Raw genomic sequence first — 70,104 nt, forward strand, 5'->3', positions numbered from 1 at the left:
GGCTCTTTTAGAGTTTTTCTGCTTGTCACAGTAGGTTCTTCGGTAAAAGCTCCATTCCTCTTGAAAACATTGAAAGCAGATGGAGACAGTCCCAAAGCATCCTTTTGCAGCTCATCAGGGTAAAAAATGGAACGTATCATGGGTGACATTTCAGGTGTTTGAGGATCATTCTCACTTGCAGAAGAACCTGCAGGTGAGTCATCAAATGGAACTTGATTTGGAAATGCTTCTGCCATAGTCCTATGAGCTTGGCGTAGCGCTCCAGTTGCATGATCATATCTTTCAGCCAATGCCCGGTATGCTCGGTAAAACTCTTCAACAAGTTTCATAAGCTCTGGTCGTTTCTTATAATACATCTCTGCCCTTCGTGCAAAGGAATCCGCATCTTCTTCAAGAAGCTTGATCATTTGTTTGACTTTTGCATCCATATCTGTTCAAGCAGAGAAGAAATCTTCCATCAGTTGGACAGAGAGAGCACTCTCTAATTCCATAAAAGAAAAAAAAAAAAAAAAAAAAAAAAAAGGCCCAGAAAAGGTATAACTAAAATATATACAGGGTGAAACATGAAAAGACCGTGATCACAGCATTTGAACAAAATAAAGATGAATTTAGATTGATAATTCTGATACAATCGCAAGGACAGTCATTTCATCTGTTCTGTTTCTGTTTCTTTTACTTTTTTTTTTTTTTAAATAAGTAATCAACATCCATTCCATCTTTATGTGTGATCCAGAAATTTCAATTCTCAGCAATTAATATTGGGTCATTTGATTAAATCTTTAGTTCTGTGGTAGGATATGGAAGCTATCGGGCCTTGGATTCATCTGCAAATAACCTGGCCAAGCTACTAATTGCAAGGACTCATAGAACAATAAAACTGATTGAATTTTTCTAGTTAAGCTACATTATTTAGAAAATTCCCGCAGCTAAGCGATAGGGAGTAGTGGTTCATCTAAATAGTATGTTGTGTCCATGGCCAGAGAGGAGAGAAATTAAGAGACCCTAGACCAGCAGGCCTTTCCATTTATATTTGACGAACTCGCGACTGTTTCAACAGAAAATCTCATGGTGCCATGCCCATGTGCACCACATATGCCACACAATCAATCACGGAAATTGAGTAAAAGAAGAGTAATTAGATATTTTATAACAACTGAGATGGCAACGATATGAAGTATAAAGGCAATGTCACAGGTAAAATCCTCCACCATTCCTTCAGGGCATCAAAATATTTTCAAATCCTTAAGCCTTTTTGTTCAATCAACACTATAACCTCAGTTTTTTTAACTGGTTTTTTTTAGGGCAGGGGCTTTAAAAAAGACTTTTGATGGAAATTACTGATCCATTGAAGTATTTTCCTTCTCTTTAACTTCTGCAAACCAAATGGAAGGATAAAAACGTTAAATATTGTAAACTGGTCTCTAGTGACTCCAAGTTCGAGAGATCTGGAACCTATATTTAGTAGTATCTTCAATAAAAAACGCAAAACAAAAAACTACAACAAAGAGAGCAATACCTGTAAGATTCTCTTGAAGCCATTTTGAATTTTTGGGGCTTATGTGGCTGTCCCACCACCAAGAATACTTTCGTCTCGAATCAGGATGTGACAGGGCTGCCATGAATCCAGCCAAGAACACCACCACTTCTCTTATCTGCTCTCAGTCCGATTGAAGACCAGTAATGGATCCAATTAATGGAACTGAACCCAATACCAGATATATTATTTATTAGCAGGAGAAACCTACGTTTTTCTTGCTCTGTTTACCTATTCACCAAATATTAATACAGAAAAGAGAACAATTCAGCTTCAGATGAATCAGAATATTTACTCCGAGAAACCAGGTTCTCAAGAACTTTGATGAATAGATCAGAATCAGCACGCAAAGTACCCGATCAATTGAAACCCAGTCAAAAATTAAGTTCAAGAAGCAGTATCTATTTTATAATCTTTCAAACTACCCGATCACAGATACACCACAAAATTAAACAAAAGAAAAAGGATCATATAAAGAAAATATGATCAAAAAACATAAATCTTACATGCTTAAGAGTATTATCACAAATACAAGCATTTTTTCGATTCATAAAAGAAATGATCATGCACACAAAAACACTTTTTTTCAGAACAACCTTATAAACCAAAACCGAAGCAGACAATGCCATGAGTCCATAAGTAAAGTAGAAACTTTCTAAAACCCAGTAATTAATGATAAAAATATAAAGCAAGAAAAAAGATTCAAAGAGTCAGCCACAAGAGCAAAAAATACATATACGATTATATGTGGCATTCAAAACGATACCATGGGCGTGGATTTTCTGAAGTAAAAACTGATCATTAAGAGATCAAGAGGTTTACCGATAGTAATCAGATTCTGGGTTTGCTCTGGATTAGCAACTGCTACAACAGCACCTTCAGCTGCTTTTCTTCTTTCACTCTCAACCCATGTTGTTGTTGGATCTTTCTGCCTCTGCCTCAAAAATTCTCTCTCTCTCTCTCTCTCTCTCTCTCTCTCTCTCTCTCTTGTGTATGCTTTTATGTCTTTGTATGGTACTTTTCTTAGGCTCTCATGACTCATGAGAACTGTCAAACAGGAAAAGAAAAAAACAAATTAAAGTTGGCCGGAGACTCATCAGACAAACCCCACAAACAGAGAAACGAAAGTTAAATCTGTAATTACATTAAAAAAAAAAAAAAAAGAAGTTAAATCTGTAATTAATGATCCTTTCTGGCATCGGAGTAATTATATCCTTAAATTTGGTTTTGTTAATTATTTCAGTCTTTTGGCGGATTAGTCTTTCTTTTTTTTTTCAGTTTTTGAATTGTTTTTTTTTTTATAAAAGGGGTTGATTTTCGAACCAAGGACTGGAAATACTAGGTCAAGGTAATATTCCCTTCAGTTTGGATTTCCGGGAAAAAAATTATTTGTTTTACCTTGTGTTTTGTTTCCTGCATGTTTTTTAGGAAGATTGTTTTCTTACCGATGTCCTTAAAGAACTCCCCATATATATACATATATATATATATATATATATATATATATATATATATATATATATATATATATATATGTATGTGTGTGTATATAGTACATATATGTATGTATGTATATGATCAGTTCTTAGTTGGCAATGCTAGGATTTAGGAAAAAAAAATAGAAAAAAATGTTAATTATTTATCATGATTCTCTTGTATTCTTGTTCGAGTTCTACCTTATAATTTTATTTAAAAAAATTAATTAACAAATACTATAAAATTCACTTTATATATTTAACAATCTCAGCTATAATTAAAACAATTTTTCATTGATTTGACTTTATTTTTTAAATTGTTAAGTAAAATAAAACTATCATAGTTTGATTGACTTTATTATATTAAAAAATGGCCCATAAATGGTTGCTTTCAAAACAAGATTAAAAAAAGTAAAATGTCTGATTAAGCATCAGTCTTCTAAAGTAATTTATTGTTTTATTTATTTATTTTTTAATGTTTTCTGAACAAATTTATATATATCTTCTATATATAAAAAGTGTATATGAAACGGAAAATCTTGTTTTAACGGCTTTTCTTGTTTTTCCGTTAAAGTTAACACCGTTTCTTTTAACGGTTTGGCATATAAAATGAAGACATAAATGTTGAGAGAGATAGCATTCAATGTTGTTATATGATTTATTAATCTCAATAATTATAATACTTAATAGTTTATATAATAATAAGTAATTAAAGATTAGTTATTATATTTTTCTATTTCTCCTTAACATATACACTGTATTAGGTGCATAAGACGTGAATCCCTAAGTATAATATACGTGTATTATACGTTTCATTAACTCAGATTATTGAGTATTTCAAATTTAAAAATCTCATATAATATATAATATAAGTGTGTTTAATCAAAGTGTTTTTTTTTCCCATGGTAGTAGGACGTAGCTTCCGTTAAGTCATATTCCATACATGGGCTTGCTATAATAGGCACATGACAAAGGCCGTGATTCTTGAGCTAATCAAGAAAGAGTAAATTCGGCCAACAATTTCAAAATATATTTTATGATTTATATATATGCTATATATAGAAAATATTATACCACAAATTTTATAAAAAAATTATGTTTTAACTTTATGTTGTCCCTGATCGACTCAACCAACAGCAAAATAAGAATTTCAATGTTGTCTCTGTTGATTGTCTACAGGATGACATAAATTGATGAATTATAATACAAATATCAAACGACACATATTTTGAACTACCGTTTGTGTTAGACTTTTATTAAATTTTTCGTATACATCTTTGCTAAAATTATAGATGTTATAAACATGTATTGAATTATATGATACTTTGAACTAATTTATTTATTTTCTCCAATATGCTTTAAATTATTAAGTGACATCAATAATTTCTATAAAAAATATATTATTTTTTAGAAATAATCATTTCATAAAATTAGACAAACGTGCTTTGCACGTTACTCCCACCTAGTGACAATAATAATTTAGGAATAAACAAATAAACGTGTGTGCGGAGAAGAGAGAAATCCTGCTGAGTGCACACGTGAGACTTCATTACAAAAAGTTAAACCAAAGCAACTTTCGGACACTTAAATTACAATAATGTCATTAAAGTTACCGCTACGTTAATCGAATGGGCAATGTTGCCGGACGTAAATGCCAACCGAAGAAACAGATTTTGCCATCACTTCCACTTCTGCGTCTCTCTCTCTCTCTCTCTAAGAGTATGTACGTACATTGTACACCCACACGTTAATATGATATTGGGTCAATAACCTCTATAATTTATACAAATTATATAGATCCTATGGTATATTCATACTGCCGAGCACACGTTCATGTTGTGTCTATCTCATCTCATTTAATTATTATAATTTTTTAAAATTTTAAATAAAATATAAAAAATAATTCAAATTTTTATTTAATTTTCATCTTATCTTATCTATATATTAAAACAAAATACAATCCGTTGCCTCGATCCACTTGGCTATATATCTACCCCTCTCTCTCTTAGTCAATTCCTAAATTAACATTTATAGTTATAACCAAACTTGAATATAAAATTTCACAAGCTGCCCAATCTAATTCATAAATTAGCAATGTATGTTTTATGAAGTAGCATGTGTTTCTCAAATGTTTTATGAATTATATTAAAAGATACATGTGCTACTGATGAAGTGCACCTGAAATCGTCGCTCTACTTCTACCTCCTCCAACTACCACCAAACCGTCAACATTGACATGTATCCCAACCCTCCTCATACATATATATATATATATATATATATATTCTATTTCTAAGCCATATCACCACTTAATAGTTGATAGCAACGTTAGTTAGAATAGAAAATATATGTATATATATATACATATTATTTGGGTGATAGGACATGGTGTCATTATCTCAAATGACGACAGAAAAGAAAAAAAAGGTTTGGGTGGGCTTCACGGGCGGTGGAAAGGACGGCCCTCATTCGTCACGCCACTAAAAAATTCCCCTTCCCAAATCCTGCCACCTCCACTGCACTACGGCACCTCTATATATATTTTTATACATATTACCTTTTTTTTTTTTTAAGATATATACGGAGTTATACTGTATATCACTCTTTATTTAATTTTAATATTAATAATAGGAAATATTGTAGGGATCAAACTAGCAGTTTATAATTTAGTTTCGAGATACGACCGAAAATCAAGATAAGAGATAAAATTAAAAAGGAATAAAATAAATTAATTCAAACTTTCTAAAAGGAAAGATACTCGTACTTTCAAAAGGAATGGATTCCACAAGTTTAGTTAGAATCAATCCCTCAAAAAAATAGACCTCTATATAATGCCACTCTCCACAAATTCAGTACACAAGTTCTCTCCACATAAACTCCCTACATTCAGACTCATCATAACTTCTCTACACTTAAGATTAAATTTTTCTATTATATTGTGAGATATATGAGGTTACGAGAGATTATAAAATCACTCATTATAGTGGATTGTATCTTAAATAACTTGTGAACGTAGGCATAATGTCGAATCATGTAAATCCTTATATTGCTCCTTATTTATTTTTATTTACTTATTTACTATTTATTTTATAAATGAATGGCAAAAACTCCGTATCAAAGCCCGAGTCATCAACATGAATCCGGGATAATTTTTTTCCTCCTTTCATTCTGTTCACATTAAAGCATTAAAAGACAACATGAGAATTTTTCAAAAGGTAAAAATATAGCATCAGATTCAAACCCAAACTTGAGGATTTTTTTTTTTTTTTTTTTTTTTTTTTTTTTTTTTTTTTTTGGGTTTAAGAAGGTATTGCGATCACATTCCAGATTAGAAAGGATAATATTTTTTGGACAGATGATCAAAACTGGTAGTTCTGATGGATATTGTTGGTAGAATTAAAAAAAAAAAAAAAAAAAAAAGAGTAGGTGAAAATGGTTCCAATCATAATTAGCGAAGGTTTGGGAGTCCGCAGAAGGTGCCCACCAACCCAAGTTGTTATAAGTGCGCATGCCTCAATTATTCCGTTTCTGCTACAACATAACCCATTCACGTCCTAAATTTATACAACCAAGAAAATCACATTATTACTCTTTCCATTTTTTTAATCACATGATTTCAAGAAAAAATAATAATAATAATAATTGAGAATTTTATTTTCGGTATTTATATGAAGCAAGAACAACGTATATGAACTTATCATGCATGATAAAAAAAAAAAAACATCAACATAAACATAAAAAGAAATCTAACTTATGTACAGAAGTTTGGATTTTTAATTCTAGATAGCGTTTAGATAGTGATGTGATCTCAGATATTTTATTAATAGTAACAAAAAATATTAAAAAGTAATGATAAAAGATTGAATAGTAGTAAATAGTCATACAAAATAATAAAAATATGTGAAAAATAATGATAAAATAATAAATAGTAGTAGAACACTCCACTATCCAAACTAGTCTTAAAATATTATATCGAAAACAAAAATTCTATAAGCAATCATTTTTACGTATTCCTTGCACATTTCATTAATGTGAAAAATATTAAAATGATTGCATACTGAGTTTTTGTATAAAATAATTATTTTAACCGATCATATCAATAGAGTGTGTAAAGAGTATTAAAAAATAATTGTACGTAACATAACTCAAAAATCATCTGTAAAGTCATGTTTGCCCACACATTCCAGTACTCAAATTTTCAAAAATTACATTTTTTTTTTATAATGTAAATGTTGAAAAAAAAAGGTTAAACTCTGTAAACCAGATGTCACGTTATCATCTTTCATCATATACAACACAAAATCTATATCATGCATGTTCCATTTGTAAACAAATTGTCCAAAAAAGATTATTTTTTAAAAAATTGGGAGCATCCACAGCATCAATCTTGGAGCAATAATATCTCTAGTCTTTTTGTTCATGGTCCCCATTAACACAGATTCTTCTTCTGTTTACTTTATTATTATAACTTTAAATTATAAGAAACCCCAAATACTTATAATTAGGATGATTTTGGTGGGCATATGATTTGATTTTAGAAAGGAAATGTAGGTTTGATTTTTTGTTGTTATTGGTGGAGAAAAGAAAATTATACTCCAATTACTTTATTTCATCTTTCCAATTTGGAAAAGTGAGATGAAAGGACTTCATGTGCTCAGTTGGTCTGAAAAAGAAATGTAATTAGTTTGGACTCTTCTGGTGAGAAAGACATTTGAAAATTGAATTATGGAAGATGGGATAAGAATCTTTAAGAAAATATTTGGATTGTTTGGAAGAATGCATTATATAAATCAATAATTACTTGGGGAAGTTAGTTCTGCAACCAGCAGCCTTCCACTTTGGCAGCTAGGAAGTTTTGATTGTTAGTTGACTACAATGAACATGAGAGAGAGAGAGAGAGAGAGTGAGAGAGAGAGAGAGAGAGGGATCCATAGTCTTTGTGAGGGCCATGCCACAGCACCAGATGCAAATGCCTCCCTTTGCACGGGAATTAACCCATCTTACCAGCTTGGTGGATGGGGTGAGTTTCGCCTAGTAGGAGAGGGAGCTCCACACTTTTTGTAAGGGAATTTACTTTTAAGAGGAGTGGATATTGTTGGCCAGCCCGTGACAGGACGGCATAGCATGGCAAACAACAGCCTTAGCTCTGGGTGGGTCCACCTCAAGAGGGGCGCAGACGTTTTGATCAGTAAAAAGGAGAAAATATAGTTACAAACATAATTGTATAATTGTGTACTAATCTATGCACCAATGTAATGTGATTGGGTAAAAAGTAAATTTTATTGAAAATAGTGTTAATTTAAATTTTAAATATAAATAAATCAGTATTGATAGATAGATTAATGCGTAACTGTTATTATATGTAACAAAACTCCATTAAAAATCCCCACACGAAATCCACCCCTTTCGAGATGACTCTCTGCAGAGCAAGATACGGAGCTCTGCACCCTTTCTGGGTAAATCCACCTCCAGAGGCCTTGCCCTCTAATTTAAGGCCAATACGCAGGCCCCCCCCTATGGCACGTGGGGAGAAGGTATGCGGAGGGGATCTTTAATCCCTTTTCCTTCTTTTTTTTTTTTTTGTTTGAATCCTTAAAAGTCATGAGAGTTGAGGTGACTTCTAAGTTTTGATGGTAGCACATGGTGAAGCTTGTCACCTGTTTCTCTTCCTTGCAAGCTAAAACTCAACGGCATTGAGTATACTGTAGGCCACAGTTATCCCATGACCCATACGTAAAAATTATGGGTAAAAGCAGGCCCCCCAACTTTACAGTTCACACTCATGAGTCCATGACCATCGACCGACCCCATCAACAACTTCTCTGCAAAACCCTTTGCTTTTTGTTTCTTTTCTTTTTCAAGTGGTAGTGGATGTTAAAACTTAATCAATCAGGAAGAGTACTGTTTTATTATTTGAACCTATGATTTAGATTTGTAATGTACGTGCACAGGCCACAGACTTTCTTAGATTGGTCGCATAGAAGATCTTGGGCTTAATCATCAGGAGATTGATCATTAGGGTTTAGGAAATGATTTTTTTTTTTTTTTTTTTTTACAAGATGACATTATTACAAGATTAAGCAAGAAAAACTATAAGAACTAACCAGGAAAATCAACCACCTACCAGCAAGAGGGAGGTTCTTTCATTGACCAAACTGGGGCATATATGAGTAAGCTAAGTCCATTTATATAAAACTAGTTAAAAACTAGTTGAAGTGGATTGAAACGGAATAAATGGGTCATGTCCAAGTTAATGGAATAAAAGTTCATTTCTTTTTCAAGTCGTTTCGTATTACTTGTCATTTATATAGGTCATGTTAAAGTTTTAAGGATATGACTTTGTTAATAATGAGTCATGTTCAAATTGACTCATATAATATAATATTCATGATTTAATATGATACAAATACGATCTGTAGACACGAATTGTCACCCCTAGACTATAGTAAGTAACTTTCAAAAGTGGTCACATCTCTGTTTGAGTAAAAATAAAATTATCATAAATTTTGTCAACTTTAATCACATAAACTAATCTGGTATATTTAAAGTGATTTTTCATTAAGTAATTGATATAAGAATTCACTTATACCGCATCATATTATTTGACATGATTAAAGACAATAAGTTTAAAAAAAGTGAAGAATAATATCATAATGATTAATAAAGAAAATAGCCAGTCAACTCTAATATAATGATAGTTCATGGTTAATTTATTTTGTTTCAAGAAATAGGAATGTTTAGCTTTATTTATTCTAGTTATTTAGTTTATTGCTTTATTTTTTTAGTTTATTGTATAGGTTGGTTATTTTATTAAGTTGTTTTTTATGCTTGGGATTGTTTTTTTTAAATATGTGTAAGTTTCAAGTGTCATGCTTGTTACTATAGTATTCCTTCGTCATAAGTAAGAACAATCAACAGAATTAGGATACTGTCACATTCTAAACAAATATATATATATATATATAAGATAATATTATATAAAAAACCGTGCATTACGGACTTTCAAGAATTATAATGTGTATATTATGTTTTATGTTGTTAAGATATAAAATAAATAATAAAATCTACTCATTCTCGTTAGTTTAAGTTTACAAAATAAGTAATGATTTTATAGTAGAAGTTCTGAATTCGAATCTCGACTCTATATTTTATTCTATTTAATTCAATATTTTATATATTGGACCATTCATTAAAAGAGAGTCTGCTCTATACGAGAAAAATATAATGTTAAGATATAAAATAAATAATAATATTTAGCTACTCTCATCATTTTAAACTTTTAAAATAAATAATAATTTCAAATATCTTATGTGTAGTCGTCAAAGAAGGAGAAGGAAGAAGGGCTCCTCGACAATTGTGGTGGAGTGATCCGACTGCAAAGGACTTTGTTCACACAAGGGTTAGAAGGAAGTAATGCCTCGAGGAGGCCTTCTTCATGATAGTGCATGTTTATCTTGAATTCATGCAGGGCAGCTTTTTTCAAAGCTACCAGCTTTAACGCAAACAGGTAATCAACTCCAGCGTGTGCAGAAGAACGTTCTCTGACATGATTGCTCCTTAATTCAAATAACAAAGAGTAGTTTCCTCTTTGGCAGCTCTCAAAAGCCTCACAAAATAAAATATTATTTGGGGGAAAAACTATCACTCTTTTTCTTCTTTTTTTTTTCCTTTTTTTTCAATAAAAATGTTTTTCAATTTTATAATCATTGCATATATGTTTGAGGAATGATTATCAATATTCATTGCAAATTATATATTGATAATTTGAGAGACGGATTGTCTATTTTTCCAAATATTAAATATGTAATTACAAAATATCATGTCTATTTTTTTGGTTGACATTACTCTTATGTCAATTGATCTTCTTTCTGGCCATCCACCTCCCAATACGAGAATTTTGTAATAAAAAATAAGTTGAGAAAAAGATTTCATTATATATAATTTATTATTAAAAAAAAAAAAAAGTCTATATGCACACACCCAATACGTCGCTTATGTGAAAATTGATGCCTTCCAAGCATACGAAAAAAATTATTGTTTAAATTTATTGTTAATAATTATAATGGTTATGATCATTATATTAAATGATGAGTTTACATGCAAGCTTATAAGTAGCAAAATTCTTAATTATATATTAAAAAATGCTATTATTTCCGTTGGTAGCTCCTGTTGGAGACTATTCATGTAAGTCCAGTTATGTTTTAAAAAAATTTAAAATTATAATAATATTTTTTTTAAAATGATTTTTTTTCCTTTTTACTTTCATTTATTAATAGAACTGCACACGTAGTCTCAAATTCAAAATTGTAAATAAAATTTATCTAAAATAATACATATAAAAAAAAAAACATACAAAAGTTATTAACGAGAACCCTAGCAGGAGCTCCCATTGGTGGCCGTAGAGCCACCCTTATAGATTTGGATCCATGAGAAGTATTTTATCATAATATTATCCATAATCAATCATTAATTATGTGCTCCATTTTTGTTTGCCCCACCTATAAATATATTTAAATGGTTTCTCTATATATTTTTTGTTTTAATATCTTTCCAAAAATATAGGTACTTCATGGAATGTTAAGTGGCAACTCCTTCAAGCCATCAGCTAGTTTCCTTATCTTAAATCTTCTCTGCCAAAAAAGCAAAAAGTAGAAATTAATCATAGTCATAGTCCTGAGAAACACTCATGAAATGACGGACTAAAGCAACAGAAAACCGTTTGTTCTTGGGAGCTTCTGCAAGACTCAAGAAGACAAATGTAGCTAGCCATATTATATAAATATCCATGCACAAAAATTGTCACCTCTTAAACCTACACGACGTACAGCAATTAATCACTTTGCATCTTTTTTACTCCGTCCCTTAGTTCTAACTGCTATCGAGGAAAGGACACCATTAACAATGGTAATGGGCCCTGATCATCATTCCAAATCTAATCCTTTCTTAATTTCTTCATATATATATATATATATATAGTCAAATTTAGATACAATCATGTCTTATACAAATGTCACGTATTTTTTTTTAAAAAAAATAGAATTTACTATCAAAAATTTAATTTTTTTTTATATAAATCATATTTTTATTTATTTTTTTAAAATATATATATATATATGTGATAGTTGTAAATTCAAAAACATCAAATCTCGTAAAAGGGAATGGAGTTAGCCAGGACATGGCATGTCGTACGTACTCAGCATTATTGAAGAATCTTTAAAAAAGCTAGCTCATATCCCACGTACGTACAGTCTGCAAAATGCTGTTAGGTTAAAGTGTGAGCAAGTGTAATTAAGGACAACCAAATGGTCCACTCCCCCAACATCATCAATTTGCAGTTCTTTATACGCCTCTTCAGTTTTTCAGAAAAGTTTGATTCTTACTTGTCACCTTTCGTCTTTAATTTTGTTCTTTGGGTTTCATATTCTTATAAATTGAGAATTTGGTTTTAATTTTTGCAATCATTCCCTTTTCATAAATATTTTTTATATCACAAAAATATTAGAAAAAAATAGATCATAAATACACAATATTTTTCATAAAGTTTTACACAACTATGTTTTAAAATGTTAAATATTTTTATAAAATATGTCATAAAAGTTTTAAAATATAGTTGTAAAACATATTTCGAAAACTATTGTGTAGAAATCATTACTCTAAACACTATATTTTTAGGCAAAATTATCATTGATTGTAATGTCTCACCTCCTCCATCTTAATTCGTGCTGTTAGGATTTGGCAACCACATTTATTTCCATTAACGACTTTCCATACTTTCTTCCATAGTTGATTTTACATATGTTTCTTTAAATTTTCTTTCTATCTTTGCATAATTGATTTCCATTCGCAAAGGAGTAATAAATTACTACAATAAAAATCACAATTTGCAACATTAAAAATCATCACAAAAAGTTGAAAAAATCACCGCAGTTAATCTTTTTCATCGATTTTTATTCACTGCAACTTTGTCGTTATTGTTTACTCACTTAATTATGCTCTAATACATCAAACGTCAAATTGTTGCAATAACTATTTTTTATCGATGATTTATTTGGTTGCAATCAATAGAAAAAATCGCCGTAAATTATATGTATTTTGATTTCATCAAAGATAGTTGGGAAAAGGCTATCGCAATGGCGTTATAGCATCGCAAATTTTGCCGTAAGTTTTTCTAGTATTGCGGCAGATTTTTCTGTCGCAAAAATGAAAAAATTGCTCCAAAAGATCAGTTGTTCTGTTGCGGCAAATATTTCCAACGTAAAAAGTAAAAAACAAATGCTGTAAAAGATCAATTTTGAAGCTTGACATAAAAAAAACCTACAGCGATGTAAAACTCATTGTAATTAAAGGCTTTTTGCAACGATTTTACTTTCTTTGGCAATATTAATGTTCTTTCTTTCTTAACAAATATTAATGTTCTTTTTTAACAAAATTTTCATCGAATGGAAATGTCATTTTTGTTTGCTATCAAACACCCAAGAATATTTATACATTTTTAGAAAATCAGTTTATGTTGAAACAATCATAGCCTTATTACATCAAGAATCTTACAAGCAAACAACCAAATAATCATTACTAATTCCTCAGTATTCTCTCCTGATGTGATTGCATCAGTGACAATTTATCTTTTTAGTGCTATTTAATTTCTTTCTTTTTTTTTAAAAAAAAAAAAATGCTATTTGGTTGTTGCGTGCTAATTCTTTCAGGATTTCAAGAAGTTAAAGCCCAGGCCCGCATTACGACAAAAAAATACAAACAAGCTGGACATGCATAACCAAATCCATGTATTATTCAAATGCACCTTATTCATTTAAATTTTTGATAAATTTAAATTACGAGTCAAAACTGGAGTTTAGCACCAATAGCTCACATATTATGTGAGCTTGTTTATCAGTTACTTAATTTTGATTAAATAGAATATTAATAATTTAGCTTATAACTTTATTTACAAATTAACAAACCAACTTTAAGTTTTTGTAAGTATCTTCGTGCACTCTATACTGTGCAACGTGTTAAAGACCTATGAAGAAGATCCCACTCTGCATTGTGCAACACGTTATGATCCCAAGTTCAAAGCCCCCCAGATGGAAATGTATGATGGGTCTAAAGACCTGGCTAAGCACTTGGAAACCTTCAAGACTCACATTATGTTGCACAGTTTTCCAAGGGAGATAGCATGTTGAGCATTCTCGCTGATGCTAAACGGCTCAGATCGGTCATTGTTTGGAACTCTCCAGTTGGGCACGATTCACAGCTTCGAAGAACTGGGTCGATAGTTCCTAACCTAATTCATAACCAGCTAAAAAAGAAGACAGTTGGCTACCTACCTCCTTATCGTAAAGCAGAAGGAGGAGGAAAGCTTAAAGGCATACCTATACCGCTTCAACAAAGAGAGACTGGCCACTGATGATCAAGATGAGAAAATCACGTTAGCATCACTCCTAGGTGACATCTAGCCCCTTAGCTCGTTCATGGCCAAGATTGCTAGGAGAACCCCAGACTAGGTGAATGATTTTATTAACGCCGAAGATATCCTTTAGGCCTTAATCACGCCCAAGCACACCAGTTTTGATTGAGTTGCCAATACTCCCAAGTGAACTACAGGGTGAAGGCTCTTGAAAAAGAGCCCAAGATGAGGAAATGGAAGGGAGAAAAAAAAAGGAGCGATGATGGGACCTCCACGATAAGAGTGCAAGCGAGCCTTAGTTTACAAACATAGGAGGACAACAAGCGAGGGAAAGCGGTGACCGCAGTCGAAGAGCTCACATGGACTGTGGCTATCATGAAGAGGAGGGGCATTGAACTGAGGATTGCCAATTCTTGGGGTGGAAGGTCATGGAGGAAATCCATGACTACGTCAGAGTGGAGGTCCAGGGAGAGATCCTCAGACGACCAGACGCTTGTTACCCGTCTCCCCCTAGGTAGGCAAGCTGAGACAGGTAGGAGCCAAGGTGGAAAGGTTGGCCGAGTGAGAGCCCACGAAGAAGGGTCGTGAGTAGGAGGGAGGCGAGCCCCCCCAAAATGGATTGTAACAACGTAATCCATAGTAGCTAGGAGACTCACGAATGAAAGCGCCTCAACATTGAGCAGGAAGGCCTATGCCAGAAGGGCGAGGTACAAGGAGATTTTCAACGTCAAAAAACTGCCCAAACTGTGAACTTCAACAATGCTGACTATGAGGGGGTCATTTACCCACATGACAATGCCCTGGTGGTCACAATATTGGTGGACCACTATACGACCAAGAGAATACTGGTCGACAGCGGTAGCTCAACCAACATTCTTTTTTGGAAGGCCTTTTCCAAAATGGAAATTGAGACAAGCCACGACCCTCACCCACAAGACTAAGAGGAACAACTCTCCCAACTCCCAAGTGTTTTGGTCCCCCCTCTCCATCTAGAGTGATTGACTTCAAATGTCGCCTAGTTCCTAAAGTGAATGCTCTGCACACTCACCTCGATGACGAAGGGAGGGAATACCTCTCCCAAGTGTCCCAATCCCCCCTCGCCACCCAGAGAAGTCAATTTTAAATCCCACCTTATTCCTAAGGCTGATGCTTTGCACTTGCGCCTCGGCGACGAAGGAGAACACCTCTCCCAAGTGTCTTGGTCCCTCCTTGCTACGTAGAGCGGTCGATTTTAGATCCCACGGGCACCCCCCCAGGTCGCCACTTGAACGATTGGCTTGACGTAGCTAAAAAAAACTCGATAATCCAAAAGTCAAATGACTAATCGAAAAAGCTCAAATTCATGGGAGAACATTAACAATAAAGAGGAGGGAGAAAGAGAAGTGTACAAAACCACATTCGATAAGTATGCTCATATTTACAAGTGTCTGATTTGATACAAAGGACCTCCCAACATTGGGCAAAAATAAATAAATAAATATATACATGAACACAACTGCTAGGCGAAGAGAGAAAAGGGGAGCAAGGCCGGCGGTCATAAACGAGAGGCGAGGTCGTGAAAGACATTGGGCATTAGATCATGCCCCAAAGATTCAAGCGATTTGCAGTCTGCTCGGGAGGGAGCCAAGTAGGCCAGGTTCATGAGTCTCAAGGGTGTTGTAGGGATTCTGCACCAGATGATCCCTCACCCTCTCTAATCCCACAAAGTCTTCACAACTCAAGACTTGGTTGCGAAGTTGTTTGGCCACCTCAAGCTGGGAAGTAACCAGAGCAAGCTCGCCCTCCACCTGCTTCACCCTCTCTTCACAAGACCTCAACTCCTCCCTGAGCCGCAAGCGGGACTCCAATAGCTCCACATACAGGTCCTCAACCTTCTTCTTATCCCTCACAAGCGCAAAGTTCTATACTGCAAATGCATCCTTCTGGGAATGAGGCTTGTTGAGGCATGCATTCAGGTCATGGTGGATGTCTGCGGCCTCAATAATCGTAGCGATGTAGTCTTGACATAGCTACTCAGCCCCCATTACCCATTCCAATAATTGGAGAATCCGTGCCCCCTCCTGACTCCACTCTTTTGCAACAACCTTGGTGGTGGCCTTGAGGCGAGACACTTCAAACCTCAGCGCCTTAGTACCCATCCGAAGATAGGACCCCTCCTCGCGAAGTTCCTTAATAATTTCCCGTAAGTGCTCATTCTCCATCTCAATCTCTTCATGTGCCATCCCCGCACACTCCAAGGCTGTCTAGGGTCTGAACATCTTGCTAAAGGCCCGCCCTTGCAATTGGTGTAGAAGCTCAGTCTCCCTCTTAATCTTAGTTTGCCCATCCACTATCCAAGCTGCCAAGAAATTGAACCCCTGTTATTCAAGGAAAGAAGTCAGACCACCGATACCCAAAAGCAAAGTCATCTATTAGATGAGAAGAGGAAAATTCTTATCCGAGAAAGAAGCTTGTTGAGCTGGATGGATACCTCCTATATCACCTCCACCTTGGCTATGTCATCCTTGGCTACGTCATCCTCTCCCTCAACAGGGCAAGATAGCTATGCACCGTCCCCACTCCACGATCCCTACCCATCTAAGGGTCCAAAGGCAAAAGCATCGAAAAGGCTCGGAACCCACACCGCAGTGGGTTTCTCCATCTCAGGGTTGCAATTTTCCCTCTCTACCAGACTGACTGGAAAGACCATCACTTGCAGGTTAGACAACTTGGAAGGGACCTCAGAGCAAGTTGCCTAGGAGTCTCATTTGACTGAAGTGTTAGTCGAGGATGAAGAGCTTACTTCGGACAAGGACCCGCTATTGCTCAACATTATTGGGCTGTCGCATGAAATACCCTCGAGAGCAAGACGCTAAAGTAGAATCATGTCAATGGGAGCCATGCTTGGGCCGGAGCTAGTGAGATGATGGGTGCCATCACCGTTACCCTAGGCAACCCCCTCCGGAAGGAAGGAGACATCCATTGGGATGGACATCATGTCCCAGTCACCTGTGTGCATAGAAGTTTTGAGACGGTCAACAACACACAAGGAAATGAGACGTGCAGTCGTGCCATGAGTTTAATTTCAGCCATGCCCATGTGAAGGGAATTTGTTGGATAACTGGAAAAGGGCTTTAGGCTAGGTTAGGAAGGTCCTAAGCTCGCCTCGCTCAGGGCCCACTATCCTCAACAGGGAAAGGCCAAAATGATCTTAGAGATCCGAGGAAGAGAGAAGGAACCGATGGGTCTGCCTATCATTAAGCATTAATGGGAGGTGGACTAACCAGAATCTTCTTCCCTACAAAATTGACTACATTAAATGCAACTGAGAGTGACTGGCCCTAAGGTTAGGCCCCTACAGCTGACAAACACAACTGCATTAAATGCAACTCCATGACCGCTAAGGTAGAGTAAACTAAGAAACCACACAAAAGAGCGACTACAAAAGGGAGAAGGTCGACAATGGTAAGGAGGTTAAACACTCAGTTCCAATCCTCATCCCCGGCCTTAAATTCTTTATGACACTGACTTTGGCATCGAAGACCACCCAGCTCTAGCCATGTATCTTCTTCCCTCTCGTAGGTGCCAGATTATAGTTGCAGGTGGTGACTACAGAACATGCCTTAATAATTTATCTATTTTCCTTTCTTATGCTCTCTCTCTCTCTCTCTCTCTCTCTCTCTCTCTCTCTCTCTCTCTCTCTCTCTCTCTCTCTCTCTCTCTCTCGTTCTCTTTAGGTCCGTTTGACAACACAATTGTTCTCAAGTATTGTCATATATTCTTACATATTTCCTTCCTAAATTTCAATCACTCAAACACAAAACACTTTTCAATTTCAAATTTTTAACTTTTCATCTAATTTTTGCCTAATCATTACAACTTTTCTAAACTTCCAAAACAAAACAAAAATATATATATATATATATATATTAGTTTTTCAAACTTCAAAACAAAAATAATATTAACAAATTATATTAAAAAATACTTTTTTTAACTTTATAATATTTTTAAAGTCTTGTCAAGGCCAACAAGGGTGGCCCCAAAGACTTCACCAAGAAGTGCAAAATGTACTTTTTTTTTTATGTTTTTTTTTCAAGCATTTTTAAACCACTTTAAACATTTAAAAAAAAGAAAAAAAATTTACAAAATCATTTAAAAATACTCACTTAAAGTTAAGTAAAAAAAGGGAATCGGAAACTTTTGTCGAGATGAATCCTCAATAGATGTATCATTTTTCATATTTTTATTTAACTTTATCTCTCTCATTTTTCAAAACCCAATAAACATTTTAACTCAGACCATTTCACTACTATTCAAAGATATACAATTATTAAGTATCCAAACAGCCCTTAGATCTTTGGTTCACCATCATAGACCAATGTTTTACAATCTTCCTTCATCGATCATAGAGGCACTGCAAGTTTTGTCTTTTTTTCTCTATTGATTTGCTTACCCTTTAGTTTTGGTTTATCTGTTATAGTGCTTACCCTACAATTTTAATTCCATTTTATTTGCAAGTATTTTGTATTTGTGGGCTATTGGTTTATTGTTTCTCCACCATTACACGGATCTTTTAATGCATTCATTTACTTGTAAAGTGAATGTAGGCAAGTTAGATGTTGAAAGCTAGCAGTGCTACTTGCCCCTACGAGGGCGAGGGTTGGGGTGAATCTCTAGTTCGTCTACCCCCTATTCATTGCCACCCACGACTGAACAACATTAAAAAACCAAAATCACAAATCCACAATAAAATAGTAAAATACACAATAAAAAAAATCTTAAACTAGTAAAAAAATCATTTGCAAAGTAATATAGAAAAATTTGGAAAGAGAGTGAGAGAGAAGCTGAGAGGGAGAGATGGTCTAACCATTTGAGAGAAGAAAAGTAGCCGAAAAGGAGGATGTGAAGAAGAGGAGGAGAGAAGAAGAGGAAGACAAGGGAGAGAGGCTTGGAAATTTTGAAGAAAGAGAGAGAGAGCCAGAAAAGGGAAAGAGAGACTGAGGTTGCTGTAAAAAAATTTAGTTAAAAATAATAATGTTGTTTTTGTAACGATTTGTTTATTTATATATATACACATGTATGTATATATATATAATTGGGTTGGGTATGAATATTGTTTTTGTAATGATTTATTTATTTATATATATATACATGTATATATATAAAAATATATATAATTGGGTTGGACTTATGCCCAACCTAGGGTGCGTGGGGTGGAGGGGGGTTGGCCAGGGCCTTGCCCCTGCCCCTACCCCTTGTTTTCCTTGTGGGAAAAGAGCCCCCGGCCCCGCATGGGGTGAGCAGGGTTGATTGCGTGGCCTAGGTGAGGGCAAGGTGGTGAACACGAGGTGTCAGGGGGCAATACCCCACCATACACCCCTATTGGAATGGAGTAAAGCTTGATACCTTTCCCTACTCTAGAGAAATTCACTATATATGTCAATCTTTGTTTCTCTAAATTTTAGAGTTTGAGTATAAACTCAAGGGGATCTAATTATTTTTACATTTCATATATTCTTATGTTTATTTTTTTAAAGCAAAATTACACTTTATCTCTCAAACTTTCAATATTTAATGATATGATCTCTAAGTACTTAAATTTCACCAAATTTGGAATATTGATTATAGTTTTCATCTTATTAAGATCTAGTTGTACGATTATAAAGATCATAGCTTACAAAAGATACCAATATTAACATATCTTTCAAATTTGTATGTGACAACTTTAATAGTTTAGTGGTAATAGCAAAAAATCAAGAAAAACAATACACAAAGCCCCTTGATTACACTGCAATTTATTTGCAATTTGATGATATGGAACTGTGTTCATCAACAGCACAAGACAAGAGTCCAACTCAAAGTCCATCTCTACAACCTCTTGATCAACAAGAACAGAGTTTAAACCCAAGTCCATGTCTCCCGCTGGAAAAATATAAAGATAAATATTGCCTTGAAGATAAAAGTCCAATAACAATGTAGTCCTAGTCCAACACAAGATGAAGTTCAGTAATGATTAGAGTCCTTAGTGATATCTATGTAAAATCTATAGTTATTATATTGTATGTAAATGATTTATAAATACAGCACAAGCACACGTGATTTTGCTTGGTGCATTTTATCAGAACTGTGGGTACTCGAATATGTTCTAGGAGCAATAACTTGATCAACATCCTTCTACTTTTTTTTTTCTTTGTTGCATGGCCTCAACAAATTCAAGCAGCTCCTCTTTCTCTTTTCTCACAATAATGTCACTCTCAAAATGGAAATTTGTCTCGTGATCCAACACAGAGGCTAAATACAGAGTCATTGCTCATACTATTGCTGAGCTAAATTGGATACGTTCCTTACTTGGTGAGCTTAATATTTCGCTGCCTACACCACATACTTAACTGCAAATCCAATTTTCCACGTCAGGAAAAAATGTATCGAGATTTACTTTCACTTTGTTTATGAATAAGTGCAATCTCAGACTCTTGAGGTCAGGTTCATATTTTCAAAAGAAAAATGTGCAGATACATTCACCAAGCCACTACCAACCATGCACTTTAATTTGTTAAGAGCCAATCTCAATGACCAAGAACTCCCCTTGAGATTGAGGTGGCATATTGAACACTGTTTATCAACAACACAAGACAAGAGTCCAACTTCAAATCTATTTCCACTACCTTTTGATATGCAAGAACAAAGTTTAAACCCAAGTCCACTTCTCCCTCCATATAAGATAAAGATTGCACTGAAGATAAAATTCCAATAGCAATAGAGTTCTAGTCCAACACCAGATGAAGTTTAGTAATGATTAAAGTCCTTAATGGTATCTATGTAAAATCTATAGTTATCATATTGTACGCAAATGATCTATAAATACAACACAATCACATATGATTTTGCATGTTGCATTTTGTCAAAAACTATAGGTACTCTGACAGATGATGATGGTCAAAGTTGATTTTTGGAGATGAATATAAATTGGTGGAGGTTTGAGGGGTGCTTATGTATTTCATTAGTTCATATGTAATTTTTCCATTTTATTAATATCTTTTTTCTCTTTTCTTCTCTCTTTAAATTAAGACTACCCATTTTAAGAGAATAATAATTTAAGAAAATTCTTTTTAAATACTCAAACAAATAATATTTAACTTTAAAAGTTTAGATAGCATTTAATAAAATAAAAATTCAAAATATAATATTTAGATGAGATATGCTTTACCAAAAAAACGTTTTACAAAAATAAACTCACAAACTGACGTAACTTGATATGGTATGTCAGATTACAAAATTACTCTTATTGTGAAGTAGATTTAGTATATTATATGAACAACTTAGCTAGGTACAATCATTTGTGTGCACGAACTTGAGCACTACCTGACGTGGCTGCTTGTTTTTATCAAAAAACAAAGATAAAAGAAGGAAAGAATATGGCTGTTTAAATCCATTTTTTCTCCATGTCTTCCTTTTTTTTGGGGAAGAATGAGGACGATACCTCCGAAACTTTATTGATAAGCCATCACTTATGGTGAATGAATATTGTGGTTACAATACCAAAAACAAACAAACTAGAAAAAGTAAAAAACAAATCCACAAAACAAACAAAGAAAGCAAAGAACACTAACCAATAACCAATCAAACTTTGTTTCACATGAGCCCACCAAAGAGATATTCGAACATAAATACTTTTTCCCCTTCTGTACAGCTCTTGAAGCCTTTTTGAAAAAAATTCTCAAACTTTTTTAGCTAGCCCACCATTACCGAAATTATGTTCATAAGATTTACAAGAAATATTTTCACTACAACAATGGCACTTGGATGCAAGGTGAATTCCAATTTTTTGGATTTCTGAATCTAACGGAAGTTACCATCTGCACTATGAGACCAAATGAAGAGATCCTGGCCTTGTCGAATTCTAACATCCAAATTTACAATAGAGTCACAAATATTATCATTCACAATTTCTTTAAGACATGAAATATTCCAACCCAAAGGTAATAGAAGCTCGCAAACTTGAAGTAAAGGAGAGCCAACTATCAAAATTTGTTGCGCCAAAACACCCAAAGGAAGCCATAGATCAAATAAAAAATTTACCTCCCCTTTTCGAATTTTCCAAACACCATTTTTTAGCACTAAAGGAACTCGAGTTAACAAATTCTTCTAGAATCTTAAACCCTTGGGTGATTGAGCCGCTTCAAAAAGACTAACATTTCTCAAATGCCGGCTTTTAAAGAAAGAGGCCTAAAGAGAATCACTCGTAGTAAATTTTCAAACAAATTTCATAAGTAAGGAATCATTTACTTCTTCTAGATAATGTACACCCAACTTTCCTTCCTTCACTTGACAACAAACCCGTCTCCACGAGACCCAAACTCTTTTCTTCCTCCCAGCAATTGAACCCCAAATAAATTCTGATAAAACACGTTGAATATCCCAAAATACAATCAAGAGAACATTTAGCAGAGACAACACGTGAATAGGAATACTATTAAGAACATATTTCAATAAAATTAAACGTCCTCCAGTAGAAAGAAGGCTACGTTTTCGACCTGCTAACTTCTTTTTTATTTTGTTAATAATCTGTTTCAACATTGTGGAAATGAGTCTACCTATATGCAAAGGCACACCCATATACAAACAAGGGAATTTCCCTTCACTAAAAACTGTGGCCTACAGTAGCTCCCTTTTTTTAGAGTAACTGATTTTATTGGAGTAAAAAATCACCGACATTTCTATACTAATTTTCTGCCCAGAAATTGATTCATACAACCGCAGAGTTTTCAACAATCCTGATGGGCTCCAAGGTGGACCGAGACTTAGAGATCCTCTGCAAATTCCAAATGGAGCAATCACAGGATCGAGAGCTAAGAAGAGCAAGAAAACAAAACAAAAATTAGTGCAATCCATTTGGGACGTATCCAGCAAGAGCCCAACATTCAAGATGGGCTTCAAGAAAATCCAGTTCATTCATGTGATTCAATAGGCTATGGAAGACATAACTTGGGTCTATTGTTATTGAAAGCGTTGGACTTGTTTATTTCATTAAAATGATTTATTTTATTAGTCATAAGAATTAATTTAGAATAATTAGGCTTTGGAGATGTCTAGCCCACACATATATCTTATTTATTATGAATTAGGATTTTTAGGAAGGCATTGTATTTTGGCCAATAGTTTATTTGGAAAGTTATTATTTTATTTGAACTACGGTTTTAGAAGTTACTGTAGTGCGTCACTATTCACGCTACAGTGCTCGCTGTACTATTCACTTAGAAATTTTTGGGATTGTTTATTTAAACCACTTGTAGCCTCATTTGAGGAGACTAGACAATATTGAATTTTATTCATTGTAAGTTGAATTTATTTCCTCTTATTCTTGATTAAACGTTTGAACTTATCAAAAGTAAATCACAACCTTTATGACATTCCTTCTTGTAATCCGAGTTCTTGAGACGGGTTCTTCAACGAGTCTAGATTTTGATGTAATGTAGGTTTTTGAAACGAGTTATCAACGGGTTTAGATTCTCCATCCATTGACTTGAGTTTGACTTTCTTGAGTTTTTAATTTTTTTTTAATATTATTGTTGGGTCTTAAAGCAAATCGATTGGGATTCACATCATTTGGTATCAGAGTCAGGTAGGTATCATATCATTATTTACCTTAACCTCTCCACAATCATTCAACCACTACAACTTGTATGGTTTATGCTGTTTCAAGGAAGGTAAATTCAATTTCTCAACTAAAGCAGTGCTAGTAACATTAGTACAACTTCCTCTATTAATGATCATACTACATACCTTACTATTAATGTGGCACTAGTATGGACCGAGCCTTAGAGATCCTTTGCAAATTTCAAATGGGATAATCACATGATTGAGAGCAAGGAAGAGCAAGAAAGTAATGCAAAAATTGGTGGAATCCACTTGGGATGTGTCTAGCAAGAATCCAGCATTCAAGATGAGTTTAAAGAAAATCCAGTTTCATTCATGTGATATATATAACAAGTTATGGATGACATGACTTGGGCCTATTGTTATTGAATGCCTTAAACTTGTTTATTTCATTAAAATGGTTTATTTTATTAGTCATAAGAATTAATCTAAAATAATTAGGTTTGGGAGATGTCCAGCTTACACATATGTCTTATTTCTTATGAATTAGGATTTTTGGGAAAGCCTTGTATTTTGGCCAAGGGCTTATTTGAAAAATTATTATTTTATTTGAACTAGGGTTTTAGAAGTTGTTGTAGCGCGTCACTGTTCATGCTACAGTACCCGTTGTACTATTCACTTAGGATTTTTTAGAATTGTTTATTTAAATCACTTGTAACCTCATTTGAGGAGACTAGACAATATTAATTTTTATTCATTGTAAGTTGAGTTTATCTTCTCTTATTCTTGATTGAACGTTTAAACTTATTAAAGGTAAATCACAACCCTTGTGGCGTTCTTCCTTATAATTCGGGTTCTTGAGACAGGTTCTTCAACAGGTTTAGATTTTAATATAATGTAGGTTCTTGAAACGAGTTATCGGGTCTAGATTCTCCATCCATTGACTTGAGTTTGGCTTTTTTGGGTTTATTTTTTCAATATTGTTGGTGGGTCTCAAAACGAGTCGATTGAGATTCACATCATTTGGTATTTAGAGCTCGGTTTCCAATCAAGTCTAATTCTATCTTTTATTTATTGTATTTTTAATTCTAGGGCTTCATTGTTCTAGGGTTGCTGGAAAAAAAAAGTGTAGAAATTCATTTTTTCTAGGGCTCCCAAATTACTCTATCATTTTGGTTTCATGTTCATCATTATAGAGTGGCTAAATTTCTTATTTGAAGGCTGTCAAAATTTGCATCATCTATGATTTGAAATTTTAGGGTTTCATTGATTCCCTTCTATTTCATTGTCAATTTTTATGTGTTTGAATTCAATTGTTTGATTGTCACAATTAAATATTTTTATTTGTGGTTGAATTGTTGATTAAAGAAATGAAAAGAAAATTTCAAAAAAAAAAGAAAAAAAGAGTATAGAGGAAAAAAAAAAAAAATTAGATTGAGCCTTATCATCAAAGGGGCTAAATACATATCATTATAGTTAGTATATTGTCTTGTGATTACTCTTTCCCTTGTATCATTTTCTTGAATCTCATGTCATTTTATTCTTTCCGTATTTTCTCTTATTTTTGTTTCTTGGACCTAATTATTAGTTTGAATAAAACAAGGTTGTATTGTCTTAATTGAGTTCAATTAGTTCTTCAAGAACTTGAGTGAGAAAACTCTTGAGGTAAAAGGCAAGAGTGTAAGATCATTATCGAAAAAAAACTAATTAAGAGTGAAACACGAGTGGAGTGTCATTATACGAGTGTAAACATGTAAAGGAATGTGTGAGGTCTTTTTTTCACTAATATTCTTTTTGTGCAATGCATATGATGTCTCGTAAAAATGACTCATCACCAAAGGGGATGGTAGATAACTCATTATTTGTGTTGCAGTCCATGCAATAAAAGTTTGAACGATTGGATTTGACCTTTGGGGAAGTGAGGGATAGGATGAATCAATGAGATGGAGTGATTAGAAATCTACAAGATGGAAGAGATAAGAGGAGACGTGAGCCTAGTATTGAGAATATGTATGATAAGAATGAAGATTATGGTGATTCTTTTGTTGTCAGGAGTGCTCTCAATGCACAATTTAAGATGGATGATACAGAGCAGTAGAGAGAGAACATTTTTCATACTAGATGCCACATTAACAATAAGGTATGTAGTATGATCATTGATGGAGGAAGTTATACTAATGTGGCTAGCACTACTTTAGTTGAAAAATTGAATTTACCTACCTTGAAACACCCTAAACCATACAAGTTGTAGTGGTTGAATGATTGTGGATAGGTTAGCTTAAATAAGCAAGTGTTAATTTCTTTTTCAATTGAAAAATACAAGGATGGGGTGCTTTGTGATGTAGTGCCTATACATGCTGGCCATATTTTGTTGGGGAACCGTGACAGTGTAGTAGGAGAGTGATCCATGATAGTTTCAAGAACATGTATAGTTTGAAAATGATGAAAAAATAATCAAGCTTGCTCCTTAACTCATATACAGGTCCATGAGGACTAATTGAAACTGAAAAGTGAAAGTGAGCCAAAAAGAAAGAGTAAAAGTGAGATTAAGAAAAAAAAATGTGAAATAAACAGAGAGAGTTAAAAGGAAAAAGAGAATGAGAGTTCAAAAAAATAGAGTGAGAGAAAAAAAAAACAGAATGAGGTTGAAACATCAGGAGAAAGAGAGAGTGATAAAGAAAATAAAGAGGTGGCTGAGAGTCAAGAAGAAAGAGTGGAGCCACGAGAGAAAAAAGAAAGAGAGATTATAGAGAGAAAAAGAAAAATAAAAGTGAATTTTTATACTAAGGCAAGTTTTTATACTAATAAATTTAACGACTCTTTATCTAGTGTTGTTGTTTCTTTGTCGCAAGGATATAAGGTCATGATTTCTAGCGGTGTATGTAGTGTATTACCACATATTAGAGAGATAGAGCAATACATTGATTTTGTGTTAGGTGCGATAATTCCTACTCGACCTTTCTTTGAAGAACATGAGTTCTTGATACACTGGAAAGGATAAGGTAAGTTGACTAGAATGCATGCCAAGTGGAAGGAATGTATTGAAACTTTTCCACTTGTAATCAAATGCATACATGGTAAGGAAATTTTTGTAGTTGATGGATTAGCAAGAAGGTATGATCATATCGTTATTTTAGATGCAAAGTTATTGGGATTTGAATATGACAAGAAATTGCATGCTAATAATGATGACTTTGCCAGTGTGTATGGAATATGTGAGAAAATATTGTTTGGTAAGTGCTATAGACCACATTGGTATTTATTTAGAGAGAATAAACATTGTGAGCCTATTAGTCTTATGCATAAGTTGCTTATGCATGGATGTGGTTTGTTGGGTCATTTTGGTATAAAGAGGATTTTAGATATGTTTCATGAATGTTTGTGAGAGTATCACTTTTCATTTATTGAGTTTACATATAATTGGAGTGATCAATTTGGTATAAAGAAGATTTTTAACATGTTACATGAATATTTGTGGAAGTACCATTTACCATTCAATGACTTGTTGCATGCACATTTGCGAAAATATCATTTGCCATTTATAGAGTTTGCATATAATAGGACCATGCATACTACTACTTCATATTGTCTTTTTGAAGTTGTTTTTAGTTTTAATTCATTTACTTTTTTAGATTGGATGCTTTTGCTTATTGATGACAGAAGTGACTTGGATAGACTTTTCCAAATTTATGAGAAAATTAATGATAATTCATATCAAGTGGATTTTCTTGGTAAGTATCATGTTTTTGTTACTTTTAATGTTACTGATCTTTTTCCCTTTGATGCAGGTGGTGATTTGAGGTCGAATCCTTTTGAAGAGATGGGCCCTAAGGTGGACCAAGCCTTAGAGATCCTTTTCAAATTTCAGATGGGCCAATCACAGGATCGAAAGTTAGGAAGCGTAAGAAAGCAATGCAAAGATTTGTGCAATCCACTTTGGACGTGTCTAGAGAGAGCCTAACATTCAGAATGAGCTTAAAGAAAATTCAGTTTTCATTCATGTGATACAACAAATTATGGAAAACATGATGTTAGGGTTCCGATAGGTTGAGATTAAGTAAAGAGTTGAAACTGAAGAGTAGCTTGAAGGAACTGTCAAGTAGAAGAAGTACAGAAGCTGGAATGAAGAGACGACGTCGTTGAAGAAAGAAATAAAGTGCTGGTCCTGTGTACCGTTTAGTGTGTTGAGAGAGTTGGGTGCTACGCACCGTATCAATGGGTCCTTTTATTAGTCTGTAAACGCAGCGTTTGGTATTGTTACCAAACGGTGCGTTCGTCTGTTATTTCTATGTTTAGTGTGAAGGTCAGTCTAGTTTATTCTCAATTCTGTTAGGATGGTCAGGTCTTAAGGCAATGGAAGATGAGTGGAAAGGCATCTCTGGAACTTTTGGAATTTAGTAGAGTAATTTGTAAGGAGGTTGGGAGCCCTCGAAGCACTCTCGTAGCTATCCATTTGAATTACCGGCACCAAGGTTGAATCTATGAAGTTATGAGAGCTGCCCGAGTCTATTAGAATTACTAATTCTTTGCCCTTGATGCTGCCCACCAGCCTCATCGTACTTACTGTAGGAGTGCCTGCAATGGCAGCCAATGAAATTTCAGATACCTCCCCTTTGTCATCAGCCTTGTTATTCTCGTCCACTTTTTCAGCAACCTTGGTAGGGCTGTCCTCCTCTTCCTCCTCCTCTATATCATCATCCTCAGCTTGGACGAAATAAACCCTTGGTTTACTGCACTTATGGTTGGGGTTCCATTTATCATTGCAATGATAACACAGCCCCTTTTTACGTTTCTCATCCATATGGGCTGAGAGAACTGGTCTGGTGGCACCAGTAGGTTCAGACCAATTCCTGTTGTTGTTACCCGAGTAGGACCCTCGGGAAAAACCCCCAAAAGTTTCACTAGATTTCTCTCCTGTATGCTTGCTGGATTTTTTAACACTTAAAAGGTATTCCTCTTGTATTCTTGCTAACCCATATGCTGCATTCATATTGACAGGATTAAACATTTTTATGGGAAGGCGGATTTCATCTTTCAGCCCGCTGATGAAACAACACAGCTTGTGCTCATCCGAAAGGCCCCTCAACCGATTAGCTAGGGCTTCAAATTGTGCAGTGTACGCCGCAATAGTGCTGGACTGTTTTAACCGAGTTAGTTCCTCCATGGGACTATCATAAGATGTCGGCCCAAAGCGGAGAAGCATCAACCTGGTGAACGTTTCCTAGTCACGGAAATGATCTCTCTTCGAAGATTCTTGGTACCACATAAGAGCCTCGCCTTCCATATGGTACGACAACATGAGCATGTGGTGTGGCAAGGGAGTCTGATGAAATTCAAAGTACTGGTGTGCTTTGAAAATCCATGATGCTGGATGGTCTCCTTGAAAATGTGGAAAGTCCAAGCGCACACCTCTTAAATTGATCCTTCTAGGTTCTGGTTGTTTTTGGTCATCATATGGCAGCTGGCGCTGTTCGTGATACTAGTGCTGATTGTTTTGTTGGTGTTGGGGTTGCTGATTTTGTTGTTGTTGTTGCTGGACGATTGTGCGCATCATAGCATTTAGTGTCTCCATGTTAGTCTTGAATTCCTGCATAGACTGCTGTGTTTGGTCATTCTGTTGCTTAAGTTCCAGAATTTGTTGCTGTAATTCTTCATTTTGATGATGTCTGGACCGTGTGTTTTCTACTATAGGATCGTTGGATGCTGATACCACTGTTATGGAATTTGATAGTTGTGGATATTAGGAATGTTGAGAGCTGGATAGTTGTGGATATTAGGGATGTTGTGAGTTGTTGTAAACCAGGAATTGATGGCAACAATGGAAGGATGAATGCTAATTGGATAGTGCAGAATGCATGCCAATTGTATGAAGAAAATGCTAGATGGTAATTCAAATGGATAGCTACGGGAGTGCTTCGAGGGCTCCCAACCTCCTTACAAATTACTTTACTAAATTCCAAAAGTTCCAGAGATGCCTTTCCACTCATCTTCCCTTGCCTTAAGACCTGACCATCCTAACAGAATTGAGAATAAACTAGACTGACCTTGACAGTAAACATAGAAATAACAGACGAACGCACCGTTTGGTAACAATACCAAATGCTGCGTTTACTGACTAATAAAAGGATCCACTGATACGGTGCGTAGCACCCAACTCTCTTAACACACTAAACGGTGCACAGGACCATCACTTTATTTCTTTCTTCAACGACGTTGTCTCTTCATTCCAGCTTCTGTACTTCTTCTACTCGACAGTTCCGGTCTTAAGGCAAGGGAAGATGAGTGGAAAGGCATCTCTAGAACTTTTGAAATTTAGTAGAGTAATTTGTAAGGAGGTTGGGAGCCCTCGAAGCACTCCCATAGCTATCCATTTGAATTACCTTCCAGCATTTTCTTCATATAATTAGCATGCATTCTGCACTATCCAGTTAGCATTCATCCTTCCATCGTTGCCATCAATTCCTGATTTACAACAGTTCACAACATCCCTAATATCCACAACTATCAAATTCCATAACGCATGACTTGAGTCTATTGTTATTGAAGGCCTTAGACTTGTTTATTTCATTAAAATGGTTATTTTATTAATCATAGGAATTAATCTAGAATAATTGGGCATGGGAGATGTCCAACTCACACATGTCTTATTTATTATGAATTAGGGTTTTTGGAAAGGCCTTGTATTTTGACCAATGGCTTATTTGGAAAGTTATTATTTTATTTGAACTAGGGTTTTAGAGGTTACTATAGCGCGTCACTGTTCACACTATAGTACCGTTGCACTATTCACTTAGGATTTTTTAGATTTGTTTATTTAAACCACTTGTAGCCTCATTTGAGGAGACTAGACAATATTGAATTTTATTTATTGTGAGTTTAGTTTATCTCCTCTTATTCTTAATCGAACGTTTGAACTTATCAAAGGTAAATTACAATCTTTGTGACGTTCCTCCTTGTAATCCGGGTTCTTGAGACCGATTTTTCAACGGGTCTAGATTTTGATATAATCTAGGTTCTTGAAATGAGTTCTCAACGGGTCTAAATTCTCCATCCATTGACTTAATTTTGGCTTTATTGGATTTGTTTTTCCAATATTTTTGTTGGGTTTTAAAGCAAGCCAATTGGAGTTCACATCAAACCCTTTCATAGATCTCTTGTCCCCCTTTGAAAAAATCAGCAAATCATTAGTGTACAAAAGATGAGAGATTTTAAGACAAGACGAAGATAAATAAATAGAATTTATCTTCCCACATTGACATTGAGAATTCTAAAGCCTTGAAACAATATCTTTCGAAAGAATGAAAAAATATGGAGAAAGTAGATCACCTTGCCGTAACCCATAAGAAGCCTTGAGAATACCTTTAGACTTCCCATTTAACATCATTGCAAAATAAGGAGAGGAAATACAATGTAGGACAAGATCACACCAATGATTATAAAAACCAAACTTTTGCAACACTTGAAGTAGAAAACTCAAATTTACCCGATCATATGCCTTTTTCATATCAATTTTACAAATGACATTACCACCACAGACTTTAGTATTAAGCCCAAACACCAACTCTTACGCAAGAGATATATTTTCAAAAATGCTATGATTACTTAAAAAAGCTGTTTGAGTAGGAGAAATTAGCTTTCCTAGATCGAATGGGAGTCATCTGTTACACTATAATCTTGGTAAAAATCTTATAAATCACACAACATAAATTGATCGGCTGAACCTTAGAACAACTATCCGGTTTCTCAACTTTTGGGATAAGAGCTACATTGATAGCACCGTAAAAAGTAGGTAAAGGATTACATTTGAAAAACTCCACCGCCGCCTGTTAAACATCCATCCGAACAATATCCCAAGCCACTCGAAAGAGTTGTAAAATAAGAGCCATCCTGCATAGTCAAAAGTAGATAATGTATGATGACGCTTTTTGTGCATAATACTCACATGGAAAAATCGAGTGTTAGCATCCCCCTCTTCCAACCATCGAATACGCGACTTTTGCTTTCACATTGTTTCTTCTCTATCCAGCCACAACTTATACTTTGATTTAAGATTAAGCAACTGCTCTTCCCCCTCCATAGAATAGTTCTCCGCAACTTTAGTCTCTAATTTCATCAGTTGATCTTCCACCAATTGTAGTTCCTCTTCCACTCTCCCAAATGTGGACACATTCCACTTTCGTAAGTTTGAATTAAATTTTTACAGCTTCCTGGCCACTTTGGTCAAGGCATCACCTTCCACATCCCCATCCTAAACACTTCGAACCAGCAGTAAAAACTCCGCATGTGACGCCCGCATTCTTTGAAACTAAAGCTGCCATGGCCCAGAAAATTTATTCCCTTCCACCAACTTCGTTAACATAGGATTATGATCCGAAGAAGTGTATGGTAAATAACACATTTGTGCATGTTGAAATCTATGCAAAAAAACTGTATTTACAAGAATTCGGTCCAGCTGTGCCCAAATACAACGCCGATCTTGTCTACCATTATACCAAGAAAATTTTAAACCCTCAAAGGGTAGTTCTAGCAAACCACAATCATCAATAAATCTATTAAAATCTTGTTTTGGACCATAGGCTCGATGTATGCTCCCAATCTTTTCACTATCCTTTCAAATAATGTTGAAATCCCATGCCAAGATCCACGGTCTCCCCTCACTATCCAGACTTCCAATATCCTCCTTTAAAGCCCTACGCTATCTATGAAAGCAACTAGCATAAACAAAAGTAACAAGCACTTTTTCCGAACCTATCGACCACCGACCCGATAACATTTGATCAATAACCATAATTGAACTAAAATGATATTCATCATCCCAAAATAGCCAAATCTTACCACCCTCGTGCGCATTAGAAAAACAATTAGAAAGCTTTAGATGACAAACCCATCGCTAAATATTTCTCTCATTACAAAAGGTTCCAAGATTGCAACAATTCATGGACTAAACTTCTTCATTAGTCGGGTTAGATGATTCTGAGATGTGTGCACACCTGAATATTCCACGTAAGGATATTAAACATGATCATGATTTTTTTTTTTTCTTTGTGGTGACACCCCTCACCACCTCAGAATTACTTCTTTCTAAATTCAATAAGTTCTGAATAGGCACTCCCATTTATGGGCCTGAATAATAAGTTTTACAAAATTTGTCTCTATTTCCATAAGGCATCTCAGAATCAGAAGCAACACAACTTGAATTTTCCTTTAAACATATACTGGGTTCCATTTTGTTATCACTCTTCATTTCTTCAATAACCTGTTGGGCAACATGCACCAATTTATACTCCATAATCTCATCTAAAATTTTCAAAAAGCTTTAGGGAGACCTCAAATTCAGCTAAGAAATGGTAAGTATCCCCATCCTCTTTCGAAATTACCACTAGATTTTAATTCAAAAAATTGTGAATAGAACTAACCAGATCATTCATATTCTGCAAAATTCATCACTAGTTAGCACAATTCATTCCTTAGAACCATACAAAGTTTCCTTCGAATTCACAACTTGCTACCTAACTTGAACCCTTTGGAGTATTTTATCTCTCCGAGAATTCTTGCGATCCTCAGATGCCTTACTACTACGATCAACCTGTCACCAAGCTTTTTTAATCTCTTTTGTTTCAACAACACTACTTCGCCCCTACTTTTGTAGGCTTTCTACCAAATTTACATATTGAATCCGAATGGCCTTAAACATGACATCTATGACAAAAGGTAGGCAAGGTTTCAAAAATTACCTCCTGAAAACAACTACCCACCTCACCGGGAATCCTGATCTAGAAAACTTTTATCACCTACTGGGAAATATCCATTTCAAAACATATGGCCCCTTTAGGACGTGAAACACAAGCGGTGGCATTGTCCCTTTTCAGGAATCTCCCAATCCTCCAGTAAGAATTTTCAACATAGAAGTGTGATAAAAGTTAGGGGGCAGACCCAGTAGAAATAACCACACCAGAGCCATCACAGGTTCTCTATCATCCTCAAAATTTGGCGACCAATGGAAGATACAATAAGGCACACCCTCAATATAAAAAACCTCTCTTGCCATGGCAGTTCAGAAATCCTCATTGGTCATATGAGCCATAACATTTGATGGTTTCCTCATACTTCGCACCACCGATTGAACCTTCAATCTCCATCATTGTTTAATAACTCTTTGTATCTAATCCATAGATGGTCTCTTGCAAAAAAATTTCAAAACCACTGTGAAATGGAAAGGAGAAACCAAACAATCAATTTCTTCCTAAGGGCCCAGCGGGGCCTCCGAATAGACCATACAGCTATCCTAGGGAGATAGCAAGTGACACAAAGGAGAGAGGAAAAAAACTAGGGCCACATCATCATATTATAGCTCCAATTGCACTTGCTTATGTCTTCCCATTTTTTGCACTCCCGATTATGGGTGGCTCTTTATCCCTCTCATTCCTCTGCATGCACATTTCCCCCATTGATTGGTTGGCCAAAATTCTTCTAGAAACAAATACAAATGAAAGAAAATAAAAAAAATGAGAAATACAATTGAAGCTCAAACAAATATTAGCTAAATTGTTATTAACTGGTAGGAAACCAAAAAATAAAAAGGGAATAAAAAAGGATTTCATCTCAAATGTTCAGTTGAAATTTCCTGTACCATCAACATCTCTGTATTCATTTATGAAGAGAGAAAAAAATTAAAAAAGAGAGGAATTTACGGTTCATATCTAACTTGTTGTCGACATCCCATGAAAAGGCTGCATTTTCAACCATGTTGTTCATCTGGAACCCGTCGTAGCTACTTATGTTTGACCTATTGCTTGAACTTTCTTTCTCTTCATTTAAGAAGAAAGAGCTCATTCTTTAAGCTGAGTTATTAGAAAACTTGGGTGTCATGCATAATACTTGCTTTTAGTTTTTTTTTAGAGAGAAACTTGGATTTTCTCAGATCTGCAGCTCTCCGGCCATGAATAGTGGACACGTGCCCTACCACGACGTTCACCTCCCGCAGATCTATTGGGATGACGTGGAACGGCATCCAAAATGTCAGTGTGTGACCCTTACGCGCGGCTTATTTCCTCCCATAGCCTTCAGGCGTTGCCGGACACCGTCAACTCTATCGAGTATCGACTACACATGCCGTACCAGCGGACTCCCCACCCTCCGATCCTTCAAATTGGCATGACCCCACCTTCATTCCACTAGTGCGTGGTCCTCACATGCCACTCCAGAGGCGCGGATTGGCTATTCCACCACTGCATATCTGCCCTTTCGATGCCAGTCTATCTGGGTTATTACTTTCCCTAACTAGTAATCTTGTGAAAAAGACTAAGGACCTCACCAACAAATATGTCAAGACTTTCAAATATAGTGCTTCTGCTTGCACGCCTCTAGTGGTGGCTTACCTTCAAAATATCTTTTAAGATGGTACCCTCTTTGTAGGGTCTGGTCTCAAAGCCCTTTTTTTTATTCTTTTTTTTTTCACCTCGTTTACATTGTGGCTGTTGTTTTGGGGTGTTTGTTGGGGAACCACACCCTTTCTAACTTGTATCATCTTTTATTTTAATGGAGTTTGCTTGCTTAAAAAAAAAAGAATTATTAGAAAACTTTGTCCCGGACATGTTTCTGTGTTATTTAACTAGAATCCAGAACACACTATTTCTTCATATTATGCCGCTATGCACAATTTTATTTTCTTCTGTGTGCACATTAGCTCATTTTGTACATAAAAAATATGTAAAAGTGATTATTTTTATAGTTTTTCTTAGATAAAATCGTATCACTATGATTTTACTTTTTATGAATATTTTTTTTAAATAGATTTCATTCCATTCAATGAAATCGAAGTTACAACTATGACTAATCAATACAGGAAAAAATCCAGATTACTAGCCAAATTGCTTAATTGTGAGAGGCTCTCCTGCCCATAAATTTTTTTTATAGCAGACATTGTCTTAACTTCTATATACTCTCTTTTGATAATAGTCAATTGAGAAAATGCATTGTTAAAAAACAAAATTGAAACAACCTCCTTTCTGAAAAATAGAGGTACTAACACACTCTCCCCTCCCAAGGAGGAGGAGTATAAACACCCATCTTTCTCCAACGGAGGAGGAGACAGTCACCCACCTTCCTCCAAAGGAGGAGTGAGACTCTACTGCTATGGACCTCAAGTCCAATAGCTTATTTCTTATTATTTATAAAGTAAAAGAAATAAAATACCTAAAAAGCAAAATACATAATCGAGTCTAAAACAAAAACATATGGGCCCAGTCTTAACACATGGGCCCATTAAACAACAAAACCCATGGACCAAGTCTGATTGCAAGAGGGAGCTAGGGTTTATCATAAACTTTTTACCTCCACCAACTCCCTTTCCTCAATGGGTTCACCAGCGTACGGGCACTAACTTCCACAAGCGGTTCACTGGAACTGCACTTCTGCACATCCACGAGTCAACCATTTCCGCACCTATCCCGCACGCATGTCCCCCCCGGTCGAGGATCCATACCACCCTGCACCGCATTCCGCCACTCCAAAGGCCGTCGTTACCTTTCAGTAACGTCCACCGTAGGGTTTCCGTGTACTGGGCAGACTATCCACATTTGCAAGAGGACTTGATCCTCTGTTTTATGCTCTGAAACCAGAGCATTTACAAAAACTAACTGAATGGGAGCAACTGACCGAGAACATCCTCCCCTTTCTTTCTCCGTCCACTTCTACAACCACTTCTCGTGTGTGGCCATAACTGCATTTCAACTCTGTTGTCGACCGGAAAAAGGGAGAGAGAGAGAGGGATGAGCCACCAGGAGTCACCTCCCTGTTGGACGACTCTGGCTTTTACTTAGAGAGTGTGGGAGCTTCTCTCTCTAGAATTAGGGTTGATTTGTTTTTATGAATATTTTTTTGAGGCAGTAATACAACTCTATTAAGATATATTGATTAGTTAAAAAAGAAAAAAAAAAGATCCATTGCATTGTATTAAGGTTGGGTTTAGGTGTTAAAAAGTATTGAAATATGTTATGAATAACAATAAAAATGTAGGTAAAAAATAATAATAAAATATTAAATAATAATAAATAATAATAAAATATATTAAAAAGTATTGAAATATTATCAACACCGCACCGACGACGGCGGTTTGCCGAATCTATGTGATAGGAACAGCTCGCCAGGTCAGCACCAATTCGGAGGCTAGGACAAGATGGAAAAAAGAAGGGCTTTGCTACATACAGTCGGGAAACGCAGTCGGCGTGCAGTCGGCTGTACGGAATGAATAAAAAAAAATTATAAAAAAATTATTTTATATTCAGGGGGACCTACATGAATTATAAAAAGTTATAAAAATAATTTTTTTTTTCATGTAGGTCCCGTATTAATTTTTTTTTACAGCCGACTGCATTTCCCGACTGAATCATTTCTGAAAAAAGAAAGAGATGGGTAAACAGTATGCACCACGTCAGATCCAAATCCAATAAGAAGTCCCTGACCTCCTTCGGTTCAACTTTTAACATGTAACTCCATCGACCAATGGCATCACGCCATAGCACATGAACGATCTCCCATAGTACAATATTACCCCTAACCAACGGAATCGAATTGACCAAAAAAATACCCATCCAGTGATCTTATCTCCATCTCTTCTGCTCACCCAGTCCCTTGACGGTTGACACAGCTCCCAACCATGGCGTCCATGGCCTCCCTCCTCCGTCGAAATTACCAACGCGAACCATTCGTACTCCTAATACGCTTTTTCTCCCACTCTTCCTCGTACAATCAAACCACTCAGCGTATAGAGAAAATCCTAGTGGCGAACAGAGGTGAAATTGCGTGCAGAGTCATGAGGACAGCGAAGAGGCTCGGCATTCGAACCGTGGCGGTTTACAGCGACGCCGACCGAGACGCGCTACACGTGAAATCTGCGGATGAGGCCGTTCGTATCGGTCCGCCCCCGGCTCGGTTGAGTTACTTGAACGCGTCGTCGATTGTCGAAGCTGCGATACGTACCGGTGCGCAGGTGAGAGAGGAATCCTCTGTTTGGTCAGCGAGAAAGTATATGAACATGTAATAAAAAAATATTTTTTACCATTTCTTGTTTTTGGTGGCTGTTTGATAGTGTAGATAGGATGAGCCGGTTATGCTGTTGATCGTTGAAGTTGATTCTTTTGCATTAGTCAACTTTGAATTCCAACGTTCCTAATTCTTTTGCGCAAACATGTTCAAAATCAATGGATACATTTATGAATACTGAAAACGAACTTTATCAATTGGGATATATGCGTAGAGTTTAGAGTTGGTTTCTATCACTTCTGCGTCGAACACTATTACAGTTTTATGCCTCCAGTAGATGGCTACCGCGTAGTATTTTGGCTCTAGTAATATATGCAATTTTTTGTTACATTCTCTTTATTTTATTGGCTCATTGATGTTATACATCTGTTGCTGGCTGTTTTGTTTCACTGGTAGATGATTGATTGCTTTATAATTTGGACGTTGCAAGGACATGCTTTCAGCGTGGATATCTTCTTTTGATGATTAGGCTATCCACCCTGGCTATGGTTTCTTGTCGGAGAGTGCTGATTTTGCTCAAATTTGTGAAGATAAGGCTCTTACATTTATTGGCCCTCCGGCAGCTGCAATTCGTGACATGGGCGATAAAAGGTACAACTCACTGACTAATTTTCTTCATGATCAACATCCCGATCCTTATTTCCATCGTGTTCTCAGCTGTTCCTGTTAGTTTCTATCCTAAAATATTCTAGGATTGGCAACATGGGAATTCCTTTTTTAATAAAGCCTCTTTGTCTGTAAAATCTTATTGACCACCACAAGATGGCTTTTAATCTTTCACAAGCATACGCATTTTTATGCACGTGATCTACCTATCCACACGGGCAATCTTTCCATTTTCTCTGTACATTATAATTATTCTATCCAGTAAGAACAGATTCTCAACTGATTGCTGCTTAATTTTGCTTATCAGTGCATCAAAGAGAATAATGGGTGCAGCTGGCGTACCACTTGTGCCGGGATATCATGGTGTCGAACAAGATATAGATCTAATGAAGTTAGAAGCAGAAAAGATTGGGTATCCAGTCTTAATAAAGCCAACTCATGGCGGCGGAGGAAAGGTGAGCTTCCTTATATTCATTTAATCTAAATTTGAGTTTTGTCATTATTTGATATATTTTCTAAGATTGTAAATGGTGCTAATGTTATTGAGATATAGCATTGAGAAGTATATATACTAAAACATGGATAGGTAAAATGTCTTCCCTAGCTTGTGTGCTTCTTTGGCCATTATTCATGAGTGGTTTACTTTTGGAACTTCTCTGATGGTTATCTTTTACACCGGTGAGTCCTATTACGCTATGCCTCTTGAAAACACTAGGGAACAGATGTATTGATTTAGTGTAGATTTGGAGAGAAAGATCAATAATTCCTGGAAGCTCTTTCTGAGGTATCCATTTCTCACCAGCTGCACTTCAGCCTTGTTCAAGGTCTCAGTTTTAATGGAAACATCCCTAAAAATATAAACATATGGTGCAACTTTTAAGAAATTTAAATAGAGTTTAAATATTTTAGCCATGATATAGAACTTATCATACATATTTGTGATCATGTGTCAAGCTTGTGCCTTTGGTGTTTCCACCTGTTGAACATATTAGAAAGTAGAATTATGTAATTAATGTTACAAATATTGGAATAGAATTTGCATCAGGGCAAGAGAAAGGGCTTCGATTAGAATTCCCTTGTCATGCTTGATTGTCATTTTTCTCTTTGCATGAAGTTCTTACAATGAGCATTTTCTAGGGTATGAGGATTGTGCAGGGACCAAATGAATTTGTTGAATCTTTCTTGGGAGCACAGCGTGAGGCTGCTGCCTCTTTCGGCATAAGCACAATATTGCTGGAGAAATATATCACACAGCCAAGGCACATAGAAGTGCAGGTACTGTTATTCTTTGTATCATTTGTGTGGGTAGTTCTTGTTAAAAAGAAAATAGTTGATTATAGTGGTAATGCACAATAAGCATTTATTTTCTAAAACATTCTGATGATTTTCTATCGTAGATTTTGATTTTGTGAAAAGTTAGCCTTAGACTGCCCCACAATTTCGTGGAAACTAAGGCTTCGTTTGGTTACGTAGTTCAAATGAGATATTTTGAATAGTAGTTAATTTTTGAGTTAAGATGAGATGAAATAATTTGTAAAAAAAAAGTGTGTTTGAATAGTGAGATAAGATGAGATAGTTTTTACTTTTTGAGCTTTGGAAAAGGTGTGGGTCCCATGGTTTGGAGATTATCCGTTCACTTAAGATTTTGCAATGTTCATTTACTGTTTTGCACTGTTTACTTACTGTTCATGTCAGTTTTACTCTGTTCATTTACTGTTTTGAACTGTTTGCTGTCAGTTTTACACTGTTTATTTCAGTGGATGTTTTCAAAACTTAGATGAAATACGCTGTTTGGATAAGAAAAACTTCTGGACCATACAGCCCAGATGAGATACCTTTTTGATTTTGTATCTCAACTGGGCATCCAAACCAGCCCTTATTTTTTTACTTTTTGATTGGCTTATTTACTACATTCAATCTGATACTCATCATATACTTTAATTGTCCATCAGCTTTACATATGATTAATCGATCTCCTCTGTTTGATGTTATAGATATTTGGGGACAAACATGGAAATGTGCTGCATTTATATGAGAGGGATTGTAGCGTGCAGAGGAGACACCAGAAGATAATAGAAGAGGCTCCAGCTGTATGATATGGCTCTCTGGATTTTGAGTTCTGCTTTGTGATTGTATTACTTATAGAGTTGTAATGGAGAATTCATTAATGCAGCCAAATGTTTCTAGTAGTTTCCGCTCCCAGTTGGGCCAAGCTGCTGTGTCTGCAGCCAAGGTGTTTCTTAATCTGTGATCTAGCATTCGTGATCATCAATTGAGTTTTTTAGGTTGTTTGCAGATTGCATCATGAGGTTGTTTGCACGCCTTCATGTTGTTCACATACATGTGGTGAAATGGTTTCGGGGAAAGAATCGGTTAATGTCCTCTCTTGGACTTGCATGCATTACATTGAGCTAAAATCACTTGATTAAATCAATTAATATCAATGTAATAGTGAAAAATAAAATAAAAAATGAGTAACTTATTATGATGGGTTTCACTGAGAGGTTTTAACCTGTTGAAGCACATATAATTAGCTGAGCTTTTCCATATAGTTTGTCCTTAATTTGACTGGTTTTGTTATAGATGCTAGTAAAGGTGTAAGGTACTGATATGGTATGAGATTTTTCTCTCATGAAGCAACCAATGTCACCTGCCAATTGCGGTCAGAAAACACTAATAACAGGTTCTAAATGAAGGCTCTCAATTAAATAGATATAATGCCATGACAATTCTTTCTATTTTTAATCTAGCCTTTAGATTGAGATTCTCTGGATAGGTACCACATACTTGTGTTTATTATAGAAAAAATTAAAGGGATACTTTATTGCTATTTTTTCATGTGTTCAGAACAAGATTTTTGGCTCTTGTTTGAAAACTTGATATGCAGCAAGAATGTCTTTGCCCCACCGAAACCCACCCCCATTATTATTATTCTTATTAGGCTTTCTCCTTCTTGTATACTGGCATATCCATCTTTTTGCCATGACTCTATGGCATTTAAGCCTGCTTGTATTGCCCGACCTCTGGATTATTTAAACTTTTTTTTCTATCTCACATGCTGCTGTTGTATCTCCAATGCAGAGCACCTTCCTTTTCTGTGGTAAATTTCATTATCCGCAAAACCATTTTGATATCCACAATTTCCTGTTGGGGGAAATTTCGATGATTTTTTTTTTTTATTATATATTTTCAAGCTGATTTTGTAGTATTTACCTTGAGTACTTCCATTTTGCTTGCATAATTCCCACTAATGGAAGTCTTTATTTTTGCATATAGGCAGTTGGGTATCACAATGCTGGCACTGTGGAGTTTATAGTTGATACTGTCTCAGACCAATTCTATTTTATGGAGATGAACACCCGCCTTCAGGTACTTTTGTCAATGTCTTTTCTCTCTTTATTGTAAATCCACAAGCTTTATTGAATCATGGTGAGGAGCATATATATGTAGGTTGAGCATCCTGTGACTGAGATGATTGTTGGCCAAGATCTTGTAGAGTGGCAGATCCGTGTTGCAAATGGTGAACATCTTCCCATGACTCAGTCACAGGTGCCCTTATCAGGTAAAAATATAACCCTTGGCAAAGGTCAAGTGCAGGAGCTTATCTTAGGTGCTTTCGTCACATGAGCTTGCTCCCACGCCCCCTCCCCGCTTCCTTTTTTATTTATCTTGTTAACACATTGGGAAGGGGATGCTTTGTCACATTGTATAGCCTGCTAGGCTGCTATTGCCATTAGGTACCACAATGTTGAAGGAAAGGTCAATTGCTGGATGGAAGTTTGGCTGCATAATCCTTTTTTCTTCACTTTATTTGGTTGTTTAGTGGATGAACTCTTAAGGTCTTCATTTCTCTCTTTTCCTACATCACCTTGGCAAACTATAAAAATGGGTACTTCTGAATTGATTATGGCAGGTTAGAGTTATTAATTATATGGAGATGATAATTGTTTATGGTTCAGGTTGTGTGATTGAGTTGGTGGCATAGTCTTTTGTGAACTCTTGAAGAGGATGGACTCCTGTTGTCCTAGTTTTATCTTCAAATGGCCATTCTCATGAAATACCTGAACTATGGTTGGAATTGTGAAATTACAGTTTTCATCAGGAACATTTAAGATTGATTATTTCAAAAGCTAACACCGATTAACTAATCAAGAATACACTAGTTACAGAAAGATACCTATTCTTTTTTCTTTATTTTTTTCCTTTCTAAGTAAAAAGTTGACGACCAATATTATGTTATATTATTAGATAGCCACACATGAGCATAAACGTTCTACATGCAGTATGGTTTCAGTTAAGGTCCTGGATTTTGTAATTTTGTTTTATGAGGACAGGTCATGCTTTTGAAGCCCGAATATATGCTGAAAATGTGCCAAAAGGATTTCTTCCTGCGACTGGAGTTCTTCATCATTACTGCCCTGTTCCAGTGTCGTCAGCAGGTCCATTACATGACATATCCACTCTAGTTTTATAGTGAAATTTGTGCTGTTGAAAATCACTTACCAGCTTTTCCAATGACCATTTATCATCCCCTGATTATACACCATTGCATTTGAGTTGTATAATTTGTTGAGATTACCTAGTTATTTTAGGGTTTACCCTTGATTTGAGTTTATAATTTGTTGAGATTACCTTGTTGTTTTGGTGTTTACACATCATGCTGCTTATGTGGAATCTGTCTTTTAGCAGTTCGGGTTGAGACAGGAGTTGAACAAGGAGACACTGTCAGCATGCATTATGATCCCATGATCGCTAAGCTTGTAGTATGGGGAGAAAATCGTGCTGCTGCATTAGTAAAATTAAAGGGCTGCTTGGCAAAGTTTCAGGTATACTTAATTTCATAGTTATATCACAGTCACATGCAAGGGTTTATGATAATCATTATTGCAACTGCTGCATGTATACACATTTGTTTTCAACTTGTTACATTTAGATGAATCCCCTTACTAGATATCTCCAGGGCCTTGGGTTCTTGTGGTGGGATGATGCCATATAGCTTCCGGTCTGGATAAATAAAAACTGTGTATGATAAAATGGAAAATTATTTAATGGTTCAGTTAGCCAATATGGTTGGTTCTACATATCAAATTTCTAAGGGGAGATCCTTCAGTGACCAAAGTAATATGATGCTAAAGTTGTGCAAAAGCTGCTATTTCATATCTTTTGATTTTGTGGACTATTCCTGGGATCTACAGGTGTATGCCCTCAAAAGTAACAGGCTCTACAATTTTGTGGAAGTTTCTAGTATTTTTGGACAGTTATTATTCTTGAGGCATATACAATCTTTTAGACAGACTTAATCCTTAGTGAATCAGTAATATTACTCTTCTCTGATAGGTTGCAGGTTTACCTACCAATATCAATTTTCTCCAAAAACTTGCGAATCATTGGGCATTTGAAAATGGCAATGTGGAAACTCATTTTATTGAACACTTCAAAGATGATCTCTTTGTTGGTCCTACCAATTCAACTTCCGCAAACGAAGCATATGATGCTGCCAGACTTAGTGCGACCCTGGTAGCTGCATGTGTCACATCAAGTGAACATTCACTATTGGAAGAAAATCCCCCTGGTAACTGAAGTTTCCAATTAACCAATTCTATCTTGGGATGTATGTCAGTTGCTATTAAAATCACCCTTAATCTTTATATCTGCCTATATGTTTAGGGGGAAACAAATCACTCTCCATATGGTATTCTTCTCCCCCTTTTAGAGTCCATCATCATGCCAGGCGTAAAATGGAATTCGAATGGGAGAATGAATATGATAACGGTGGCTCAAATCTCTTGACACTTACAATTACTTATAAGCCAGATGGAAACTATATAATTGAGGTACTCATCACTTGTGATATGTTTAAGAAGAAGTTGTACTTCAATTTTCAAGTCACCCATTTAAGAGAGAAATTTTTCGTTTATTTTTCTCATTATTTTCAAGTTACTCATGCATAAGGGAACAGTTTTCAAGTTATATTTTAATATTAGGTTATTTATTTTGGCCTGTTTCGATATATTGTATCTGTAATTACAGACAGGAGAGAACTGTTCCACTTGTTTGGAAGTCAAAGCAACGCACCTAGGCAACAACGATTTCAAAGTTGAAGCTAGTGGTGTAATCATGGATGTCAGTTTGGCTGTTTACTCCAAGGTAATTTTCCTTTCCTTGCATGCATCTTTACAAGTTCAGATAAATGAAAGGGTAGAGCTATTTGTACAGTTTGCTATGTTCTGACTTATTTGTAGAGAATTCTAGTATAACTAATTGTGGAATCCAATTTGTCTGGCAGGATCAGGCTAAACACATTCATATATGGCATGGATCACATCATCATTATTTTAAACAGAAAACAGGGCTTGAGTTGTCTGATGATGATGAAGTCCGACATAAGCCCAGTTTTGATACATCATCCCATCCTCAAGGGACTGTTGTGGCACCCATGGCTGGCTTAGTCGTCAAACTTCTGGTGAAGGATGGGACAAAAGTGGACGAAGGGCAACCTATATTAGTCTTAGAAGCAATGAAGATGGAGGTTTGTACTAATGCTACTTTCATTTTGCATCATATAGTTTCTTTTCTGAGGAAGTTTCCTATACTGAACTTTTGGTTTTTCGCACTCCCTCTAAAAGCACATTGTAAAGGCTCCATGTGCCGGGTGTGTCCATGGGCTTCTGGTTACTGCCGGCCAGCAAGTTACTGATGGTAGTGTTCTTTTCACTGTCAAGGTTAGTATATCTGCCTTTGATCGCTTAGACATGGGCTAATGATATGAATAGAATTACTGCATGGAACAGAGTGGCTGCATGTGGTGGGTATTCTCTCCTATTGCAATTTGTTCTTTTATCTGCGGGTGGAGGCTTGGTTTTATGCTCTCTATCTCGTATGTCTTTCACTTGATTTTTGTACAGATGAATATAAATAATAATACGAGAACGACATGCTTGAATGCTAGTAATTTTTGATTTTAGTAATGGTGATCAGACTTCTATACAGCCTGCATGAGATTGAAGAGGTTAAAAGTGATCTTGTTTCATCTCTTCTCTTGAAAGAAAAGCTAGTGTTAGAAAAAAAAAAACTCAACCTAGAACAGTAAGTTGATATATCTGTGTCATAAGCAGATGTGCTTTGTGGAATGTACTACTGTTGCATGCAAATATACTGCTGCAATACCTTAGTTTTAACGTGAAAAGCAATAATCCCTTTTTAAACAAGACTGGCACTTTTTACTTGTCAAGTATCTGGGATAACTCTTAGTTTCAGACATTATCGGGGGTTCTATTCTTACCTTTTGCCCCATAGGCAATCAGGCTTTTATTCATTTATTAAAAACTAGTGTAGGAACGTTTGCCATTATATTAAAACTAGGCTTTTAAATTCTTTAATAATTTTATTCTAATTGCTGCCTTTGGTATCTAAAATCACCAGAGCAATGGTATTAACAATCTGGTAGAAGTTCTTTGTTTGATATACATTTTGTTCAATTAGAAAATGCTTAAGATGTCAACTCCAATATGTGATGTATTGAAATATTATACAGACCATCAGTTTGATGACCTTTTTATGAGTAGATTAATTATTTTAGCATAAGTTCCAGCAATTTTTTTTATGTTCACTTAAACATCTGATAACTAGGGTTTATGTGCTCGGACAGGATCGGTAGAAGCGTCACCGTTTTGCATTTTCCATGCGAATCTTAACAAGACAGAGGTCGTCTTGAATTGTTCTCCAACAGAGTAAAGGAATTCAGCTGTCTGCTTACTGTTGTATGGAAATCGATGTTTCCATTTGTTTCCACGATCAAATAAAATATTACCCTTCAAGATGTAATACTCGGAACTCTTCAGTTGTTACAACACCTAAAAATAAAATTTTACACTTTTTCTTGAATTATATTTGGAGCTTATCCGGTTGTTGTTGTATTTTTCGATCATTAATAAGAATTAACCTTGTTGCATCCTATGCTGGATTGGCACTAATGTACATAAAAGCTGTATTAAATTTAGTGATGACATTTACTTTTTGGAAGGAAAGGACAAGTTAATCAGGCATGTCATGTATGAATCTGAACTTATTCTCAAATTATATAAACCATGAATCTGAACTTAATGTTGACCCTTTTTTTTATTTTTTTTTATTTTTATTTTTCAAGACTTGAGACTTGAGAATCCGTTCCAACCTTGCAACTTTTGGGGGCTAAAAACGAAAGTGGAATCAAACCAGTGACTTCCCAAGTCAAATCATCCTACAAATTCATATGGACCAAAAAGCATTAATACTCGGTATGGCCAATTTTACTGGACGTTTGTATGTAATCTGGTGATGTAAAAGCAGTGTGCATTCCAAGATCGGAAGCTCCAAAAATCATATATTTCAGTGGCAACAACCCAATCTTTTTAATTCAAAAATGACCCTACAAATAAAAAACTAAAGTTACCACATATTTTACATAGTCAAAACACATTGCAACAAGCATCGTGGATCAAGTATCAAAACCAGAATAGATGCCACTCTCCCTTAACATCCTCTTTTCTTCTTCTACATAACTCTTTCCCCTGCTAGCCTGCCCCAGCTCTCTTTTCCTCTTTTCTTTCTGAGAGAAAGATAGGTTCTTCTCTTTCCGAGTTTCCACCCTTGCCAGCTCCTCACCATTGGCTAATGCAGCTCTTGTTTTCTGTCGGTCTTCATAAGACTCCTCAATCTCCTTAGTTTCACGACTTTCCTTGCCAGTAGACCATGACCAGTCTTGCTTCGTGTCATCCAAGAATTTGGGTGGAGGCACTTTCAAGACTGATGGTCCACCTTTATAACCATGGCGCTTCAATTCCTCAAAGTCCACGACTCCAGTCTTTTGCTTTCCAGATTTAACTGTGTACATGCAGAGATAAAATATACAAAACCATTATTTTGTAAAACTGGAAAAGGATGAATTTTCTGGGGCATATCAGCATGCAGCAAGAAAAAAAAACCACTCTCAATGTCCAACATTAAAGTAGGTGAATGTAAGCCAGATGTAGAAATGAAATCTAATGGCTTGAGGCTAGCTCGGGAACATAAGTGTTCTCAGCTATTCGCAGATATTTTCTTCCCAAATATTACTCAAACATAAAATACTTTTCAATTTCAAATCTTCAACTTTTTCATCTAATCATTATAACTTTCTCAAACTCCAAAGCAAAATACAAAAAAAATACAACTTTCTTCAAATTTCAAAATAAAAATAATATTAAAAAATTATATTCAAAAAATTTTTTAATTTTATAATATTTTTATTCAACTTTTTTTCTCTCCTTTCGCAAAATCCACTAAAACATCTTAACACAAATCATTTCATTATTATTCACAAACCATTTCACTACTACTATTCACAGATATTCTAAGTCGCCCTAAATCATCTGAAGATGGATACAGTTATTCCTTTAAAATCATTTTGATAAGTTTCCTTTAAAATCTTACCCGCTTTAGGTCCCTGGCATCTTCACAGGACCTTTTCTGATAATTAATGACCATTTTTCAGATAGTTCATGAGACCTTCGCCCAACAAGTAATTACAAAACCATCAGAGTTAATAAAATCACAAGATAAGTTGAAGAAAACTATACGAAATATCATTAGACGAAAGATAAAATATCTTTTTCCTTCAGGTTTTCTATAACAAAAGTCATGACTATTATTGTTGGTAGCCAACAGTAGTTGAGAATTTAGACATCTTTCTCCTTCATTTGAGTTGATCAATTTATTCAAACATGTTAATATGATTCCGCTTTTTTGTGTTATAAATTTCTCCTGGAGAATTATTTTATTCAGGGAGCTCATAAAGAAGACCAAATCAATAGTTTCATAGAACGTAACATGTAAATAAATCCCTATACTCAACATTAAGGCTGATTAAACCACCAAAAGGCCCAATCTTTTTTCAGTTGAGGACAGAAGCAAAATTAAAATAGGACAACCATTTACTTAACAAAAAAATGACAACCATCAACAATTAGTATCACGGTTACCTTTAGATGTCCTTTCTTTGGAAGCTTGGCCAGCACTGGACTGATCTTTTGCCTTTTTCTTGCCAACCCCATCTTCAGCTTCAGAGTCTGAAGGCGAGGACGAAGACTCATTGGAGGACAAATCTTCTTCCTCATCACTCCATGGCATAGCCCTCTTCATATTTTACTATGACCATGAAGTTTATAAACAACACAATCAAGAACCAGTCAACAGCTCCTAATAAAAATAACATGAAGAAAAACCATTAATATCATGTCTGGCTTTAGCAAAAACCCATAACTGTACAACATGAAATACAAACAATTAAAAGTTCCCCACAAATTTTTAGCCCAAGTTACTAAAATAGTTCAAAATTGAACAAATCCAATTTGCATCACACATCAAAACAATCAATAAGCATAAAAACGCAGACAAGACATTAACATAGTATAACAAATTGCAGTCTTGGTTACATCTCCTTTGTTATTTCTAAAAAGTACTGGTCAAATAAACAAGAAACCATTTTTCATTAAATGAAAAGAAATTATAAACCAAAGAAACAAATCGAACACAGCAGTTAAATGTTAAATGAGGTCAAGAAAACGCATAAAGAAGCTATGTATATAGCATTTGCAACCAGCGTAAGAAAGTGAATAATTAACATTCGAAATTTGTTCAATATGTCCAAGAATAACCTCAAATATTTTCCCAAGATTAGTAAATTAAACAAAAAGAAAGAAATTAGCAGTGGAATAAGATTGACATGGCGTGCAGTCCAAAAGGAAGCCCTAAAAGCTTCTTCTGTAACCAAATCAAACACATAATAATAATACGCAGCCTCTCTACTCTATTCAGGAGGGAGAGAGAAATGGAAAACATACTTTACCAGTAGAACAGAGGAGGCAGCAGTGTGTTGATATCGGAGGCGCAGCCGAAACCCCCCGGGGGGATGGGTTTGTGGGGTGAGGGGGGAGGGGGTATGCGAACTCTAAAACCAAAAAATTTGGGCGACAAAGAAATTAATTTTTGTAAAATGTATCTTATAATAAGACCTTAAAAAATTAAAATTCTGTGGTTTAAGAAAATTTGGGAAATTGGAGGGATCCTCGTTCAAATAAGGGATGGAAGATGCTAATCCCCTCCAAATATGTTATCTAAAATTGTTTTTTAGTTCTTTTTTATTTTTTGATTTTTTTTTTCTCTTTTAATGTTAAAAGATAATCACAAATTTACTAGTAGTAACTTTTTTAAATATTAAAAAAATAAAAAATTTTAAAAATACAAATTAAAATATACTAACGGGCACAGTGGAGGGTACATTTAGCAGTTTGAATAGTGAATTGAAATAAAGTTAAAAATTGAATAAAATATTGTTAAAATATTATTTGTTAATATTATTATTGTTTTGAAATTTGAAAAAGTTGAATTATTTATTTTATTTTGTATGAGAACTTATAAAAGTTGTAATGATGAGATGAAACACTTTAACTATCCAAATGGGCTTGGGGCACTCGAGCATTTTCCTTAAGGGAATTGCACGTTTTTAGGAATATTAGCCCAACGATCAAACAAGTCAATACTCAAAACCTACCTTTCAAAATCTCAACGGCTAAAATGAAATATTTAAGACTTCCAACCTCCTTGTGAAATAATAAAATTGTCAACTTCCAAGATATAATAAATAAGATTGATAAAAAGCTAGAAGGTTCGAAGTCAACAATCCTTTCGCAAGCTCGAAGATCAATGTTAATCAGAATAGTAGCTAGTTTGAAGCAATTGTTGGATTTCGAGCATTGTTTTTCTAATCTTTGTGTTGGTGGTAAACTTTGGTTGTTATGGAAAGAAGGATTGCAGACATAGGTCATTAATTACAATGCCCAACATGTGATTGTTTCTTTGTGTATGGTGTGACGCTCCCAACTCTCACGTACGGACACGTGGAGATTGAGGCGTCGGGATGATGACAACACGGGTTATGCATCACATAGCTAAGTGCCAAGTGTATGTACAAGCAAAAAGTGTACAATAAAAATAACGCATCGGATAAATAAAGTCAGTCAATTAAGTACCAGAATTTGTTTAAATACAAACGTTTCAAAATATATTACAATTAACCAGCAAGGCATAATATAAGCCAAAATACATTCTTTAAAAGCAGGATAATAATTCCCAAAAAATAAGCAAATGACACCAAATCACTCATCTGGCGGAGTCGCCTCCTCAGGCTTAGTCTCATCATCTGCACCAAAATCTATGGTACTATAGAATGGTTCCGCAAGTAAGTAATAAACCAAACAACTTATGAGATAAAATATATAGAAGCAACTAACAAACATGCATGCATATGATGAGTTATGCATGAGACCCAAAAATCACCATTTCCCAGAAAACGAATAATTTTCCAATGTAGGCCAAAAATCTCATTTTGGCCCAAAAATATATCCAATCCAAAAATATCTGCCATTTTTCCCAAAAAATAGCCCAACGTAAAAAAACACAATTTTCTCAAAAAATGGTTCGCATAAATCCACTTTATCAAAACCTACCATATTCCTGGAAAATGGCCCAAAATCTAATTTTAATGTATGCATTATGATCTCCCCTAGGGTCATCCGTACACTCTGGCTCTCAAAGCCACACCGTAGGTAACGACCACGCATGTGACTTCATAATGAGCGATACTCAACTCCGCGCCCAGTGCATACCAAGTGCAGGCATCTTCTAGCTCCCGTCAGCCGAGGGGCCACGGAGTCGGCATGACAACTTTACCGTATCGTCCAAGCCTGTTGTCGCCTAGCGACAACTCAGGGGATTTCACTCAGTATTTTCTGCTCTCGAGTGACCAGAAGAGCTTTATCGAGATAATGCCTCATCTAGGCTTGGGGTCGTGATACACACGCACCCAAAAATTCATTTTTACACGAAAACTCAATTTCCATTTTTCAACACATGAACATGTATGCAGTATGCGAAAATCCAGTTTTCATTTTACGAACATGAACATTCGTGCATCATGCAATAAATACGACAAGTCACAAAAATAACCAACCAATCTCAACATCATCCAAACAACAAACAACTCCGTTCATAATTCCGACCGACCCCCAAACTTCTCGGACTCAGTCTAGTACAACCAACCAAAATTACAGTAATATGAGTTAGCGCAAAAATATAATTAAATCTCAAAAGTTCTTTGGAAAAATACTTACAGCACTATAAAATATTTTTTGAAGGATCACAGAGGTGCAAGAGGCAGCGGCAAAGCAACGTAACAGTGCAAATTGTACTAAGGCTGTGGGTCTCAAAATACCCACTTTTGAATAGAGACAAACTAAGACTTAGAATTACTAGGGAAGGGTTTAAGGGTGTTGGTGAAGCTAATCGAAGTGGTGGTTGGCCGTGGGTGGTGGCACAAACAGTAGTTGAAGGCCAAAAAGTTCAAAACGGAAAGTGGATTGGCTGAGCTTCACTGGTGATGGATCAGAGCTAGGGTTGGGTGGGTTAGGTAGCTGGGAGGCCGATGATGATGTGGTAAAGAAGTGGTGGCCAACGTTGGAGGCACGGCGAAGCGGGGAGCACAAAACAGTGCGGCTTGGTGGTACTCGTGGTGGATAACGTTGGCGTTTGGAGGGCTGAAAATGGAGGGGTGAGGTCGCAAACTGATGGGGAAAAGAATGGAAGCAACAACGACGACAATGGGCGGCGCACGGTGGAGCTGGAAGGAAAAGTGGCTGTGGCTTGGTGGTGCGTGTGGAGGCTAACGGTGGCATGAAAATGGAGGGAGAGGGTCACCGGTTGGAGAGGAATCAGGTGGGGTGGGCGGTGTCGGCCAGTTGGCTCGACGGCGGCACTAAGGCCTGACGAAGGAAACAGGAGGAGAGAGGGAGAGGGACGTTGCACAGGAAGAGAAAAAAAGCAGGGGAAAAAAGAAGAAAGAAGAAAGAAAGAAGTAAAAAGAGAAAAGAAAAAGGAAAAAAGAAAAATGTAAAGAAAGAAATGAGATCCAACCCTCACAATTTAGGTCACTAAACTGATCCTATGAAAATTATTTTCAAAACAGCAAGTTAAATAAAATAATTTAAATGCAATGATTTAGTAAAATAAAATAATAAATTTAACAGTAGACTAATTTAAAATAAAGAACACAATAAAATAAATAAAAGTCAAATAAAAACACTACAACTCAATATTAATAAAATAAAATAATTAAAACCCAACAATAAAATAATTCAAGCTAGATAGTAATTTAAATGCGAAATAATTATTAATAAAAAGAAAGCATATTATTTAAATTTCACAACTTAAAAATTATAAAATAAATTCAATGAGAAACACGTTAAATTTAAAACAAGAGAGTCAATATTTAAATTAAATAAAATAATCTTTCAATAAAAATACACGCAAATACAGGGTATCACATATGGATTCTCGGCAAGTGTTTGTTTCTGTGGTCTATGCTAAATGTAATCACTTAGAAAGAAGATAACTTTGGAGATTGTTACAGCTAGACGTAGTCCAAGATGCACCTTGGTTATGCTTGGGTGATTTTAATGTTATTCGGGGGGAGGAAGAACATCGTGATGGTAGACCGAGATTGAGGATTGCCATAGACGAGTTTAATGAGTTATTGATAATTGTGGATTCCTTGACATGAAATCTGTTGGGGTTAAATTCTTATGGTGTAATGGTCAGAGGGTTTAACTAAAAGCTAGTAAAAATTAGACAGATGCTTGATGAATGTTGTGGCTGCAAGTTTATTGCCAGATGCTTTTTGCAAGTATATGGCAAGATTGACTTCGGATCATGCCCCTTTGTCTTTTGTTTTAAAGGCCTCGGCCACTCGTTATGGTCCTTCTTCCTTTAAGTTCCAGCAAATGTTGGTGTCCCATCCTAATTTTAGGGAGATGGTTAAGGATTCTTGGAAAGAATAGACCGGTATTATGGGGCTTTTGGCCTTGCTACTAAGTTGAAAAAGTTGAAAGTGGTATTGAAAGATTGGAACCTTTGAGTTTTTGGGTGCACTGAAAAAAATATCCAATCTTTGGAAAATCAAATTGAACAATTAGAAAGCCAACTAGGATAGGTTTTCGGAAGATACGAAGATGGCTTTATTGGTGGCCAAGGAAGAACTTGCTATCTGGATGCAAAGAGAAGAAGCTAGGCTTTCACAACATGTGAAGCTTAGTTTGATGGAAAAAGGAGAAGCCTCGGCTCAATTCTTTAAAACTTTTGCTTCTTTTGCTAAGCCTATAGTGCATGAAATGAGGTTTCGAGATGGGTCTTGTTTGGACACCCCGGAAGTTATTCATTCAGGCGGTGTGGATTATTTCAACTCTTTTCTTCGAGCTAGAGATCATAGAGATTTTCCAGATTTGTCGGGATTGGTGCATAATTCCATTCTTGAGGAGGAAAATGCTAACCTCCTTTAGCTCCCTTCAATCCAAGAGGTTAAAGATGCTATGTTTTCCATTCCTGTTGATAGTAGTCCAGGCTCAGATGGTTTTGGGTCTGGTTTCTATAAATCGTGTTGGGATATTGTTGAAGCTAATGTGGTGGCAGCTGTTCGGGAGTTTTTTCTTGGAACTCTGATGCCTAGATTTTACTTAGCTTTTTATATTGTTTTTATTCCAAAAATGCAGAAGCCTACTGGTTTTGATAAATTTCGCCCTATAAGCCTATGCTCAGTGGTGTACAAGGCTTTTTCTAAAATCTTGGTTCAAAGATTGGCACCCATCTTAAACAGAATTATTTCTTCAGAACAAGGTGCCTTTCTTCCTGGGCGTAGTATCTTTGAAAATATTTCTTTGACCCAAGAAATGATACACTTGCTTAATAAGAAGGTTGGGGGGGTAACGTGGTCATTAAAGTTAACATGGCTAAAGCATATCTTAGCATAGACTGAGATTTCTTAATTCATGTTATGGCTTTCTTTGGGTTTTCTTTGTGTCTTTGTAATTTGATCAGGAATTGTATCTCGAGTCTTTGGTTCTCTATTGGTTATGAATGGTTCTGCAAAAGGGTTTTTTGTCTAGTGGACGTGGTTTGTGTCAAGGAGATCCTCTTTCACCTTATTTGTTTATTCTCGTTGAAGAGGTGCTCTCAAGATTGTTAAAGCATAATTTTGCTCTTGGTAACATTGTTCCTTTCTCCCATCCATGAAGTACCCCTCTTGTTTCCCACTTATTATATGCTGATGATATTGTGCTTTTTACAAATGGAGGAAGATCTTCTCTTCAAACTATCAGAGATACTTTTGCTGTATATGAATTTGGTTTGGTCAGGTGGTGAGTAAAGAAAAATCCTCTATTCTTTTCTCTAAGCATGCTACTACTGCTCGGAAAAGGAGTTCTTTGCTGTTGATGTCTTTTTCTGAGGGTTTTTTTTTTTTCCCCAGTTAAGTATTTGGGTGTGCCTTTTATGGTAGGTCGTCTCAAATTGTCGCATTTTGATGATTTATTGAATGGCATTCGAAGGAAGTTGGAAGGTTGGCAGAACCAGTTTTTATCTTCTGGTGCTCGCCGTCTTTTATTGAGACATGTTATTGCTAGTATACGTGTTCATTTATTCTCTGTGATGCATGCTTCCAAGGCTGTTATGGTAGTTGTAAATGGGATCATAAGTAATTTTTTTTTTGGGTTCCTCAAACAGAAAACAAAAGCATAAGTGGATTGTTTGGCATAAAGTTTATTCTTCGATTCAAGAAGGGGGTTTGGGTCTCCGAAAACTAGAGGAAGTTCAAGATTCTTTATTTATGAAGCTTGCTTGGAATTTACTGATAGGCGATTCTTTATGGGCTAATTTTTTTAAGACTAAGTATCTGAAAGATAAGCATGTGACTATGGTGGACCATCAGAAAAGAATTTTATTTGGGGAAATATTGTGGGTACGATTCTGAAGATTTTAGGTAATTCCTGGTGGCGGGTTTGGGATGTGAATGTCTCCTTTTGGCGCGATTCTTGGCTAAAATCAGGTGTCCTTTTAAATTCTTATGAGATATCTGATCGTCCTTTTCTTTAAAGTAAATGAATGCAGGCTTTATAATGGGTGAGATGTGGATCTGTTGCAAAGATTGGTGGGGGAATCCAAAATGGAAGAAATTCTAAATTGCCTAGGGGAACAAAAAGATGGAGAAGACTTATTGATTTGGAAGCCAAATCTAAATGGGGAATTTTCATCGAAGTCGGCTTGGGATTGTGTCTATGTTCGTGCTCCCAAATCTGAATGGGCTTCTTGGATTTGGCATTCTGCGCTTCCTAAGAAGTATTCGGTTACCATTTGGAAGGCTTTTTAATTTTAGCCTTACCGTTGATAGTCGAATTAGTTCTCTAGGCATTCCTTTGGCTTCAAAGTGTGAATGTTGTACTCAGGGGTTTGTGGAAGACCAAGATCATGTCCTAGCAAACGGGATGGTTGCATTAGATATTTGGAGACGTGTATCTCTACAGCTGGGGATGCCGTATGACCCTAGTAGATCATGAAAAGCAACTATTATAATTATGGTTTCGGCGAACTTCTCATTCAACTCAAAAAGGTACTTTGCTTGCTCTTGTTTCTATTATTGTGACTTGGTCTCTTTGGGTTTGGAGATATAAAGCACGTATGGAAGGTAGAAGGAGTTATGTGGGCTCTCTGTGCGATTCGATTAAGGCTGCTATTGTTTGGGTGGGACTTCGCTTGCATGCTACTAAAAAGATGAATGATGGAGATGAAAAAGTGTTGAATCTTTTTTCTATCCCTATTAAACCTGTTAAGAGACAGAGATCTTGTCTTGTGAAATGGATGAAACCGGTCTTAGGCTGGTTTATATTAAATGTGGATGAGAGTTTTTTGGAAAATCTAGGTCGTATGGGTGCAGGTGGTTTAATTAGAGATGATAAGGGGGATCTTTTTTTGGCTTTTGCCAAAGAATTGGGGCATGGATCCAATAATGAAGCTGAGCTCATTTCACTTTTTTATGGTCTTCAATATTGTAAGGATTTGGCAATTCGAAGAGTGAAGGATGAATTAGATTCTTTGTTAGTCTTTCATTGGATAGAAAAAGAGAGATATGATATATGGTATCTTGAAGATTATTGGGAAAAGATATAAAATATTATTGCTACCTTGGAAGTTAAGGTATGACATATTTATAGAGAAGGCAATGCAAGAGCAGATTTCTTGGCCCGGTGGGCTTCAGATCAGAAAAATGGTACGTGGAATACTTATAATGAAGTGCCGCATTTGCTCAAAGGGATTCTTAAAGTTGATAAAATTGGTCTTCATGCTATTCGCCTATAGGCGGTCAATAAGGTGCTTATGGACAAAATAAGAGCGTCAGATGTTTTTATTTAGGTTGGTTGGTTTTTTTTAGGCTTATTAGTTGCTGGTTGTTTTATTTGTTTATTGGATTGATTTTGACACTTGGTTTTTGGTTAGTTTATAGCGTTCTATCTTGTAAACCCCCAACTGTAATGATGTTACAACGGTATTCCTCCGCCACAAGTGAGGGTTAATTAATAAAATTGGAACGGGGCCACTATGTGTGTGGCTACTGGCTCTTCATAGAAAAAAAAAATTCAACAAATTCCATTATCAGATCACTCTCAGCGGCATGACAAAATAGTGTGGGCTCCAAATCATAATGGGAAATTCTCTGTTAAATTTGCATACCAATAGGTGATCAATGGCCAAGCACAAACTCAGGAGAGTCCGATAGGAGCTCTTTTCAAGCCTCTATGGAGTCTAAAAATACATGAACAACACAAGCTGCTTTTATGGATAATACTTTGGAACATTCTCCCTACTAAAGGAAGAGTGAAAGAAGTTATCCCCTCTCTACCATTTGATGAATGTCCGTTGTGCAATCAAACAAAACTCGAGCATCTCTTCATGCAGTGTCCTATCATTCGGATACTTTGGAATCAAGGCCCTTGACTATTACATATTGAAAATCTCTTGATTCTTTCTATATTGGATTGGATAAAAATGATAATATATCCAAAAAGGGAATTGAAACTGCAAGAGCTAGGTAAACACCACTTCCAACTTTATGCGGTCATTATTATGGACTATATCTAGCGTTTGAAAAATGATATTGTCCACAACAATTCTTCTTTTGATCTGGAAAAGGCCAAAGCTCATCTTCAGCAAGTTTATCATAACTACAAAGATGCTTGGGAAAGGAAACAAAGGACCAATTCGAAACATTGGGAATCTTCACCTCCTTTATTTCTAAGTTTCTCTTTTGAAGAGGCAGTTAGAAATTCCTTTTCTGTTACCTCGACAATATGCAGAAACCATAATGGAGACATCCTTGAAATTAGAACAGAACAAATCCCATCCTCAAACCCTCTGGTAGCTGAAGCTTTGGCAGCGTTATTAGCTACCAAAATGGCTTCAGCAATTCAACAAAGCAAAGCTATTATTGAAGGAGATGCCCAACTGGTACTCTTAGCCATTAGAGATCCGGAACTCTCTTCCCAATAGAGAATCTCCCCCATTATTGAAGATATACAAATGCTTTTCCGGTTTAATCATGAATGGATTCTAGAAAAAATTCATCGATTACATAATCAATGTGCGCACTCTGTTGTGTAGTGGGCAACTACCAATCTTGTTTTCGATAGCATACCCTTTGAATTTTTTTACTCTTCTTTTATGTTTAATCCTCTTTGAACTATTGTACTCTCTCTTATTATTAATGAATTTTCTTGATTAGAAAAAAAAAAAACTATTAACGTGGTAGGCGTTTTTTCTATTTTCTATTAAAAATTAAAAAAAGAGGTTTGTTACATACAGATACTTTTGTATACTTCTCACGCACACAACTGATGTGATTGGTCAAAACAGTTATTTTATATTAAAAAAAGTGACACAACCAATCATATTAGTGTAGTGCACAAAGAGTACACAAAAGTGACTGTATATAGAATTTTTGTTAAAAAATACAAACATAAAAAAGGTAAAGGGAATTAGAGTTTCAGTCTTTCTCTTTTTGTATTTTTAGATGCCATTTTGATTTGAATATATTTTTTGTACTTTTTTTAATTAACCACGTGGTACAACATAGTGGTGGCACGTCAAGAAATTTATCAGAGCAATAATCTTAAAAAAACCTATATTTTGAATCTCTAGCTCCGTCTCCCCCCTCCATTCAGTCCCTTCTCTCTCGCACAACCTCACATCAAAATAGTATAGTTTAATGATTTGAGATAAAAGACATACTGAACAAGTAATCTATTAAACAATCTTTAGTTGTGTGGAGTAGATTGAATTAAAATTTGGATATAGTTGTTAACTTGGCTATAAGTTGTGAGCACTACATTTACAGTAGGAAGTTTGATCACTCTTTGTGGTTTTTTCTTATGAGCTTTACTACACATAAGCCTATGCACTACACACCATATTTTAATATTTTTTTTTTTTGGGGGTTTATTCTTTTTAAATTAATTGAATTCTTCTACTCATTATCCATATACCAAATATTTGATAAAAAAAAACATGGTGTGTGGGCTTACATTTATAATTTTTCTTTTCTCACGTATCTTATGATATAGCAAAGGATGAAAGATTTTGTTCGAAATTGAATTAAAAGAGACCATGCTTCTAACCTTTGTAGTACTTCAACCTAAACTTAAAGTGAATTAGTATTTTTTTTTTCCAAAATTTTCAGGATTTCTCAATGGATTAAAGGATTTTTCAGAATCAACATATTGTGTTACTTGTGTTGGGTTTGTGGAGCCCAATTCATTCTTGTGACAGCTCGAGTTGATGACCTGACCTGACACAGATTCATTACAATTTTTTAGTAGAGTTTCAATAAGGCTTATAGAAAGTTTGCTCGACATTAACATGACAAATCACTCGAGTTAAGTTTAAGCAGAGACTTTACTCAACACTTGCTCGACATGTCGCTTGAACGAACATTAGACAGAGAGTTCGCGAATAATACGATAATTTTAAAATTAGGGTTTCTGTCATATAACCCTATCAATATGATTATTTTGAATAGTATGGCCATTCTGAGCACTGCAATTTTGCCCCACAGTGTACTTTGACATTCTAAAGAGAATAAAATCCTCTGCAACTCTATGGGCGTAGGCATGTTGCCGGACTACATAAATATGTGCCATGTGATTGCTTTCTTGTTTCATTTACTTCTTTGTCATGATTTTTAACAACAACTTGGCTTCTCTCCATGTAAGCTAGATGTTCGATACCCAACCATAGAGTAAATGGAACCTGAAAAATTGCAAGGAAAAAGGTCATGGTTTATAATCGAAAAACCTACCAAAAATCCACAATTCAAGACACCCTATAAACCCATGAACCAAACAACTAGAAAATCAAGCATCTCAAACAACCCAATAAAATGTACATTCTAAAGATTTTGAATAGATTTCTTATATGAAATCTGGAGACACCTAGAACTAATGCTCCGTAACATATAGCAGGCCTAGACCAAATTGCATTTGCTTTGCAACATGTCTAAATCCTCCTAGAAAATGGAGTTGTGGTAAGAGCCATTGATTCATGATTTAAAAAACAAAACCTATTTTGTCCATAACACATGTTCACAGAAATCCAAGAAAGCCATCCGAATCCAAGTGGTGTCAACATATACCAAAATCCAAGCAACCCCACAACACCCATGAACCTAACAAGTGAGAATCAAGACATGAAGCCCAAAAATAAATCCATATGTACATCCTAAAATCCCATCTCAACATTAGACAAGGAACAAAAAAAGAGTTACCTTTTGTGCGATGTAACTTGTAGGTCGTCAGAACTTCTCCATCTGTCCTTGTCATAGTGCTATTAGGCAGAAGGGGAAAGTACAATGCTCGGTTTGAGACCTTGTCGAATAGGTTAAGGGGACTTTCAAACCCTTAAAAGTTAAGTTGCTTCCTAAGTTGGTTGAACGATGGATGATGTAAGACTTCTAGTGATAATGTTTAATCCGTCTAATTTGACAATAGCACATGGCCTAGCTAAGATTAAGGAGAAGAATGTGAACTTGTCCACAAAACACCTTAAACCACCCAACTCCGATTCTACTAAACCTAGACTACTGAAAAATTCAACTCCTAAGAAACCCAACTTACCTCTCCAAAGAATCAACCAAACACCAATGAAAGAAATTAGAGAAAATGGTTTATGTTACTATTGTGATGCTAAATGGAACCTTGGATATAAGTGCCAAAACCCAAAGTTATATCTATTAGAAGAAGTCTTACTTGAAAATAAGGTTGAACATGAGCACAAGACAGTTCCACCCAAGAAGGAAGGAGAGGGAAAATTGGTTCAATTGGTGAGTCCTCAACTAGTTCTAAACTTGGTGGCAGAGGCATATTTCTTCGTTGCTATTTTAGTTTCATCTTTCAAAATCACTATTATTAATTATTAGAGAATTTAGCAGAAAGTAATGATGAAAAAATCTACTCTTCTTCTTCTTCTTCTTTGGTAGGCATTTATTTTTGGGTGTTGGGATTTTGTTAATTGATTTAATAGATATATGTGGAGATTTTGTTAATTTATATATTTTTTGGGATTTTGCTAATGGATTTTATTAACTTAAACTAATTAGGTATTGCGAACTTGTTAATTGATTTAATAAGTATAAGTGTTGGACAGGTGAAGGGGGGCATGCTCAGCGTGAGGCTGGGCCTCCACCAAATCTTGTGCCACTGACCTAGGTTGGGGCTAGTGTTACTCCCTGCAGCGGGAGTACTAGCGGATCCGATGGGTGAAACTATAGGGGATGCGCGTTCTTGGGTCTATTAGATTGTGTTGGATATTACTGCACACGTTGACCAATAGATTAAATCTCTTCGGGCATTAGTAGAGGATACTATGTTCTCAATTGGCCATCGTTTATATATTCTGAATGAAAAAGTCAACATGTTGTTAGAGGACTTTTATATGAATTTAAACAACAAGTACACGTAGCTTTGAGATCCATTTTTACTTATGTGTTTATCATTTCATGTCTTTTTTATTATCTTTATGTAAAGAATAATATCGGTTAATATATTTTGTGTTTATGTATTTCAGATCTCAATAACCTTTAAATTTATAATTTCTTGTTTAATATGATATTATATCTTTTGGTATGGATATTTAAATTTACAAATTCAAATTCCAATATATAAACGTTCAAACCTTGTGCACATACGTTCAAAATTCAATAATTAGTGCATAACATTTGCACTATAAGACATTACGTCCAAACTAACATTTGTATGTATATAATAACATTTGAATGTAATTCATCCAGCCAATATAAATTTAATTTTAAAACAATACATTTGCATGTAATTCATTTAATGTTCGATTAAACTATATATGTTCGCACGTATAATGGTTTACATTTGAATGTATTGATATTAAAAATGATAGCATATTGTTAACGTGCGAACATATAACACTAAATGTTCTAACGTTGGTTGATTTAGCTACCAACCGAAACATCACTAAAGGTTATTCTCAAATCTATTGTAGTGAAACATGTAAAACTAATCTTATAACATTTATTGAGTCTTTCATTGTATGTAGAGATAAACTTCTGGCCGGTTGGTCTATTTGCCCCCAAATGACAGCACTCCAATGGGTGAGTGACATGTAGGCCTCTCATTTCAGCTCCAATATAACTGCACCACATGCTATAATTCATAGGAACAAAAAACCACCCTCTCCAGTGACCCTTTCCCTCTTTCGAAACCCAAAACTAGGTGAAGCCCCCTCCCAAAACACAAAACACACACATCCTTTCAAAACCATCACACCCGTGACCCTCCAAGCTCCCAGACCCATGCTCGGCACGCATTCTCCCCACAATACCACATGTTCGTCTCTAGATCATCCATCAATTGATACGTCTTCGTCAAGAACGGCACCGTTATAGACCTTTGCATCATTTCTCTCTGATTTGTCCCCCCTCACCGTGTGTTAATGACCACCCTAACTAACTAATGTTCCTTATTTTTAATCTAACAAAAAGAAAGAAGTAAAGAAAATATGGAAAGAAAAATATCAGATCAAATGAAAATAGAAACGATCGATCCATAATTCTTTTAAGCATTTGAAGAGTAAGAGAGCGGTCAAAATACCATAACTTCCTGTGAAAGACTAGAGATAGTACTCGTCTTCCAAGTTCTAGGAAGCTACACTTTTTTATAAAAGAAATGGGGAAGAGACGAAATAACGGAGAAGGAAGACGTATGTGGGTTCTGGAACTCTTGAGAAACAACAATAAACATAAACTCATTGAGGATTATTATAAACTCACTGGGAAATCAAAAGTAAAGAAAATGGAAATGGAGAAGACGATGGTGATGGTTGTTTCGAAACCAACGGAACTTGGTGGTTGTATGAAGGTGTGGTGACGGAACTTAGTGTGGCAACACCGTTGTCCGGTAGTGGTGGTGACGCTCGGTGTCGTGTGGTGATTTGGAGTTTTGCACAATCTTTTCAATTTGTTTTTTTCTTTTTCTTTCAATTAGGGGTGTAAATGGGTCTGGTCTGATCTAGTATAGGGGGTGATGGATCGAAAATTTTCAGTCTATCATTTTCCCCATAATGGATCAGACTGAACATCCATAGGGATTGGACCAAACCGGTAGCTATCGGTCTGGTCCAATCTAGTCGGTTTGGTATCATCCAGTCCTTTTTTTTTCATCAAATAAATTAATAAAAAAACTTATTTAAATTCCTAAATTAAATTTAAGTGAATTATTAATATAGATTATATAACTAACTCATTAAAAAAATATTTTATATGGTCAATGATAATAAATTAGATTAAAATTACATCATTAAATTATATAATTAATATATAAAGATAATATATTAATTATAAAAAATATTTTAATATATATATAGAAGTTCGGTCCGATCCAAAATGTATAGACCCCGAGATTGGACCAAATGGTTTTGGTCCACAATTTATGGGACCAAAATTGACTGATCTAGAGTTTGGTCCGGTCCGATTGGGTTAGTTTGATCGGTTTTTCCAATCCGGACTGACTGGCTTGCACCCCTACTTTCAATTATGTGGATTTTATCACTTATTCCGAGTCTCATGAACTTATCTTATGAAATGCTGACGTGGCGAGTGTTTACTAGAGGCTGTTAAAGTCTTAGGAACTGAACATTCATTCCAAAGAGGAATTATTAATTCTATCAAAGAAGTTGAGACCTAATTCATGAGTTTATCCTTTCCTCACTCTAAATTCTCAATTTTGAATAGAAACTTGTAGAGATCTAAATAATTTTTCCTTTGGAAAAGTAACTATCTAAATTAGAAAAAAAAAAAATATACACCAATAAAATTCTATTGGGTGAATATAAGTGTAAAATAGGAATAGCAAAATATGCAACATATGTTCAGTTATTTGTCCCAATGAATAATAATAATCAATTCTATTTAGTTTGCCATATATCAATGCAACATTATAATAAATGAATAAGGTAAAAAGTTAAAACCAAGGCTTTATTTTCTTATCAATGATGCCTTGTCCATAGGTTGAAATAAGCATGTCAACAAGAAGGTGAAATTGTATCAATACAAATAGAATAATGGGAACACTAGCCAAACCAATGATAGGAACGACGATCCTGTGTTGTCCATGAAACATAAGTAAAAGAGCGGTAGAAAAGGCAATCATCATGGTTACAATAGAGAAGAAGAGAGTGAAAAGGCCTATAATCATCTTTCTTGGCAAGGATATAAGAAAGTCTTCTTCATAACGTGATGTGAGGATTCCCAAAAACATCAATACTGAAATCGTGGAAGAAAATAGCGATAGTGAATCAACTATTATGAAGAGTTTAAATAGGTTTTCATGCGCGAGCATTGGGAAGCCTGTATTTTGGTTGTTACCTCCAGGAATAGTAAATGCTGCTGCAAACATGATGGTAATAATGAGAGCACCCACCACAGTACAAGAAGTTGCTGTGTCCTTCATCCATCGCTCTCCCTCTTTCCTCAATTCTTGGTGTTTATTCGTAAACAACTGTCTGGGATTCAAACCATGTGTATTTAAATGTTCCTTACAAAATGGAGGGCAAATGCTTTCCACCTCCTGCATTTATCCAACTAAATCTTAGAAGGCATAGCAACTAAAATATCGCACGAGATATCCATCAATACTTTAGTACACACTAAGACTCTCATCAACTTTTTTTCTAAGAGTAATGTACATCTATAAAATATATTACCCTTTAGAATCTTAAAGTTTGTAGAATGATTCTATAGTAGAGTCCTTAAAACGTAAACTAGTACTAATTCAAATGATAAAGATTTTTACACCCCACATTTCCAAAATTTCATACGGCCAATGAATTGAAACAAAAAAAATAAAGAAAATAAACAGTTTTAAAACATATCAAATGTTAAAATATAAAATAAATAATAAAATTTATATTTTTCATTGGCATAAAATTTAGGGACAAATAGTGATTTAATATAGTACCAGAATAGAGGCCCTGATTTTGAAGTCTGGCTCTACACTCTATTATATTTAATTAAATATTCTATTGTTGGGTCACTTATTAAGAAGGAGTTTAAAGACATAAAATAAATAATAAAATCTACATCTAATTTCCATCAGTTTAAGATTTTGAAATAAGTGGTAATTTCATAAGAAAATACTACCATGCAATTTCCTAAGAATGTAAGTAGGTAATAACTTCATATTTAAGAAACTTCAAGATACCACAAAGGGGTTCAAGGAGACTGGTTGCCTAAAATCTTAAGTTTTTGAATACCTACTTTCGTTGCACTACTTCTCCTTTCTCACTTTGGAAACCTCAGAATTTGTAACAAATGTAGTAAGATGCAAGTAATTAGAGAGGTATACTCGAGAGAGCTGACCTTAAACCATTGCATTTCTTTTTGCATTTGCAAAGCTGCACCTGTTATGTGTTGAATCGGAGTCTCTCTTGATAGCTTTCCCGCCATGTGTAATATGGTATTCTTGGACACATCTACCAAATTCAGTGCAGCATCCCTCTTTTTTAAGCTGTATAATAGGCTAAAGATCCTTGGTTGGCGATATTCGACAGCGGAGTGGAATATGCTCCTTCTTTTACCATAAGCAAACTCTAACAATTCTGAATTTGCTTTGCCCATACAATAAACAAACTCAAAGTTCCCTGCACTGACAGCACGGAACATTGCTGTCGTAGAACTCCTCCTGAATAAATCAGGATCTGGTACTCTTGTAGTACTAGTTGCAATCACTTTACACATTTGATGTAGAAGTTGTTGGAATTGGGCATGTACCATCTTCATTTCATATAAACGCTTGAATCCTTTGGGCAATTACGAAACAATAAATGAAAAGGAAAGGGACAAAATAAAAAAATATGTCAATTGGATGGATGCAATATTATACCCAACAGGTTCAAGAGTTGGCGCAATCGAGCTCTCACTGCAAAGGAAAAACAAAATTTTCTCATAAAAAACATCAATTAGAAAATTATTACTAAAATGGGTCAAAAATTAATTTAATTTGTTTATTATTCAACTGTTCTATTGGGAAGTTTGTGATATTACCATTACTAGCTAGAACCTCTTGCTCTCTTAGTAGTTACATAAATTCTCTGTAAAATCAGCTAAATTTAGAAATTAGTTAACATTATCATCTATAATATTATGGCATGTTCTTTCTCAAAATAAGAAGCTCGCTATCAGTTTGCAATCATTAATGTGACAATTAATTAAGTGTAATTGTCTTGTACATGGATTAAATGTTTGGTTCAATTTTGTTATTGATCGGTGCTCATAAATCTAAAAACTTGGGCTCTATGATGTTGAAATATTAAATAAACTATCAAGCAGTAATTCACATCTTTCCACAAGTTCAAGTTTTTTGACCAAATGATGACTTGACATTATATAATAAAGAGTGGTGGGGGCACCCTTATAAGTGGCCACACTACCCGTCACCCTTGAATTGCTAGGCAGTAACGACTAGCATTACTCCAAGCGTTACGCCTGCATGTATACTGAATTGGCTGTACATGTTTTGGCCACTTCTTGCCCATTGATGGCTGGGGGTAATGCCCAACCAAGGATTACACAGTTGGGACTATATATATAGCCCCTTACTTTTGCTACAAGCTCACTCTGAAAAATACATGGACAGAAACATTTCTTTCTCAAAATTAGTTCTCTGTGAAAGGCATATGGGTTGGGGGCATTTGAGTGCTGCTCTAGCTTTTCTACGTACGTAGTACACCCAGTCACTGTGTATGGAGACAAACTCGAGTTGATCAGATCTTGTAAAATAGACAAACTTATGGAACAACTACTCCTATTGAAACTGACACATGATTGTATTCAAATAGGCCAGGATATAAAGTTCAAGTCTCTATTTTTTCCTCCTTTGTGAGCTATGTCGTATTTGATGTAAAATGAAAAATAGGTTTACCAATATATACGGTTTTCTTTGTTGAAAATATTACTATTCCGACAGAAAAACGAGGCCTCCCAAACTTTGATTAACATTGTCACTAGTCAAAAACTTCAGCGGAAAGAAATTAAGTGTAGGCATTAACGCGTACGTACCTGATCTGATAGTTTCTTCTTCATGACCATTTTGAATGTTCAAACAGACTTGTTCGGGAGCACTAGCACATGAAATGTGTATACCTTACACCACCAAAATAAAAAAGGAAAATAAAAGGCCAAGTAATTATAATATGGCGGTACTTTAAATATATACTTGATAGAGCATTAATGTTCTGGTGAGTGAAACAAGAAAATTAATAAATAAATCTTCGACACATGCGGCTGGATGTGTTCTGTACATACATGCGGCTGGATATATATTATATACTACAAGTACTCTAATGTACAATCTTTAAGTACAAATAAAGTTTTGAGTTTTTGTGAGTTTCTTTATATTATTTATTTGTATATACAAGTAGCTAGTGGAGTAGTTGACTAAAATTTAAATTTTAAATATGCTAATTAGTAATTTTGATAACGTTGTACTTTTACATTAATTGGTTGTAAAATGAATTGGAAATTAGTTGTATGAATATATTAATTCATTTAGAGCAAAGATCATGAATTTTCGATCATTTTATAATCCAACTTTGTTTTATTAAATATTGGTCGGTAGTTATGTCAGATTTGAAAATCAAATATCCTACTATTAATAATGTTGATGATGATGTTGCACTGATTGGTTGAAAATAAGTGATTAAAAAAAAAATCTAAGAGGAAATTAAGGATTACTACTGGTACTAACAATGATTGTAGATCCAACGTTTCCAAAACACGAGCCGATTTCCACTTTCGAATACGTCAGTCAGACCAGCCAATGCGATCAAAGGAGAAGCAAAATCATTTGGGTCCATGGCAAGAGCCAAACTAGGACACTTCTTCATTAAATCCAAAGCCATATCTTGCATGATCATCATGTGTTGTTGTACCACGGTTAATTATGAACAATAAAAGCCAAGGGAGTTAATTATATTACCTGCATTAATGAATACTTAAAAGAGAACAAGTACATGACTAGCAGCTTGTTACCTGTGTCTCTGTTATTGATAGCGCGAGTAAGAAGTAGACAACCCTGGCGGCCTTGTTCTTCCAGCAGAAGTCTGTCCGGAGTGCGAGAAAAGAGATCGCGAGCCAATTTTTTATGCCCAAATCGCATGGCCACAACAACTGGAAGGTCTACCCCATTATTTCTAATGCTCACTAACTCCTCGTTATTTCTAATCAGGCAATCTACGATTCGTTCATTCCCACTAATAATTGCGTCATGTAGAACTGTAAAGCCCGCATCAGTTTGAATTGTTAATGGCAACTTTCGTTTCGAAATCATATCCACCAACGTCTGCACTATTGATGCTATGTCGTCTAATTTCGACAGTTCAGATCTAACGGCAGCGTGAAGAACCGTCCTACCGTTTAAAAATATTGTTGCTGTCAATGCATCTGGGTGTCGCTCGAGGAAATCTATTGCAGTTTTCCAATCATCACTTCGAACAGCCTCGACTAATTCCGCATAATCACGATCGTTTGGCCACCTCCCTGCCAGTGTTTTAATCTCCTTCTCATATAAATATATATATATATATATATATGTATATATATTAATAGAATTATGAAGAACGTGTGAATTAATTAATTAGGACCAACAACTACAAGATGCATGCATGCGTGAGTACGTACTGCCACTTTAAGATATCTCCCAAAACCAACTATATATGAAACTTGCGAAATAAAAAACTAATGACATGTAGGAAGTAGAGTTTCATCTGTACTAAATATACAAGAGTACTCTTTTACTAATCTTATATATCATAATAACAGCACGCCTAAATAATATTATTATTACTTGATCTTAATTTTTCAAGAAGAAAAGAACTTCAATTGTCAAGTTTGAATGGCAAAAGAAACCACAACCTCTAGATTACAAGAACTTCAAACTATCACGTATTGAGAAATTATCGGTTTTCCCTGGAATTATATGCCTACATTTTTTTTTTTTTGTCTTTCAAAAGATGTTTGTGCATATTGGGAGAGAGAAAAACCTGAGTCTTTTGAAGAGTTTCCTTCCTCAAATGTTTGAGTAGCTCCAGTCCTGTTTGGTATGTCTTGTTCCATATCTGAGTAATTGTTTAAAGTGTTTCCTTCCTCAAATATCTGATTAGCTCCACTCCGGTTTGGCAAAGCTTGTCCACAATCTGAGCTCTGTAAAGTGTTTCCTTCCTCAAATTTTTGAGTAGCTCCAGTCCTGTTTGGTATGTCTTGTTCCCTATCTGAGTAATTTCGAGGAAAGCAAAGTAATTTTATTTCTTTAAAAAAATAACATCCCAAAAATCTTAAAACTTATTTATTTGAAATATTATTATAAAAAGGGCAGTACTAAAACAACCGAGAGAGGCTCCCGACACTTTCTATCAAGAATGTTATTTTACTTTATTTTTTTTCTTTTTTTAATATGTATTTTTTTTAACTCTTTAAATATTAAAAAAAATACAATATCATTAAAAAATATTTACTTAACTACTAATTAAAATAATAATAAAATAAAACGGATATCCGTGGAAATGCTTGTAAAAATTAAAAACAAGGGATGATTAGCCAACCACCGGTCGATATCTTTCCAATGATTTTTCTAAGGTGCAATCGATTTGACAATTATCAATAAATAAATTTTTTTAATTAAGTATTTTAGTTTGTTGAATTTTCTATAATGAAAATTATTAAAGGTGGTTAACCACGTAATAAAATATGTACGTGGTTAACCACCTTTAATAAAATATATTTTAAAATACTAGCCGGAGGGGAGGGCAATTTCCCCCTATACATGTTATAAGAAATTATTTAATTACAAAGATAAAAAATGTAAAATCAAGAATGTAAAGTCATGAGCCATCATGACTGTTTTACGTTTGAAATCCATGCTGAATTTAAAGATGCTTTTTCTAGAGTAAAATCAAGAATGTAAAGAATCTTAGCAACTTTAGCTCTTAAAAATTATTCC

At 35.3% G+C, this 70,104-nt stretch overlaps 4 protein-coding genes across 16 annotated transcripts in view; 1 reads left to right on the top strand and 3 right to left on the bottom strand.

Annotated features, from left to right (window-relative positions):
• Positions 1 to 2,541, bottom strand: part of LOC122315752 (protein NETWORKED 1D-like) — a 10,402-nt gene extending 7,861 nt beyond the window's left edge. Inside the window, exons 1-3 of the mRNA XM_043131877.1 lie at positions 2,357 to 2,541; positions 1,517 to 1,699; positions 1 to 430 (exon numbers count right to left, since the gene is read on the bottom strand). The exon at positions 1 to 430 is cut by the window's left edge and continues 4,999 nt beyond it. Coding sequence (XP_042987811.1) covers positions 1 to 430; positions 1,517 to 1,619 — 533 coding nt within the window. The 5' untranslated portion in view covers positions 1,620 to 1,699; positions 2,357 to 2,541. The remainder of the gene's footprint in view (positions 431 to 1,516; positions 1,700 to 2,356) is intronic.
• A 35,012-nt stretch (positions 2,542 to 37,553) lies between these two features.
• LOC122315449 (methylcrotonoyl-CoA carboxylase subunit alpha, mitochondrial) lies at positions 37,554 to 46,592 on the top strand. Of its 7 annotated transcripts, none has more exons than XM_043131339.1 (16): positions 37,555 to 37,979; positions 38,502 to 38,623; positions 38,946 to 39,093; positions 39,776 to 39,913; positions 40,633 to 40,728; positions 40,812 to 40,871; positions 41,915 to 42,007; positions 42,089 to 42,200; positions 42,973 to 43,077; positions 43,325 to 43,464; positions 43,976 to 44,210; positions 44,306 to 44,472; positions 44,669 to 44,785; positions 44,925 to 45,167; positions 45,265 to 45,360; positions 46,287 to 46,592. In XM_043131339.1, the coding sequence occupies exons 1-16, from the start codon at positions 37,647 to 37,649 to the stop codon at positions 46,293 to 46,295; spliced, it is 2,214 nt and encodes a 737-aa protein (XP_042987273.1). In that variant the 5' UTR covers positions 37,555 to 37,646; the 3' UTR covers positions 46,296 to 46,592. The 7 variants fall into 7 exon arrangements, with proteins under 7 accessions (XP_042987276.1, XP_042987273.1, XP_042987277.1 ...); XM_043131340.1 differs by having other exon boundaries at positions 37,556 to 37,979; positions 43,328 to 43,464; XM_043131345.1 differs by having other exon boundaries at positions 37,840 to 37,979; positions 38,463 to 38,623.
• Positions 46,593 to 46,968: 376 nt separating this feature from the next.
• LOC122315451 lies at positions 46,969 to 49,656 on the bottom strand. 4 transcript variants are annotated; one of them, XM_043131348.1, is made up of 3 exons: positions 49,498 to 49,656; positions 48,637 to 48,853; positions 46,969 to 47,500 (listed from the first exon to the last, which is right to left on the bottom strand). In XM_043131348.1, exons 2-3 carry the CDS (start codon positions 48,794 to 48,796, stop codon positions 47,115 to 47,117), a joined length of 546 nt encoding a protein of 181 aa, XP_042987282.1. In that variant the 5' UTR covers positions 48,797 to 48,853; positions 49,498 to 49,656; the 3' UTR covers positions 46,969 to 47,114. The 4 variants fall into 4 exon arrangements, with proteins under 4 accessions (XP_042987282.1, XP_042987284.1, XP_042987283.1 ...); XM_043131350.1 differs by having other exon boundaries at positions 48,637 to 48,802; positions 49,498 to 49,653; XM_043131349.1 differs by having other exon boundaries at positions 49,503 to 49,652.
• A 14,403-nt stretch (positions 49,657 to 64,059) lies between these two features.
• The window catches only part of LOC122315057, a 7,903-nt gene continuing 1,858 nt past the window's right edge, over positions 64,060 to 70,104 (bottom strand). For 2 of the 4 annotated variants that reach the window (XM_043130756.1, XM_043130757.1), the window contains exons 2-8: positions 69,149 to 69,376; positions 68,139 to 68,645; positions 67,855 to 68,010; positions 67,167 to 67,250; positions 65,992 to 66,027; positions 65,469 to 65,908; positions 64,060 to 64,677 (exon numbers count right to left, since the gene is read on the bottom strand). In XM_043130756.1, coding sequence (XP_042986690.1) covers positions 64,072 to 64,677; positions 65,469 to 65,908; positions 65,992 to 66,027; positions 67,167 to 67,250; positions 67,855 to 68,010; positions 68,139 to 68,645; positions 69,149 to 69,221 — 1,902 coding nt within the window. In that variant the 5' untranslated portion in view covers positions 69,222 to 69,376 and the 3' untranslated portion in view covers positions 64,060 to 64,071. Of the gene's footprint in view, positions 64,678 to 65,468; positions 65,909 to 65,991; positions 66,028 to 67,166; positions 67,251 to 67,854; positions 68,011 to 68,138; positions 68,665 to 69,148; positions 69,377 to 70,104 lie in introns of all 4 variants that reach the window. The other 2 variants (XM_043130759.1, XM_043130758.1) reach the window with 2 other exon arrangements.

Source organism: Carya illinoinensis, chromosome 7 (assembly GCF_018687715.1).
Source record: "Carya illinoinensis cultivar Pawnee chromosome 7, C.illinoinensisPawnee_v1, whole genome shotgun sequence".
Classification (NCBI taxonomy): Eukaryota; Viridiplantae; Streptophyta; class Magnoliopsida; order Fagales; family Juglandaceae; genus Carya; species Carya illinoinensis.

Bases quoted from the DNA above. Each gene is read 5' to 3' on its own strand.
- LOC122315449 (XM_043131339.1), top strand. From the start codon at position 37,647: ATGGCGTCCATGGCCTCCCTCCTCCGTCGAAATTACCAACGCGAACCA. The intron at 39,094-39,775 runs GTGAGCTTCCTT...AGCATTTTCTAG, and splicing joins CTCATGGCGGCGGAGGAAAG to GGTATGAGGATTGTGCAGGG. The intron at 42,201-42,972 runs GTAAAAATATAA...TTATGAGGACAG, and splicing joins GTCACAGGTGCCCTTATCAG to GTCATGCTTTTGAAGCCCGA.
- LOC122315451 (XM_043131348.1), bottom strand. From the start codon at position 48,796: ATGAAGAGGGCTATGCCATGGAGTGATGAGGAAGAAGATTTGTCCTCC. The intron at 47,501-48,636 runs GTAACCGTGATA...GCATGTACACAG, and splicing joins CAAAGAAAGGACATCTAAAG to TTAAATCTGGAAAGCAAAAG.